Source organism: Bufo bufo, chromosome 5 (genome assembly GCF_905171765.1).
Source record: "Bufo bufo chromosome 5, aBufBuf1.1, whole genome shotgun sequence".
In the NCBI taxonomy this organism is placed as follows: Eukaryota; Metazoa; Chordata; class Amphibia; order Anura; family Bufonidae; genus Bufo; species Bufo bufo.
The window spans coordinates 228,080,254-228,152,342 of NC_053393.1; the positions used below are offsets into that span (position 1 = coordinate 228,080,254).

General features: G+C 40.4%; 1 protein-coding gene across 2 annotated transcripts; it reads right to left on the bottom strand.

The window, feature by feature from the left end:
* Positions 1 to 7,073: 7,073 nt before the first annotated feature.
* On the bottom strand, positions 7,074 to 59,955 carry TBX20 (T-box transcription factor 20). Of its 2 annotated transcripts, XM_040433143.1 has the most exons (9): positions 59,472 to 59,955; positions 55,949 to 56,183; positions 49,462 to 49,626; positions 38,402 to 38,510; positions 36,084 to 36,242; positions 24,954 to 25,030; positions 20,543 to 20,611; positions 9,538 to 9,647; positions 7,074 to 9,440 (listed from the first exon to the last, which is right to left on the bottom strand). In XM_040433143.1, the coding sequence occupies exons 1-9, from the start codon at positions 59,593 to 59,595 to the stop codon at positions 9,106 to 9,108; spliced, it is 1,383 nt and encodes a 460-aa protein (XP_040289077.1). In that variant the 5' UTR covers positions 59,596 to 59,955; the 3' UTR covers positions 7,074 to 9,105. The 2 variants fall into 2 exon arrangements, with proteins under 2 accessions (XP_040289077.1, XP_040289078.1); XM_040433144.1 differs by lacking the exon at positions 20,543 to 20,611 and having other exon boundaries at positions 59,472 to 59,952.
* Positions 59,956 to 72,089: the final 12,134 nt, after the last annotated feature.

A 72,089-nucleotide genomic window follows, 5' to 3' on the forward strand; every position in this document is an offset into this window, starting at 1 on the left:
ATCTATTCTTGTGGATGTATGTTGAACCATAGCTTCATTATGAATAAATTGGTATTAGCCTTCAGTAAGGGTACAGAAGGGTGGTAATCAGTTGGGGCTGTGTCCCTGCACAGTCTGAAAATGGCAGCACTGATTGGATAGAGTGAGTCTGTGCAGGTACACCCCCCCAACTTGTTACCAGCCCTCTGTACCCTTACTGTGTAATGCTCGTGGTAAATGACTGCTCAGACGACATGATTGCAACTGACCATGATATTTCATGAGTTAAAAGTCTGCGATCAGAGTTATCTCAGATCACGGATTCTGCCATTGGGTGTCTGCTGTGTAAAACAGCAAAAACATGGCAGCTTTGGGGCCCACTCAACTCCTGAGTGGGCGCCATCTTTAAAGACCCAACACCCATTGTACATGTATGGCAGATGTTTGGAAGGAGTTAAAGGGAATAAGTCACCTCCTGCAATCACAATTAAGTACAGAACTAAATTCATAGTACTGCTGGAATGGATTCCAGATCACTAATTAATATGTTGATACTCACTCCTGTTCCCTGCTATGCCGCTGCAAAACGCCATTAAAATACATACACAGGAGCCTGCCCTCATAATGGAGAGGACCTTCTTGAACACTAGCTTAGCATAGCTAGGGGTTTAGCTTGGGAGGGGGAAACACATCTGAGTGGGCCCCTAAACCAATTGCCCCCTCAATGCATGTTTACAACTGCAGAGGCGCATCCTAATGGTTTACATACACGCGTTCAGCTTAGTTCACTTTTTTAATCGAAAGCCAGGTGTGAATCATAAAGGGGGATATGGTGCCCCATCAGGTCTTCCTGTATGCTGCTGGAGGCTGTAACTATAGTCAGCAACTTGAAGCCTGCTATGAGATACAGACTGTGTTATATACACATCTAAATGGACGATGTGTTGTAACTTCTGCTGATCTTCATTTTGTAGAACACCACGCATCCAACAAAATGAAGATCAGCAGAACACTGTCAATTTACATTTGTATATAACATAGGTTGTGTCTCATCACACCTCTGCTGCAACTTGCCTGTAATGAGATTCAAGCCGCGTTACATACAGATCAGATGTAAATAGATGGATGGGGTGTTCTAATTTCTGCTCATCTTCATTTTGGATGCATGGGGTGTTCTGCAGCCTGCTGCAACCAGTCCACTATACATTAAACCCCCTTATCAGTTCTCCAAGTTCATACAGTCCCCTGATTAGCCCCAAAATTCATACTGACCACAGATCAGCCCCCAAATTCATACAGACCCTAGATCAGCCCCCACAATCATACCGACCCCAGTTCAGCCCCCAAATTTATACAGACCTCAGATTAGACCTCAAATTCAAACAAACCCCTAATCAGCCCCCAAATTAATACAGACCCCAGATCAGCCCCCAAATTCATACAGACCGCAGATTAGACCTCAAATTCAAACAAACCCCTAATCAGCCCCCAAATTAATACAGACCCCAGGTTAGCCCCCAAATTCATACAGACCGCAGATTAGATCTCACATTCATACAGACCTCAGGACGGCCCCATAATTGACATAGAAACCAAATTCTTACAGACCCCTGATCAGCCCCAAGACATGACCCTAGAATAACTACAGACCACAACACCAGACTCCAGAAATAATGCAGACCCCCAGACCCCAAAATTAATACAGACCCCAGATCTGACCCAAATTTAATTCAGACCCCACATGTGACCCCAAGTCTATTCAGACCCCAGATCTGACCTCAAATTCATTCAGACCCCTGTGCCTCCTCTAACTTCCACCCTATTTTCCCCTAAAGACAGGACTCAGAACAGATAAAAATAAAAAACCTTACCTTTTCAACTGCGCTGCAGCTTAAGCTCTGTCCGAACGCACACACTGCACTGTGATCTGAGGTTGCACAGCTTCAGGTCATAGTTCGTGCTTATGTTCTGAAGCTGTACACTATCAGGACCTAACACAATACGGGTGCCCAGCAAAGAGGACCAGGGAGCAGTGAGTAATACCAGTGGTGCTATATTCACTGCTTCCTGGGCCTCCTGTGCTAATGAGCACTTCCACAATGTGTCTGTGGGCCTGGCGTGGCCGTCCTTCTGTTAGCTACGCCTCTGAACTCAATGTATTACAGCGGGAGGTGACAAAGTCCCTTTAAGCATTTACAATCTAGTTTGTAAATTACCAGTAAAGGGAACCTGTCAGTAGATTAAAGCTGACAGGCTCCCACAAGAAGAACTATGGGGGTCATTTACGTTTTCTTGCGTATATCTTTTAACAGATTGCGGCACAAAGGTTATTTGCACCGCAATCTGGGACTTTACCCTGCTCACGCCAGGTCTAAGGGAGTGGGCCGTCAGGTCCGTCTCATTTATCATTTTCTTTACGTTTTAGACGCCGGTCTTAATAAAGGACACCCTATGTTTTATTCTGTAATGCTGCAGCATTTCAGAGAATACATAATTTTGAAAAGAGCCAGGCACAGGGAAAAGTGTCTGCTTGGCAGCAACTCTCCATCTTCTCCCCACCTGGCTCAGCTTATTGCTACCTGTATATGGAGAGACTTGTCAATCAAGTCTAGCTGCGTGGAGAGATGTCCCGTGCCTGGCTCTTTTTAGAGCATATTTCTTTGTGCTGTTGGAGCCTGCTGAATGTCTGTAGGAATGGAATTCATGAGGAGACATGAAGTACAGACTGTGGGCTGTGGTAATGGAGACTGTATACAAGTTCTGCTGCTCATTATCCACATCCCCACCTCCTCTCTGTACTTCATGTCTCCTCACGAACTCCATTCCTACAGAGATTAAGCTGAAGATCTTATCAGCTGTATACTGACAAGCAGAGCAGAGAGGAGGATGAGGCAGCTCTTTGGCTCAGTGTTCTGAAGTAACTTGTCCTGCTGTGTGATTAGGACAGGTTTTGTGTGTACTAATAGGATGGCGCCCAATTTTATTTCTCCTAATGATTGCTCCCTAGACAAAACGATCCATTTTAACTAATGAAAGGTATTTAGGAATATATTTATCATAAATTAATATTTAAGTATTTTAATTTTATTAATTCCCGGAGAACCCTTTAACTGTGGGCATTATTTATGTTGCAAGAGAGGAGTGGTAAAGTGGTTCAGATTGTGCAATATCTATTAAGCCTTCTTTGCAGTTTCCATGCATGTGGTGTGACACATGAATTGTGCTTTGTGTAGTTTAAAACTTATTTTCTATATAGAAAGTCGAAACAAAAAAGTTTCTGTCCTGGGTGGGAGAAATTTGGATGTGCTGCCTGATGCTATACTTTTGGGTCCCACATTTTTATGCATCCATGTATAATATAATACAAAACAATCTTAAATATATTTAGATATGTTGCATTGTTCAGCACCAGCAGATGACACAAACATTTATTAAAACACGCACACAAATACTTTATTGAGTAATCACACATCTGCCATAATATACAATCTTCTCATGTTATATATTCTTAGATTTATATATAGAATTTAAGCAATTTTTTTGCGTAGCATTTTACTTTAAACATTTAAATATTACACCAGGTTGACATAACATTTCCAGCAGAAATAAATATATTGCACTTAAAAAGAAACTTCTATCAGGTGCCATGTCATAAAGGTGACAATTACAACTGCAGAATACAATTATACAGATTGCAGCTCCAGAGTTTACATGTAATGCAGCAACAAATGACACAATCCAGAAAAGAGTAAGAAGATAAATCCAGTTTTAAACATTTTTGAAGATTTTTCCGAGTTGTTACAAATTCAGCCACTTATCAGCTCCCAAAACAGTAGAAATGGTTAAGCCTGTGCTTACATTTGAGGCATGTTTCCTTTTTTCAAAATATATTAACTAACAGAAATAAATGATTGAATGATGTTTGGGAAACTTTAGTATTGCTTTAAAGGGGTTTTCCATGAGTACCATGGTTTTTAACATGTAGTTGAGTACCTCATGTACACCTTCCCCAATTTGGACTGTCCTGACCCATTTTTACTATTAAAGAAATCACTCTGGTTTGTTCACATCCTGTATGTAGCACTTCCTGTTTCTGTATTCAACCAAACCCATGATGCACCTCTTCCCCCCCCTAGCTCCACCCCTAACCACGCCCAGCTAGTTTCTAGTTCCCTCTCACCCAGCTAGTTACATAGTCACTCCCCTATCACTGTGCCTGTTGCTGCTTTGATACGCCCATGGACCTAACAGGGAAGATAGGGGCAATAGACGTAAAAGAAATACAAGAACTTCAGTACAATATATGTAGACCTAAATAGTTGAAAAAAAATATGAATGACCTTTGGCCCCATGGCCACACATTAATGGCCAAAATGGTAATTTCTGGAAAACCCATTTAGGCTAGTTGCACACTAGCGTCAGAGATCTGGCGGGCTGTTCCCTGCCGGACCTCTGTGCACTCCAGCATTGCTGAAGGTTTGTAAGGCCTTGTCCAGCCCCATTCACCATAATGGGGACCAGCGGAGATCCGTCCGCATTCCAGTAAATAGTTTTCTTCCAGTTGATTCTCGGCATATTTGCCGGAAATTAGCTGGATCTCCACCAGTCCCCATTATAGTGAATGAGGCTGGACGGAGCCTTATAAACCTCTGGCAATGCCGGAGTGCGCAGAGGTCCTACATACATAGAGGAAACGGTGTGATCAGAAGGTAAGAGATTTCCCCAACTAACAGAATGAAGAGAATTCCCCAGTTTGGTTTTCAAGTTAAAATCGTAGGCTTTAGGGCTCATCCAGATGGCCGTAAGCTGTCCGCAAAATCGCGGATCCGTTTTTTGCGGACAGTTCAGCATGTACGCAAAAAAACTGATTACATTCCCTGTTTTTGCTGATCCATAGACTTCAATAGGGCCATGTCCTGATTTTCACTGACAAGTATAGGACATGTTTCATTTTTTTGCTGAGCCGTGCAATGGAAGAAAAGGGCCCCATAGAAGTGAATGGCACAGCATCTAATCCGCAAAAAAACGGATCCGCATTTTTGTGGACAGCATACGGCCGTCTGAATGAGCCCTTACTAGTAGGCTATTTGTGTAACACAATTCATGCTGGATATTTAGTTGCCCTTTAGAGTGGGTTCACACACAGGTTTTTAATAGCTTTTTTCTGCGCTTTTTGTAGTTTTAATGAAATTCTTTGCATATATGATGTTTGTGATAAAAAAAAAGTTAGTGCTATATGTTAGCTGAAAGTCTGTAGGAAATATGAAACTCAGGACACAAGCATTTTTTTCTACTGGCGTTTTTATTGATTAGGGCATTTTTAGGGTCTCTGGTCTTTCAGCATGCTGAAGTTTCTGGCATTTTTATTGGCACCTCAGTAGGTAAAAATATAAAAAAAGGGGTTTGCACAGTTGTTTGGAAAAAAAAACACAGCTAACAAAATGCCATAAAAAAACTTATTTAGCATGGAATAAAAAGTGATCGGTTTCTGTGATTTTTTTTTGTGGTAAAAAAAATGGCAAACAGTATAAATGTGTGTAGAGACCTTAGAGTGTTTTCAGCACAATGTGACTTCAGGTTTTAGAGCCTGAATACACCACATGTTCCATTGAATAATTATTCATTAATTGCAATAGATTTTGAGAGGGTCACATACATTTGCACTGGCTTTTTTTCACTCAGAAAATGTCTTAGATACCTCTTGACCAAAAGTTTCAGCATGCCGCCGTTTTCAAAAAACTCAACCCAAAAAAATAACACCTAATTAACAAAACGGCCAGTAACAAAAAAAATGCTTGTGTGTCCTGTGTTTCAGACAACATCTGGCAGTGGTAAAAACCGCACCAAAAACTTTGGGTGCAAAAAAGGCACTAAAACTGCAAAAGTCCTGAAAAACTGAAAGCCTATGTGAACCCACCCTAAGGGCTCATGCACACGAACGTATTTTCTTTCCATGTCCGTTCCGTTTTTTTTGCGGACCGTATACGGAGCCATTCATTTCAATGGGTCCGCAGAAAAAACAGGAGGGTACTCCGTGTACATTCCGTTTTGTATTTACGTTCCGTAAAAAAATAGAACATGTCCTATTATTGTCCGCATTACAGACAAGGATAGTACTGTTCTATTAGGGGCCAGCTTTTCCGTTCCGCAAAATACGGAATACACACGGACGTCATCCGTATTTTTTGCGGATCAGTTCTTTGCGGACCGCAAAATACATACGGTTGTATGCATGAGGCCTAAGGGCTCATGCACATGACCGTACAGGGTCAGTGCCAGTCGGTCCGCAATATACGTGCACTGACTGTGTACACTCCGCGGAGCGGATTCAGACCTATTGACTTAAATGGGTCTGCAATCCGCAAGATACGACTGAAGATAGGACTTCACCTATCGTTTGCAGAGGCACGGATCGGAAACATAAGGAAGCACTATGAAGCACTTTTCAGGTCTGTGCCTCTGCACCACAAACATATAGAACACGTTTAATTTTTGGCCGTATGTTGCGGATCGCAGACCCATTCAAGTCAACGGGTCCGCATCCTAAAATGGAGTGCATATGGCCAGCGCCTGTGCATAGCAGTACGCAGCACGAGCATGGGGTCCTTACACTTGTGTGCATGAGCCCTAACACAGATTTGTGTGCCACAGAGTCAGTTCCCCTTAACCACACTGGCCTTATGCCAGACAATTAATTACTCATGGGCGTCTGTGATCTGATTGGAGCTTTAAAGGAGTAATTCCAGTTAAAAAAAATTGAGTAAGGGAAGGTATCATAATAATAAAATAAAAAAACTGATACTCACTGTCCCAATTCCTCTCCAATCTTCTCCACTGCTGCAGCCATGACCTCATGTTTTTGGCTGCAGCAGTGACACACCAATATATAACTTGTGACTTCAGCAATCAAATCAGTGGTAAATGGGACAGGACTACTGAGACCAGTGGATGGATGCAGCTGTCATGTGAGGTATATGGGTACAGAGCCCAGTGGGAAGGATTGGAGCGGCCATGCTGGAATGGAGGGAGTTCAGGAATGGGAGTACAAATTTATTTATTTTTTATTACTCTAACATCTTTTTTTTAAAAAAATGTTATTAGACAATCCTTTTAACGCAACTCAAATTTTACCCTGATAGCCAATGAAAATAATTCTGTTTTATTCAGGTAAATATGCAATCACATTTGAAAACCAAATTTTTTTTTCCTGGTTTGTTTTTCACTTTCCTTTAGATTTCTTAAAACAGCCTCCTTTCCAGCATTTATTTTATGAATGATGCCAAGAATCTACTAAATACGGTAACTTTTAGAGTCATGAAGAGAGCCTTTCATAGGTTTGTTTGTTTTCTTACAAATACGAAGGTCCACCTTAAAGTAGTTATAGAGCAAACTCTATAAGAATTTAAAGGGATTACTGTCTTTTTCAATTTACGAATAATCGTAGGAAATAAGAAGTATGTGACTTGATAGCCTAATTTAAAGAAAACCGGTCATCTCTCCTGACATGTCTGTTTTACTACAACTTGCATTCCCCATGTACCAACATGGAGAGCAACGCAAGTATTTACAGAAACAGACATGTCAGGAGAGGTGACCGGTCTTCTTTAAAGGGACAGCACTTTTTAATTGGCAGTAAGTTGGTGTCATGTACATTATATATTCCTGGGGTCATATATCATGAAGCATTATTTGGTTCCATTGGATCTTATTGCAATGCATAAATGCACCATGTCCTGAGAATGAGAACTGCTTTTCACTAATAAATACCCTCCCAAATGAGTCAGAATAATCTAAAAGGGTATTTCAAAAGAAGTCCTCTATGCAATGTATTAAGCTATTTTATATGATTATTAATATACTAGTAAACTACTGTTGTTTTGTCTGTCAACATCAGCATTTGATATATCTACTATGTGTGCATTCTCATATTTAAAGTAGTAAGGCTTCTTTAAAATGGAACAGCTTGGCATTAACCCCGTTCAGACATTCTGAGACTTGTATATCATATTTTACATCTTAGAAATGACATGTTTATCCTTGACAAATGTTCTCTCCTAAAGAATCCTAAAAGTTGTAACAGTGAATGGAAAGAAGTGACGACTGCAGGCTTTGGACGTAGGTCAATAAATAATAAAATATACTTTAACAGTTATACAATATATAAAATAATAAACACAACGTTAACAATTTGCTTGACAATGCAGTGATCTCTGAAAATCTAAAAACACCATATTCTGAAAGCCTGATATAAATATCAACACATTTCTATTGATATTAACATTGGCAGGATCAGAGCTTAAAAATGTAACTTTACCACTAAGGAAACTATACACAGAGGGTTGTAGTCCAGTTTGCCATCAAGTCTGCAGATTAGTTTCATCAACCACAAAGTGATAATTGTGCCCATAAAACTTACTCTGTATAGTTCTTAAAAATAAAAATTGGAAACAAATACACCAATCCTTGTTATTGCTAAACATTGGCACTCGAGTGCAAGTGGTGGCCTTAGATATGGGTCTTCTCAGGTTCCTTGTAGTAGAGAACACCTTATGTCATGAATAGCCCACATACCATGTCCTATGTGTAAAGTAAAGCCATGTTGCGCTGGTCCATATGATGCTCACATTATGACTGCAGGGTGTTTAGACATGCACTACTTCTCATAATAACCATTTTGGCTCTGGCTTCCAATGAATGGATAAAATATTGAGAATTATTGCAATATATATGGGAAAGATCGGTATGTACAATCCTGTGTTTAAAGCCTTCTTCAGCGGCTCCATTTGAAATAGTAAAGCAGCAATGGACATGAAACTAAGTCAGTATCTAGTAAGATATTACTGACAGTGACAAAACATCTTCTAAAAATTTTCAAGAGGATGACATTTTAGGTTGTCCTGTGTCAGCGTAGTCATTTATAACATCTTCAATGGAAAAGGTTATAGTAGCTGAGATCTGCTTTATGTTTTTCTCCATGGTTTGGCTGGAGTCCGGTTATTTGAGGAGATTCAGTGCTTTTGTCATCCTTACAATAGCATGTGATGTATGTGACCCTGTTAACTCTTAACTGCTCCAGTCACATAAATTTATGTGTATATTGTAGGCATCTCCTGTGAATCAACTCAGTCATACAAATGGAGTCATCACTGCAGAGTGTCGCAGTCCTTGGATGGCTGCATAAGGCCCCTGCTGAAAGTAATGGTGATACCTGGGCATATGAAAGGAAGGGAACGTAGGCCCACTTCCTTGCATGGTACTTGCGAGAGCTGTAGGTGTGAGAGGCATGCTTATCCGGCTGTAGGGGGGCAGGGATCCTTGGATTGGGTGGGGGATTGGAGTGGCAAGAGAAGCAGTGCTGGTGCCTAGTGCCGTCAATGTTTGCGGGTGCTGAAAACCAGAGAATCCTGATGTGGAGGATACCCAAGAGGAGAGCGACAAGTCAGATGTTGTAAAAGCTGATCCTATGGAGCACAAAGACGCATATTAGAATGAATTAGAATTAGAAACTAAACTACAAGAGTTTGCATAAGCTACCATCTTCTTTATATCTCATCTTACCTCTGCTCTGTACTACTTGACCATCTTCACCCACAATATCATCATCTCCATATGTCCTGATTGGGGATCTTGCATATGAATGTTTCTGTATAAGACTTTCTACACTTTCCCTGTATAATAAAAAACACATTGTTCAGTTTACAAAAACAATCATGTACAATCTAATGTGGGTAGTACTGTTCATTCAGTATACATATTGATGTCTGTAATTTGTGTCCTTTGTGTGAAGGGGTTAATTTCTCCTTAGGAAGAGAATGAGCCCGTTAAAGTGTCATACAGTGCACATGCAATGTAGTAATCATTGTTCTACCACCAGATGGCACTGTGAAGAAACGGGCGTGGCTCAAAGGTTTTTAGAATAAGTAATTGCTTCAGTTTGCTTTAAGATTGTATTTTCATTGTTGGAATTTTAGGATTTTGGTATCTTGGCTAATTATTCATCTTTGGTTTTTAATTGTAAAGTTTGTCCTTACACTGAAGAGGAGAGTTTGCCTACTTACAATTATCTGGATCAAGTGATTGCCAGTCAATGATTGTTTCTGTATCATTGCATCAGTATCTATAGATCTCCACAGCAGAATCTAGATATGCTGTGTACAAGGTTAAAGGTGGGTTTACACTGCTTGATTTTCGGACAGATTATCGGCAACAAACATTCCTGCGAACGCTGGTTCCCAAGAATCTGCCCATCTAAATGTGCCACCAATCACCCAATGAATGAGCGAAACACTCGTTCATCAGGTGATTCTGTCCTTCGTGCAGGCACACCAATCATCGTTTCTGAGCAGCAGATCTAAGTGTGTCAATTTTAATTCATGCCGGGAAATGTTTTCTCAGCACACATGAAGGTAAAGGGCTACTGACTTAGAGGTTTCCCAACATATATTTAAAATAAATAAGTCTCATTGGTCACGTGTCAATTGTGCACATGTCACTGCTGAAGCTCATTTTAATGGATGTCGGGAAACCTATTGTCTAGAAGAGGTCAGCTGATATGCAAGTCATCACCTTTGGTCTAGTGAGAACCAGAACCTGGGGACAGCAGCTGTGGCACTGGAACGATGGGACTGTCACAAGGCAACATTTATAGACAGGAGGAACTGAGCATATTATTTTTTTGTCGGGAAAGATTTACTTGTATTTTATTCATTTCAATTCCTGTTTATTCAGAGCGTTGAACTCAAGGAGGAGGTCCAATCCGTGATTGTATACAGAGATAGCTGTCAATCACTGATAGGACTGCCTCCCTTGACTTCAAAGCCCATATTAAACAGGAAATTAAAAATTGAAATGAATACAATAGTTTTGCTGCATTGTTTTCCCCACAAACCTATATATAAATTTGCTCAGCTCCTCCTGCTCTATAACATGCTGTCTGCAGATTGCATTGTATTTTCAGTGTAACAGGTTCACTTTAAAGTGGCCATACATTTAAGATAGCTGTCGGCTGAAAGCTTGTTTGGCCGAAAGTTATTTCTCCAAACTTTCACACAGTGATCTGCTGCCCAGAAGCAACGAATCTGTGTGGGGATGAGCAATTGCAGTAGCCATCACCTGTCCTCATACAGAGGAAATGATTGCTTCATATCAAAAGTAGCTGTCACCTTCTCTGATGAGTAGGCAATTATCGACAAGGAACGGTTTCTTCCCGATTATTGCCTGCTCAGTTAGCACGAGTAAATTTACCGTAAGCCACTGCCAGACCCCTCCGTTTGCAGCTTATCTCCCTAAGGAATAAAAAATTGGGCATGTTCAACAACAGCCAGTCTGATATTTCTCTCCCCCAACATCATTTGTTGGGCGAGAGTTGGGAGGCCCCATACACATTAGATGGTCGGCTAGTCCTGCCAAAAACTGGCAGGATTGGCCAACTTTAATCTAAAGTATGACCAGATTTACTGCACTATCCACCGTAAAATATTTTTCTTGAAATCTTAGGGCTGATTGATTAATACATTGGGTTTGCCGGTGATTATTTGTAAGCTAAGGACTTATATTTACTAGCTTGAAAGTATATTAGTTTGTAAACCAAGGGAAGAAAACAGAGAACACATTAATAGGTGAGCATGTCATTTAGTAAGCAGCTCAGTTTGAGATCTCAGATATATGTTCTTGGCTCAATTGAAGCTGGAAAATATTGGATACTTAATTAAAACAGTGATAAAATTGTGCAGTAATTGTTTACAATTTGGTAAATTGAATTGGGGCAAATGTCTCCTAATTTTTCTTCCCGAGGCTTCAGATAAAACCTATATATTCATAATATAATATTCAATTAGTGCAGAATGCTGCAATTTCTGTCATCGTGTCGTAAAAAAAAAACCTTGTTTTTGCCTCTGATTTTCCCTGGAAAAGATCCTTCCCTGCCAGTTTCAGATAGGAGCTGATTCTAATCAGTTACAAGAAGCAATCCAATTACTCAGAGGTTTAGTGCACTAACTGACTCCAGACTAATTCAATTTGCTTCTCTAAAGATCAATTGATCTGATTTGGATTTTTCCCTAAAGGCTGTTTAGGGGAAAGGCTGTGTTAAACATTTGAAAATGAAACGTATAGGCCACTACTGAGGACTGTAGTGAAATATACACAAACCATTTATTCCTGCCTGCATAATTGACATATTAGATGTGCCATGCTGTGATAGATTAAACAGTAGATGATGAACAGCCTCCACAAGACTTGTCAAATGTTGTTTGCTTACCCCCTAACATGACCCATTTCCATTTACCATTATATATGTATGCACATAGACTGGATAAGTTTATAGACTGTATCTTCCTATAGGTGGCCATACATCCTCAATAGCTGTCTGCAGACAACCATTCTCCACCATACACATGCACACTCAGCTGTTCTCTATGGAGAGTGGGGACTAAACCTCTAGCAGACATTCTGGTAGCAACTTATCTCTTAAGAACAAAAGGATTGGGTGTTGTTCTCATGGGACATGATCTGTTGGGGGAGAGTCAGCTATTTCCACTGATACCGGTAAGTTTGGGCAGCCTGAGAAACTTTTAATAAATACAATCCTTGAAAAAGTATTCGTATTTCTTGAATTTTTCCACAATTTTATGTTACATCCACAAACTTAAAGGATAACTGTCACATTTAGACCCTAATTTAAATTTTCATATACAATCAGGTCCATAAATATTGGGACATTGACACAATTCTAACATTTTTGGTTCTATACATGTCACGAGGGTATCAAGAGCCACGCCTGACTCCGTTATACCCGGGGTCAGGAAGTCGCAGCGGGTGGCTGCGCGCTCTATGTGTAAAGATGGTGCTGTTTCTTAATGGTAGCTTTCTGGGTTTGCCTTGCAACCCTTTTTGGCTCACTCAGGGATCCGTAGCTCCTTCTCCTCAGCTGTTTCTTGTCCAGCACTCCCAACCTCCTTATATTCCCCTCTCACACTACTCTGGTTGCCAGATATAGAGCTTCCTGCCTGGACTTCTATACTGACCCACTGGAGCTGTGTAGTTGTGTTCCCTGGTTGTTGTTCCAGAACGTTACCCTCCGGATCCCTGTTGGACTTTTGTTGTCTGCTGTTGTCGTCCACCTAGGATTATATGTTTTGTCTGTGTTGTCTGTCCTCTCCTTGGTTTTTTCCTTTTAGTGTCAGTGGTGCGGACTAGTGTTCCCACCGCCCCGTTCACTACGTAGGGCTCATCTTAGGGAAAGCCCGGGTTTAGGAACGTGATCGGCGTACGGGTGAGGAACCCGTCTAGGGACGTCAGGGCAGTCAGGTGCCAGCCTCAAGGTGAGTCAGGGGTCACCACCTTTCCCTCTCCCTTGGACAGGGCCTTCCCTTTTCCCTCCCCTTGCGTCACGTATGTGATCGGCACGCCGGTCATGACAATACACCACCACAATGGATTTGAAATGAAACGAACAAGATGTGCTTTAACTGCAGATTGTCAGCTTTAATTTGAGGGTATTTACATCCAAATCAGGTGAACGGTGTAGGAATTACAACAGTTTGCATATGTGCCTCCCACTTGTTATGGGACCAAAAGTAATGGGACAGAATAATAATTATAAATCAAACTTTCACTTTTTAATACTTGGTTGCAAATCCTGAAGTCTGCAACGCATAGACATCACCAGACGCTGGGTTCCATCCCTGGTGATGCTCTGCCAGGCCTCTACTGCAACTGTCTTCAGTTCCTGCTTGTTCTTGGGGCATTTTCCCTTCAGTTTTGTCTTCAGCAAGTGAAATGCATGCTCAATCGGATTCAGGCAGGTGATTGACTTGGCCATTGCATAACATTCCACTTCTTTCCCTTAAAAAACTCTTTGGTTGCTTTTGCAGTATGCTTTGGGTCATTGTCGATCTGCACTGTGAAGCGCCGTCCAATAAATTCTGAAGCATTTGGCTGAATATGAGCAGAAAATATTGCCCTAAAAACTTCAGAATTCATCCTGCTGCTTTTGTCCGCAGTTACATCATCAATAAATACAAGAGAACTAGTTCCAATAACAGACATACATGCCCACGCCATGACACTACCACCACCATGCTTCACTGATGAGGTGGTATGCTTGGGATCATGAACAGTTCCTTTTCTTCTCCACACTCTTCTCTTCCCATCACTCTGGTACAAGTTGATCTTGGTCTCATCTGTCCATAGGATGTTGTTCCAGAACTGTGAAGGCTTTTTTAGATGTCGTTTGGCAAACTCTAATCTGGCCTTCCTGTTTTTGAGGCTCACCAATGGTTTACATCTTGTGGTGAACCCTTTGTATTTACTCTGGTGAAGTCTTCTCTTTATTGTTGACTTTGACACACATACACCTACCTCCTGGAGAGTGTTCTTGATCTGGCCAACTGTTGTGAAGGGTGTTTTCTTCACCAGGAAAATAATTCTTCGGTCATCCACCACCGTTGTTTTCCGTGGTCTTCCGGGTCTTTTGGTGTTGCTGAGCTCATTGGTGTGTTCCTTCTTTTTAAGAACGTTCCAAACAGTTGTTTTGGTTACGCCTAATGTTTTTGCTATTTCTCTGATGTGCTTGTTTTGTTTTTTCAGCCTAATGATGGCTTTCTTCACTGATAGTGACAGCTCTTTGGATCTAATTTTGAGAGTTGACAGCAACAGATTCCAAATGCAAATAGCACACTTGAACTGAACTCTGGACCTTTTATCTGCTCATTGTAATTGGGATAATGAGGGAATAACACATATCTGGCCATGGAACAGCTGAGAAGCCAATTGTCCCATTACTTTTGGTTCCTTAACAAGTGGGAGGCACATATGCAAACTGTTGTAATTCCTACACCGTTCACCTGATTTGGATGTAAATACCCTCAAATTAAAGCTGACAGTCTGCCGTTAAAGCACATCTTGTTCGTTTCATTTCAAATCCATTGTGGTGGTGTATAGAGCCAAAAATGTTCGAATTGTGTTGATGTCCCAATATTTATGGACCTGACTGTATGTAGTTACTAATAACATGATATTCCAGAATCAGTTACTATTAGACTGACTTACCCCATATTTCATAAGATTAAGCCCTTAGCAACCAGTCTGCATAAAACTGCAATTTCACTATTCAGTTAAGATGGCCGCCACTGCCCTCACCCTGAGTCTAATCCTGCCTGCCCTCACTAGATAGTAACAATAGCCCCCCAAAAGTATCAGTAACCACCCCTAAAAGGTTAATCTCCTGCAGCACAAAGGGGTCCTCTTACCACAAGTTGCTTTCATTTATACACTGAGCAGATGGCAGATCTTCCTTCCCTGTTGTGCGCTGGTTCAGCACTGCATTCTCCAGCTCTGCTGAGTGAGGGAGCGTCTGCCAAGCGCAGGGACAGGGAGAAGTGAACACAGCCCAGGCACTGTTATCAGCTGCTGGGGAGGACCTGGCTTTAATCATTTACTTACAGTCCCTGGCTGTCAGTAATGTGACCTCGCAGGCAGCCTGCTTCTGCGTGTTCGACCATGCCTAGCAACCCTATTTTAAGCACAGGTAAAAGTAGGCAGTACAGGGAACAAAAATGTGGAATTAAAGGGAGTCTGTCATCAAAGCCGGCGCATGCACATTAATTACTGTGATGCCGTACAAGGAATGGGCATCGCAGTGCGCATACGCCGGTCGACGGACTGAGTGCGCAGGCGCGGGATCTCGGCGAAACAAGAAGTAAGTAGATGGGCGGTCAGAGGGAAAGGATGGGCGGGCAGAGGGAAAGACTGGGCGGGGGGGAAGCGACGATAAGGCTGAGCTAGCTGGGCACCTACGAGGGTAACGCCGCCCTTGGGCACTTGCGAGCCCTCATTTGCATATGCTACTAAGTTGTTTTTTGCCGGTTTTATAAGTCCAGGATTGCTCATAAAGGTAAAGTTTTTATTAACTGTAAGGCTGCTAGAAAGCTATGGGAAGGGTTAAATAGGTGAAACTTTGATGACAGACTCCCTTTCAGGGGTAATTGAATACACAGTGAAAAGTTGAAATAGGGGCACCACAATCCAATACTCCAAAAAAAAAAAAAATACGACAGTTATACTTTAAAGGGAGTCTGTCACCTCCATATGGCCATATACAGGGAGTGCAGAATTATTAGGCAAGTTGTATTTTTGAGGATTAATTTTATTATTGAACAACAACCATGTTCTCAATGAACCCAAAAAACTCATTAATATCAAAGCTGAATATTTTTGGAAGTAGTTTTTAGTTTGTTTTTAGTTTTAGCTATTTTAGGGGGATATCTGTGTGTGCAGGTGACTATTACTGTGCATAATTATTAGGCAACTTAACAAAAAACATATACCCATTTCAATTATTTATTTTTACCAGTGAAACCAATATAACATCTCAACATTCACAAATATACATTTCTGACATTCAAAAACAAAACAAAAACAAATCAGTGACCAATATAGCCACCTTTCTTTGCAAGGACACTCAAAAGCCTGCCATCCATGGATTCTGTCAGTGTTTTAATCTGTTCACCATCAACATTGCGTGCAGCAGCAACCACAGCCTCCCAGACACTGTTCAGAGAGGTGTACTGTTTTCCCTCCTTGTAAATCTCACATTTGATGATGGACCACAGGTTCTCAATGGGGTTCAGATCAGGTGAACAAGGAGGCCATGTCATTAGATTTTCTTCTTTTATACCCTTTCTTGCCAGCCACGCTGTGGAGTACTTGGACGCGTGTGATGGAGCATTGTCCTGCATGAAAATCATGTTTTTCTTGAAGGATGCAGACTTCTTCCTGTACCACAGCTTGAAGAAGGTGTCTTCCAGAAACTGGCAGTAGGACTGGGAGTTGAGCTTGACTCCATCCTCAACCCGAAAAGGCCCCACAAGCTCATCTTTGATGATACCAGCCCAAACCAGTACTCCACCTCCACCTTGCTGGCGTCTGAGTCGGACTGGAGCTCTCTGCCCTTTACCAATCCAGCCACGGTCCCATCCATCTGGCCCATCAAGACTCACTCTCATTTCATCAGTCCATAAAACCTTAGAAAAATCAGTCTTGAGATATTTCTTGGCCCAGTCTTGACGTTTCAGCTTGTGTGTCTTGTTCAGTGGTGGTCGTCTTTCAGCCTTTCTTACCTTGGCCATGTCTCTGAGTATTGCACACCTTGTGCTTTTGGGCACTCCAGTGATGTTGCAGCTCTGAAATATGGCCAAACTGGTGGCAAGTGGCATCTTGGCAGCTGCACGCTTGACTTTTCTCAGTTCATGGGCAGTTATTTTGCACCTTGGTTTTTCCACACGCTTCTTGCGACCCTGTTGACTATTTTGAATGAAACGCTTGATTGTTCGATGATCACGCTTCAGAAGCTTTGCAATTTTAAGAGTGCTGCATCCCTCTGCAAGATATCTCACTATTTTAGACTTTTCTGAGCCTGTCAAGTCCTTCTTTTGACCCATTTTGCCAAAGGAAAGGAAGTTGCCTAATAATTATGCACACCTAATATAGGGTGTTGATGTCATTAGACCACACCCCTTCTCATTACAGAGATGCACATCACCTAATATGCTTAATTGGTAGTAGGCTTTCGAGCCTATACAGCTTGGAGTAAGACAACATGCATAAAGAGGATGATGTGGTCAAAATACTCATTTGCCTAATAATTCTGCACGCAGTGTACAGTGCTTACATGGCTCTGTAGCACACCTATACAGGATTGTAACGGTACCTTTGTTCTTTTCTTTAGACTTGCACCAGCAGGAAAAACGAAGTTTAAATCATATGCAAATGAGCACTCGCAAGTGCCCAGGGGCGGCATCACTGGTGTAGCTATAGGGGTTGCAGCAATTGCGACCGGGCCCCTAAGTCAGGGGGGCCCACGGGGCCCCCTCAAGCCAGGAGAGCCACAGTAAAGCCGTACCTGCGGGCGGCGTGGCCCGCAGCTAAGTTGCTAACTAAAATCACATAGGGGGCGGAGCAGAGGCTGAGAGGCGAGCCCTGCGTGCACTGTGCAGGGCAGGCGAAGTGAGGAGGGGGAGCGGCTTCAGGTCAGGAAGAGAAGTGAGCAGCTGTGTGCTGCTGACCGCCGGGTTTGGTTGCGAGTGAGACTGCACTGTCTCTGTTCCAGCAGAGCCTCTGATTCTGAGCAAATAAGGGATGTCGGTAATCACTCACCTCCTCATACCCCTGAAAGGCAGATGTTATGGTAGACCCTACAGAGCTACAGGACCTGACCGTTTGGTAGTATAATGCCTCGTTTCTACTGAGAGGATCGGTTCGGGTCGGCACAGTTTGGAAGATTTTTAATGGTCGGGTCTTTTTAGGTGAGCGTTTCCACTGCAACTCGGGCCGCCGGGTCCATACGTTTTTTAGAAAAAAAAGCGTAGCGTGACGTCACACTAGTGTGACGACAAACGCGACACTACAAACAACAAAGATGGAGGTCATCCAGCAGCTCCTGTTTTATGTTGCGCTTACGTTTGACGTTATTCAGGCCGCCAATCAGGAGAATGTATTGTGTGACGCAAGTAGCTCCGCCCTAACCGAACCGTTCCATTTTTCTATGGCCCTACATCTGAAGCAGGACCCTGAATGGTGCGGTACGGTTCGCTTGTATGGATCGCTTTCATAGTGGAAACACCCAAAATAGCGAACCGTACCGTACCGACCCGAACCGATCCGCTCAGTGGAAATTGAGGCATAAAGGACCTTTGATGATGTCATGATCACGTGTGTAGGAGGAGTCAGCACTGCAATTGGTCAGAAGAACTGTCTGTATAAACTGCTGCAGAGCAGTGTATGTAATGTGTACGGTGGTGCTGTGTGTGAATGTGTGTGCAGCAGAGCTGTATGTGTAATGTGTACAGCAGAGCTGTGTGTGGGTAATGTATGCAGGCTGCAGCAGAGCTGTATATATAATGTGTACAGTGGAGCTGTGTGTGAATGTTTGTGCAGCAGGGCTATATGTGTAATGTTACAGCACGGCTGTGTGTAAATGTGCATGCAGCAGTGCTATATGTGTAATGTGTAGAGCAGAGCTGTGTGAGAATGTGCATGCAGCAGAGCTAGATATGTAATGTGTATGGTGAAGCTGTGTGTGGGTAAGGTCGGTGCATGCAGCAGAGCTATACTGCATATGTAATGAGTACGGTGGGGCTGTGTGTGTGTGTAGGTGCATGCAGCAGAACTATACTGTATTACATTTACTCTTAAAAAGAGTAAAAAAAGATAAATATATATTTTAAAAAATATATAAAAATGCAATTCACCCTTTCCTAAAACTTAAAATAAAAACAAATATAAAAATTAACATTAAGGGTTTCGTCACATGCAAAAACACCTGTACTGTTAAAATATAAAAATATTTATCCCATATAAACGGCAAGATGGAAGAAAACTGTTAAAATGGCTGATTCTACGATTTTTGGTCTCTTCACTTCCCACCAAAAAATTGAACAAAAAGTGATCAAATAGTCATACACGCCCCAAATTGGTATCAATGAAAAGTACAGGCCGCCCGCAAAAAATGAGCCCTGACACAGCTCCATACACATAAAAATAAAAAGTTATGGGGGTCAGAATATAAAATGTATTGGTGAGATTTTAGCTCTGCCGTTGGGCGGGCATGGGAGCACACGGATCTGTGGGTGTTAGGAAGGGGTATGAGGGTAGGGGGCCCAAGATGAACTCTTGGACCAGGGCCCATGAGCCTTTAGCTACGCCCCTGGGCGGCGTTCAGTGTGTAGGTGCCCAGGCTGCTCTGCCTTCTTTTCACTTTACTCCTCCCCAGCCTCTTCCTTTGCCCGCCCCCAAATCCTTTACGTCATTGCTAGGTCCGGCCAAGATCCCACGCCTGTGCACTGCTTCGCCGGTCTGGGGCATGCACCCGGTGATGCCCATTGTGGGCACTGCATCGCTTCACCTAGTGCGCATGCCCTTGGCCGGACCTACACACTGAACGCCGCCCCTGGGCACTTGCGAGTGCTCATTTGCATATGAATTAAACTTAGTTTTTCCTGCTGGTGCAAGTCTAAAGAAAAGAACAAAGGTATCGTTACAATCCTGTATAGGTGTGCTACAGAGCCATGTAAGCACTGTATATGGCCAAATGGAGGTGACAGACTCCCTTTAATTGTATTTTATTAGGATTTTATTTGATAGACCAACACAAAGTAGCATGTATGTGTGAAAATAAAATGATACTCCAAATAACTTGAGGCTGTAATTGCAGTGAAAGGTGGTCCTACAAAGTACTTTCCAGATTTTTATTTATTAAAATTTTCAAAAAACATGTATCATGTTCTTTTCACTTCAAAAATACTTACTACTTTGTGTTGGTCTATCATATGAAATCCCAATAAAATACATTTAAGTTTGTGGGTGCAAAGTAAAGTTCCAAGGCACTGTTCCAAGGCACTGTATATTTCCTAACCACCCTCTACATATGCAAGCTCAGCTATACATGCATACTCAGCATTAGCTTGCATATGTTCTCATTTGGAAAAGGAGAAGCTCTTGTCAAATTATTCTGGCAGTGTCTTATTACCCATGAGAACAAAGGATTGAGCATGCTGAAATATACCTAAAACTTCTTTCCGCCTCTGGGGTGAGAGTTAGTAGACCACCATACTCATTAGATAGTCGATCTCTCCTGTGAAAATTCAGCAAATAATGGCAATAAGGAGAGAAAGGTGCTCATAGGGTAGTACGTCAAATGAACGTGAAAGCCACAATTAGTGAAAAATGGTTTGCTCACCTTTTAGGGTTGCACCAAATCGGGTAAACAGTAGGAGTGAGAGGATGCTGGACCAAGGCCGAGCGTGTGGACAACATAAACAATGTAGAATTTATTGTATGACGACGCATTTCGGGGTACAACTGTCCTCTTTAACAAGTCTAAAAGGGATAAACAAATATAAATACAATACAGAGAAATGTAGAGAAATATATATAAATATACACATGCGCATGCAATTAATTATGCGAAAATATATATATATATATATGTGTGTGTGTGTGTGTGTGTGTGTAAAAAATATATATGAAAACTATAAAAAAAAAGTTTATATATATGTACACACACAATAGAATAAAGCACATTTTCATAAAAAGACTTTCTGAGAGTACATCAATATAAATATTAATATAAAATACATAAAACATGTATGCCCAACAGGGCTATGCGGTTGCATGAACTGAGCTAGATAGAAAATTCATTAAATATATGGATGATATATGCACAGTAACCTCAGAGGCCCCTAAAAAGTCCCTTTTGGGAATTGATATAAGTTAATATGGAAGAGCTGGAGTTCTACAGAGGTCAGAATAGGTGTTAACAAATGGAGAATAGATGGTTAATTAAATAAATAAATAAAAAAATATAAAAAAGGTGTATGTGCATTTGTTAGTAGACCCCCCTGATGGAGAGGCACTGTGAGGGGATTGTATGCTGTGCAAAAGTGAGGTCAGAGTTGCTGTTTGGGGGATAAGTATAATGTGATAGAATGCATATGTTGGTGTTTTATGCATAATACATTATATATTAGTGGTTGATATAGCTGGACTACAAAAATAAAGTTGGGAACAGAGATGCAATATGATGGTGCTGGGAACGGAGGTGAGGGGAAGGGTGTGTAGTACCTGGATTGAAGTCAGCTGGAGGGCTGACACGGAACACAGTCAGCGTCCTCCACGTGCCAGACAGCCAGCGGCCGTGTCAGCCCTCCAGCTGACTTCAATCCAGGTACTACACACCCTTCCCCTCACCTCCGTTCCCAGCACCATCATATTGCCTCTCTGTTCCCAACTTTATTTTTGTAGTCCAGCTATATCAACCACTAATATATAATGTATTATGCATAAAACACCAACATATGCATTCTATCACATTATACTTATCCCCCAAACAGCAACTCTGACCTCACTTTTGCACAGCATACAATCCCCTCACAGTGCCTCTCCATCAGGGGCGTCTACTAACAAATGCACATACACCTTTTTATATTTTTTTATTTTTTTATTTAATTAACCATCCATTCTCCATTTGTTAACACCTATTCTGACCTCTGTAGAACTCCAGCTCTTCCATATTAACTTATATCAATTCCTAAAAGGGACTTTTTAGGGGCCTCTGAGGTTACTGTGCATATATCATCCATATATTTAATGAATTTTCTATCTAGCTCAGTTCATGCAACCGCATAGCCCTGTTGGGCATACAATGTTTTATATTAATATTTATATTGATGTACTCTCAGAAAGTCTTTTTATGAAAATGTGCTTTATTCCATTGTGTGTGTACATATATATAAACATTTTTTATATAGTTTTCATATATATTTTTTACACACACACATATATATATATTTTCGCATAATTAATTGCATGCACATGTGTATATTTATATATATTTCTCTACATTTCTCTGTATTGTATTTATATTCGTTTATCCCTTTTAGACTTGATAAAGAGGACAGTTGTACCCCGAAAAGCGTCGTCATACAATAAATCCAACATTGTTTATCAACCGGTTGTCTAAGTGCGCCCTCTGTTGTCCACACGCTCAGCCTTGGTCCGGCGTCCTCTCACTCCTTCTGTGAAAATTGGAACTGTTCAGCTAATGGCTATCTAATGTGTATGCCCAGTCTTGCAGAAAGTTACCAGTAAGAGAAGTTGCAGGATTGTATAGCTCTCTTTGATACTGATGCAGGGAGACCACTCAACAACAGACTACTAGGTTAAAACTGCTGGACTACCATTATTGTAACAATCCATTTAAAGGAACCTGTCATGTGGATATTTGATTATAATCTAACTAATTATATGCAATCATTAACTACTAAAAAGTGCCTTAGATGTATTTACTTACTGGTGTGACAGATGGTTACCTCATAATATACACACAAAGATGCCACATGCTGCATGCTAATGAGCTGATTGGAGTCCAGCGTGATGTCAGTTAGTCCAGCGTTTATTTAATTCAGAGCTATAGCCACTCCCCCGCCCACCTGCTGCTGATTCATATGGAAAATAACTGTCAATCAGCAGCAAGTGGGCAGGGAGAGTCAGGAGCTCATGAATATTCATGACTCATCATTATGAGCTGGAGCTTTTCAATACAAGATGTTGGCAGATTGACTGGGTCAATTAAAGAAAATGACCCAGCATTTTGCTAAGAGAATCAGTCACTTATTTATGTTGCCCTTAGTTAGGACACCATAAAACTGGTGACGGGTTCCCTTTAAGTCAGTTTTTGTTTTCCAGGTTCAGGCAATTGATAAACTATCTTCAGGATGTATAAGATCAGTGAGGGTCTTGCTCTTGGCACTCCAATGAGCTCTCTTCATTGTTTGCCTCAGTCTGTCTACCTGTGCACCCCGTACTTAGTAGCTGCGGTGCAAGGTATTGCAGCTATGTCTCAATGCTTCAATATCCTGCACTGTTCCTACTAAGCAAGTGGTTCCATGTATACAATGAAGAGGCTGCATGAGCGACATGGCCCCTTCAAACAGCTGATCGGCAGGCCACCACTAATCTGATGTCCTGAACCCAACAAAAACCTCTGTAATTTATAATTCCTGTCAAAAGTATTCATAAGGCCTCATGCACATGACAGTTGTTTCTCTCGGCCTCCGTTAGTTTTTTTTTGCGGATATGATGGGGACCCATTCATTTCAATGGGTCAGCAAAAAAATGCTGATAGTTCATCCGTTTGTGTTCCGTGTCCGTTGTCTGTGTTTCCCTTCAGCAAAAAAAATGCTGTCCTACTTTTTTCACATTTGCGGACAAGAATAGGCATTTATTACAAGGGATCTGTGGAAAAAAACGGATCCTCCAAAAAAAAACTGATGCCGCATCCGTTTTTTTTGGCGGACGCACAATTTGCGGACGCAAAAAACAACTGTCATGTGCATGAGGCCTAAGGCTTATGTCATGCATAGTTTCTTTGGAGTTTTTAGTCTTTTTGCTGTTTTTTGGGGTGCATTTTTTGGACTGGTGTTATTTTCTGCATTTTTAGACAAAAAAAACCAGTTGTTCCAAATGGTAAAAATTAAATGCAGTATAAGCAGGCATTTTAGTGCCATTTTTAGATGCATTTTTGGGTCAATGGATGTTTTTTAAAATCACAGTATGCTGAAGGTGTGGTGTGGCTTTTTTCCCTGGCATTTTTGTCACATTTAATGGCATTTTTGCATGGTGTTTTCTGTACTAATGTATTGTCCTCAACTATTACAAGGGAGTACATACTTTGCTTAAAAAAATACTGAACATGCCAAGAGACTCCATAAAAAAATGCCACATGGGCAAACACACTATTTGGACAAAAACACCAAAGAACCGCTTAAAAAAAGGCTACAATAAGCTATTGCACAAGTCAGGCATTTTTGGATGTGTTTATTTGGGCAAATATAAACGTCATAGTGTGGTAGAACACTTAAAGGGATATTCCCATCTCAGACTATGGGGGCATATCTCTAGTACTGTATATGCTCCCATTGTCTTATAGGTACAGGTCCCACCTCTTGGACCCACACCTATCTCGTAAACTGAACCGGCAAAGTGAAGGAGGGTACACTGCTCATGCGTGGCCACCCTTCATTCATTTCTTTGGGGCCGCCAAAAATAGTCGAGATAAATAACCGAGTGGTGGCCGCGCAAGCGTGGTGCGTCCTTTCTTCACTTTGCCAGTTCAGTTTACGAGATAGGTGCAGGTCCCAGAGGGACCCACAACTATCAGATCATGGGGGCATATCCTAGCAATATGCCCCCATTGCCTAGATGGGAATACTCCTGTAATGCATTTTCGAAATCAGGTTTTAACAGTGGACCACTGCAGTTTACACTTGGATGTTTATACACGTAACAGAATGCAGTCGTAATATTTTCTAGAGTTTATCAGAATTAAACTTAAATACTATATATAAATATGTAAAAAACAATTAGGAAACACAAAACTTAGATTTTTTGTATCTAATAATACAAGTTCCCATTACCTCTCAATATCTGTCAGCCTGGATGAGTCCCGGAACCCTTTTGCGAAAGGATTGCTGTCAATTTTCAGCTTGGTTATCTATGAAGACAAGGTCACACAATGGATCCAAGTTTAGCAAATCACCACCCTTCCCAACCTGCCTACAAGCAATTAATCTTCATAATATCACAAACTTCTAATATTATCTCGGCTTTTTGTAGCTCTTTTTAAGGCTTCCTTCACACTAGCATTTTAGTTTTCCGGTATTGAGATCCGTCATAGGGGCTCAATACCGAAAAAAAACGCTTCAGTTTTGTCCCCATTCATTGTCAATGGGGACAAAACTGAACAGAACAGAACGGAGTGCTCCGAAATGCATTCCGTTCCATTTAGTTGCGTTTCCATACCGGAGAGGAAACCACAACATGTTGTAGTTTGCTTTCCGCCCTGGGATGTGGAGCAAGATGGCATGACCCCCAATGCAAGTCAAAGGGGACGGGTCCGTTTTCTCTGACACAATCTGACACAATAGAAAACGGATCTGTCCCCCATTGACTTTCAATGGAGTTCATGACGGATCCATCTTGGCTTGGTTAAAGATTCTACAACCGGATCCGTTCATAACGGATGCAGATGGTTGTACTATCAGTAACGGAAGCATTTCTGCTAAACCCTGCCGGATCCAGCAAAAACGCTAGTGTGAAAGTAGCCTGATAAGAGTTTTCTTTTCATCAGTCTAGAACACTAGTTACCCTCTAATTTAAAGAGGGCCTGTCTACCGTATCTGCTTTAAAAACTACTTCCAACTACTTTATGTACAGTAATACCAACTCTGGAACATTTATTCTTATCACTCTATGTTGTGTCATGCCTGTATTATTCCTTCTAGAAGTTATGAATACATGCCACAATTTTGGAGGGAAGGTCCAGATGTGTTTCACCACTTGCGACTCTTCCCTTCACAGTCTGACACCAGCAGCACTGATTAGATATTGTGTAATGCCAGATATTTAATTTTTTAGATTATAGTTTCTCAGGAATTCTTAAGTTAAAATTCAGGCCAAAAATGTTCTTCTGTTTGAATAAGTGTTTCAGATCGAAGAGTCATTTGAGAATAATAGCAGGCAGGATCCTGGCTGCTACATAAAAATTAACCTGTAGGGTATTTTATGCTGGCGTCAGACACGCTGATTATGGCAATTTGTACACCCCTTTTTAAGAACGTATATGTTAAACTTTGCAGTGCACAGGCACCGACATGTCCACTGCGATCATGGAGTCTATGATATGCATGCTACCTCCCCTCTCCAGCTATTGATTGACAGGTTTCTCCCAATAACTGTGTATAAGGGAAAAAACTGTTAATCAGCAGCTGGAGAGCATTAGAGCTTGCATATCATTGGACTCCCTGCTGGCTGCGTGCTGTCAATTTTAACATGTAAGTTCTTAAAAATGGGTGTGCGTTTAAACATTAGTGGGAGATTTTGCGGAATTGTTTAAAAGGGTTTTCTGAGATATTTTAACTGATTACTTATCTTCAGAATAGGTCATTGGTATCTGATCGGTGGGGGTCTGTCACAGAGGACCCCCTCCCATCAGCTGTTTGAGAAGGCATCGGCGCTCGTAGTCGCATCGTGGCCTTCTTGCAGCTTTTCCTGGGCCAGTGACATCACGTTCATCGGTCACATGACCTGGTTGTAGCTCAGTCCCATTGAAGTAAATGAGGCTGAGCTGTGATGCCAAGCACAGCTGCTATACAGTGTACGACACTGTGCTTGGTGAGCAGAGAGAAGGCCACAGTGATACTGCAAGCGCCAGTGCCTTCTCAAACAGCTGATCGTCAGGAGTCCCGCGTGTAGGACCCCCACCGAACACATACTGAGGACCTATCCTGAGGATAGGTCATCAGTTAAAATATCTCAGTTAAAATATCTCGGAAAACCACTTTAATTAGCTGATTTTCCTCGGTATCTGCACCCTAAATACAGCTATAATTCAGGCACTACTGACGTACCTCGCATTTATAGCTCAAAATTACTCCAGTGACACAAGTAATTCTTCTTGAATAGTGATATTTTTTATTTTTATGCGGCTAAGTTGTGAGGTTTCGGCAAACCTCCCATTTACTTCTCTCTGAATTACAGAAACAGTACAGCACAGCACAGCACAGCAAGCTTGGATGTTTATGTAACTCTGGCCAACATAGCCACCACATAGGATGGGTATTCCAATCTGAGATAGGAATACCTCTTTAAAGCCTCTTCCACACGAACGGCACCGACCGTGGGCCAGCCACATGCGGATCGCGACCCCATTCACTTGAATGGGGTCCGCTATCCGTCCGTTCCGCAAAAATATAGGACAAGTTCCATCTTTTTGCGGAACAGAAGCTCGGAATGGAACCCCACGAAAGCACTCCATAGTGCTTCCGTTCCATCCCGCAACGCATCTCCGGATTTGCGGACCCATTCAAGGGCTGGTGTCCCGTGTATTGCAGACCCGCTATGCGGGCCGCAATACAGCCATGGGGGACACATGGTCGTGTGCAAGAGGCCTAATTGTTGATGTTGATACATCTGACCTGGCGTCCCATAGTGACGGGCGCTCCTGGATCAGAACGATGATTTTTTCCACATCATATGATGACATTTTGCACTTCTCTTGTCTTGTCTTCTTCTCTATACACTGCTTTCCTGGATTCTGAAGTTCACAGGGGGCAGGCCTATTTTTTTCTATTTGTGGATGACCTATTGCACCTTTCCGCATGTCATCCGCATTTTTGCGGACGAATTGACTACAATGGGACCACGGACCGCAATTTGCGGCCAAGAGTAGGACATGCTCTATTTTTTGTGCGGATCCGCATAACGGAATGGAACTATGGATGCGGACAGCACACTGAATGCTGTCTGCATTTTTGCGGTGCCATTGAAATAAATAGGTCCGCATCTGTTCTGCAATTTTGCGGAACAAATAGGGATTACTAAATTGCGGACGTGTGAATGGACCCTAAGTTGATGTTTTAAATCACAGATTTGGCTTTTACATTCTGTGCAACATTTCCTTTTTCCAGGTATATGTCATAAACAACACGGACAAGCTTGAATACAATGATTCTTTTTTGGAAATGTTATCTTACTAGGTTTTTTAGTAGTTCGACTTGTCAGGCAATAAATACAAATGTCTATCAAAAGCCATTTTTAAGCTTGTCTGTTGACCCAGTCTTCAACTCTGTCAAAGTGGTTTGACTGTTTAGATTGAAACCTGACCTTTAAATCCTAAATTATGAGATAGTTTGTTGAAAGTGTAATGTGTTTATCCTTTATCCAATAAAGAAAATCTAAATTGAATCAAATCCTTAGCAACAGCAGTGAAAAGGGCAGAAAATGTACTTATTCTAATGATTTATGAATAATGGGGTATTTGATCTGGGGGAATGTGTATGCCTATCTTACAACACTCATATATTACATGCTTGAACATTGATAATATGCTTTGACATGACTTCATTATAGGAAATAAGGAATTGGACTGGTCCTTATAATTTATTGGTCATATCTCTAAACTCTCTTGGATCCACAACATCCACATCCACAAATAAGACGATGATGTTTGAACCAAGCACCAATATCACCCTAACTCCCCCATAAGCATGCATGTTCATTCAATATGGGTAGGAGATAAGTTTATGTGAGCATCTTTAAAGGAATCTGTCACCAGCTACCTCCCTATCCCACTGTTTGCATAGACACATATCTATGGTTCACCTAATTAGCGATGTCTTTCCGGGTATCGGAGTTGCCATCGGGTCACTGTGCTGCTGTGACAGGAACCCGATGGCATGGAAGGCAGCATGATGCCTTTCTTAGGCATTGTGGCTGCCTCACGGGAGAGCCTGTGAGATCCAGCCCCCTGGATCTCACAGGCAGGAAGCTGTAAGTGTATTACAGTCTGTAATACACTTACAGCCAATGCATGACAATACAGAAGTATTGTCATGCATTGTAAAGGGGATCTGACCCCCAAAAGTTGAAGTTCCAGAGTGGGCAAAAAAGAAAGTGAAAAAAAGTTTTTAAAAAAAGAGTTTAGAAAAAAAAAGTTTATAGTAAAAAAAAATATATATATATCCTTTTGACAAATTAAAGGGAAAAAAATTGTAAAAAATTGGGGGGAAAAATAAAAGTACACATATTAGGTATCGCCATGTCCGTATAGACCGGCTCTATAAAACTATTGCATGAGCTAACCCCTCAGGTGAACACCGTCAAAAAAAATAAAATAAAAACTGTGCTAAATAAAAAAATATTTGGTCACCTTACATCACTAACAAAAGACGTATACCCCCCAAAATAGTACCAATCTTATCGTCACCTCATCCCGCAAAAAATGAGCCCCTACCTAAGACAATCGCCCCAAAAATAAAAAAAACTGGCTCAGAATATGGAGACACTAAAACATTGTAAAGTAAATAAAAAAAAGTATACATATTAGGTATTGCCGTGTCTGTAACAACCTGCTCTATAAAAATATGACCTAACCCCTCAGATGTCCACCGTAAATGTAAAAATAAAATTAAAACGGTGTCAAAAAAGCCATTTTTTTGTCACCTTACATCACAAAAAATGTAATAGCAAGCGATCAAAAAGTCATATGCACCCTAAAATAGTGCCAATCAAACCGTCACCTCATCCCGCAAATATCAAAAGTGGGTTTTGGAAATTTCAAGATTTGCTTCTAAACTTCTAACGTCCTCAAAAAATAAAATGGCATTCACAAAATGATCTAAACATGTAGTAGACATATGGGAAATGTAAAGTAATAACTATTTTGGGAGGTATTACTATATATTATAAAAGTAGAGATAATTTAAATTTGGAAATTTGCTAATTTTTTCAAATTTTTTGTAAATTTGGATTTTTTTTTTATAAATAAAAATAAATTTTTTTATTCAATTTTACCACTGTCATGAAATACAAACAATTTGAGAATGTCCTGGATAAGTAAAAGCGGTTTAAAGTTATCACCACACAAAGTGACATGTCATATTTGCAAAAAATGGCCTCGTCCTTAAGGTGAAAAATGGCAGGGTCCTGAAGGGGTTAAAACACTGTTTTCTTTAGTTGATCTGAGGCTTCATTCCTGAGTAATGATTGCTTAGGCAATATTTGAATTTGCGATATTTCACTAATTTATGGCCGAATATTCGCCATAAATTCGAGAATTTGTGATCTCCAGTCATTATTTACTTGATTGCAAAAATCGGCAATGTAATATATTCGCGCTAAAAATTTGCGATTAGAATATTCGCGATCAACACTAAGGGGTAGACAATTTTCCTATAGTTGCTAAGTGACGATATTCGTGATAAATTTGCGATTAGAATATTCACGATCAACACTATTCGCAAATATGAATATATAGCACTATATTGAAAATATTCGCTAATTCTCAAAGTGGCAATATTCGCGCTCAACACTATTCCTGAGTTATGATACATTTTATTAATATGCAAATTAGTTATTTGGTGCAATGAGGGCATTACTGAGTGTTCGTGTTGCACCCAAGTTCCTCTTATTTCTGTGGCCAGTAGAAAAAGTATTATAACTCAGGAACAAAGCCTCAAATCAACAAAAGAAAAACTGTGTATTGTTCATGTGAACCACAGCTATGTGTCTATGCAAACAGTTTGATAGGGAGGTCACAGATTCCCTTTAAGGCCTTATGGTGCCCATAAACCTTCAAAAGCTGTCGGCCTACAGCAGTTATCTCACTCTATTCCCCCAAGCGCATACACGATTGGATTGGCAGAATTTGTATGTGTTTTCAGTGGGAAGAGAGGAGAAAGCTGCCACCAGACTTCTCTTCGGAAGAACATAACTATTAGGTACTGAAATACAGTATGCCAAATCTTTCTCTCACCTGATGCCATTTGTGAAGGGAGAGTTAGGAGTTCCCCATACACATTAGAGTGTTGGCTGGTCCCACCAAAAAAATCTAGACTTTAGTAAGGCTTTTGATACTGTCCCACATAGAAAGCTTATCAATAAATTGCAGTCTTTGTGCTTGGACTCCAATATTGTTGAATAGATTAGGCAGTTGCTGAGGGACAGACAACAGAGGGTTGTAGTCAATGGAGTATATTCAGACCATGGTCTTGTTACCAGTGGGGTACCTCAGGGATCTATTCTGGGACCCATATTGTTTAATATCTTTATCAGCGAAATTGCAGAAGGCCTCAATGGTAAGGTGTGTCTTTTTGCTGATGACACAAAGATTTGTAACAGGGTTGATGTTCCTGGAGGGATACACCAAATGGAAAAGGATTTAGGAAAACTAGAGGAATGGTCAAAAATCTGGCAACTAAAATTTAATGTTGATAAGTGCAAGATAATGCACCTGGGGAGTAAAAACCCAAGAGCAGAATATAAAATCAGTGATACAGTCCTAACCTCAGTATCTGAGGAAAGGGATTTAGGGGTCATTATTTCAGAAGACTTAGAGGTAGGCAGACAATGTCATAGAGCAGCAGGAAATGCTAGCAGAATGCTTGGGTGTATAGGGAGAGGCATTACCAGTAGAAAGAGGGAGGTGCTCATGCCGCTCTACAGAGCACTAATGAGACCTAATTTGGAGTATTGTGCGCAGTACTGGAGACCATATATCCAGAAGGATATTGATACTTTGGAGACAGTATAGAGAAGAGCTACTAAACTAGTACATGGATTACAGGATAAAACTTACTGGGAAAGATTAAAGGACCTTAACATGTATAGCTTGGAAGAAAGACGAGACAGAGGGGATATGATAGTAACTTTTAAATACATAAAGGGTATCAACAAGGTAAAAGAGGAGAGAATATTTAAAAGAAGAAAAACTGCTACAAGAGGACATAGTTTTAAATTAGAGGGGCAAAGGTTTAAAAGTAATATCAGGAAGTATTACTTTACTGAGAGACTAGTGGATGCATGCGAACGTCCGATCCCTCCCCAACAAGTTGGACGAACTCTGTCTGATAGTCCGCAAGTATGGTCACGACGAGCACACCCCGATCATCTGCCTCACGGAAACATGGCTGCATGATGACATCCCGGACAACGCTCTCCATCTCCATGGATTTAACTTTGTTCGTGCGGACCGCGTACCATCCCTTTCGGGGAAGTCCAAAGGCGGCGGCATCTGCTTCTACATCAGTGCTACCTGGTGCCCTAATGTCTCCCTCTTAGACTGGATGTGCACTGCGAACCTTGAGGCGCTCCTCATCAACTACAGGCCGGCCTACTCGCCAAGGGAGTTCTCTTCATACGTGCTGGTGGGTGTTTACATACCCCCCGACGCTGACACCGGTAATGCCCTACAGGCCCTCAGCGATACCATCGCACACAGGGAGTCGGCCCTTCCTGGCTCACTGTTCATCGTGTTGGGTGATTTTAATAAAGCGGACCTCCGTCGTGTCCTACCACGCTACTCCCAGCACATTGATTGTCCCACGAGACTCTCGAACACCTTGGATCATTGTTACACGCCTCTAAGGAAAGCGTACAAAGCCGTCCCGAGAGCCGCATTAGGCTCATCCGACCACTGCCTTGTCCATCTGGTCCCCTCCTACAGACGTCGCCTAGAGTCATCGAAACCGATCCGTAGAACTTCCAGAATGTGGTCCGAGGAGGCCAAGCTACAACTACAGGCCTGTTTTGACTGCACAGACTGGGGAGCCCTCAAGATCATACACGATTTACCCAAATGACAAACCGTGGTTCACAAACAAGCTCAATCAACTACGCAGGTGCAAGGAAACCGCGCATAAATCCGGTAATCAATTAGAATACAGACTGGCCAAAAACTGCCTTAATCGGGAACTGCGTGCGGCGAAACGGGCATACGCGGAACGCATCCACCATTCTCTACGCTCAAACGACCGGAGGGCGGTCTGGAAGGGCCTTAGGTCCGCGACTAACTACAAACCCCCCCCCCCCCCGGCGCTCACTACCCCTTGTCAGGCAATGGCAGAGGAGCTCAGAAGGTTCTACTGCAGATTCGAGACCTCAACTGAGGGTGATGTAACTCGGACAATGCCCCCTAGAGTGGGCACCCCAGTCCCTGCTGCCACATTATCTGGCCCGCTCGCTGACTTCGCTGATCCCCTACAGTGAATGTGACTACGGTTCGCACCCTGCCGTCCAAGCTAAATGCGAGGAAAGCCCCCGGTCCCGATGGTGTCACTCCTGCGTGCCTGAAATATTGCTCAGTCCAACTGGCCCCGGCCCTCACCCCAATCTTTGACAGATCCCTTAAGGAGGGACATGTCCCCGCCTGCTTTAAGAACTCAACTATCATCCCTGTGCCAGGGAAACAGGGCATTTCTGATCTAAACAACTTCCGGCCCGTGGCTCTGACTTCGGTGGTCATGAAGACCCTAGAGAAGGTGGTCCTCTCCATCCTGAAGCCCGCCACTCTGGACCGGCTGGACCCTCTGCAATTCGCCTACAGGGCAAACAGATCCACTGACGATGCGATTAACATGTGCCTAGAGTACGTCACTGAACACCTCGACAAACCCAACACATACGCGAGAATCCTCCTTCTAGACTTCAGCTCGGCTTTTAATACCATCTCCCCCAGCATCCTGCAGAGGAACCTCACGGCGCTTGATGTCCACCCAACACTATGACATTGGATCATGGACTTTCTCACTAACAGGTCCCAGGTCGTCAGATTAGGCAATTCGACCTCCAAACCAAGGGTCACCAACACTGGCGCCCCTCAGGGATGTGTACTATCGCCGTTCCTGTTCTCTCTGTACACGAACGAGTGCAGATCGGAGGAGGCGTCAGTTAAAGTCATCAAGTTCGCAGGTGACACCACACTCGTGGGCCTGATTAGCGACAGCGATGATCAGGCCTACCGTAAGGAAATCGACAGGGTCAGCAACTGGTGTGGCGCGCACAATCTTGTCCTAAACGCCACAAAGACGGTCGAGCTGGTCGTCAACTTGCGGAAGGGAAGGGTAGCCCCCCCCCCGACCTATATTGACAGATCTGAAGTCGCAAGGGTACCCAGTGCCCGCCTCCTAGGCACGACAATCTCTGTGGACTTATCCTGGTGTCCCAACATCTCGTCCATCATAAAGAAGGCTCACCAGCGGCTCTTCTTCCTTCGACAACTGAGGAAGTTCGGCATGGCTCAGGACCTACTGAAGTCCTTCTACTCCTGTACCATTGAGTCGGTACTGTGCTTGTCTCTTCTGGTGTGGTATGCCGGCTCATCAGCCAGTGACAAGCGCAAACTACAAAGGGTCATCAGCTCGGCAGAGAGAACTACTCGACTGCCACTACCACCCCTTGACTCTATCTTCTCCAACAGACTGCGCTCAAGGGCTCTGAAAATATCCAATGACCACTCCCATACGGGCCATCATCTCTTCAGACGTCTAAAGTCCGGCCGCAGGTATCAGGCCATCCCTGCAAGGACATCGAGGAGGCTGAACACTTTCTTCCTAACGGCCGTCAGACTGCTGAACTCGCCACGCCCCATCTCCCGCCCATAATCCCTCGCCCCTGATGTGCCCATTGCATAACCCTACCCCCCCCCCCTCCCACCCCTAGTACTATGCCTGTACCTGTGCCTAACCCAATTCCGAGCACGATCGACGGTGTCGTGTTTGGCGAATAAAGCTGATTCTGATTCTGATCCTGATGGAATAGCATTCCTGCAGAAGTGATAGCTGCAAATACAGTGAAGGAGTTTAAGCATGCATGGGATAGGCAGAATGCCATCCTTCATATAAGATGGGGCCAAGGGCTATTCATATTATTTAGTATATTGGGCAGACTAGATGGGCCAAATGGTTCTTATCTGCCGACACATTCTATGTTTCTATAAACCAAGAACCACAGGTTCGGCAGACAGTCCAATGTGTATATGGAGCTTCCAACTCTCTTCTGTTTGATGATGTCAGAGGAAGGACGGATTGGGCGAAATGAATATTTTCACTTGATCATTTTGTTCTCCCAAGAGATAAGCCACCATCTGAACATCTCTCCCCATTGACAACACATACACACTTGTCTGAATTTGTACAGGGGAGTTAGCGTGGTCTGGCCTGCTTTACATGGGAATAATAACCGCTAATTCACGATCATTGCCCCATGTTAACATGCTGACGATCACCCGAAAAAGAAGCAAATGCTGGTGATAACAATTTTTATGTTGCAATAACAATCATGTACTGCTTACATATGAATACTGTATAGGAATGGATGATTGCATCCCCATACAGTGCAATGATTACTGAATGTAAATACAAGTCACAAGTTTAGATTAATATGCTCTATCATCTATCATTGCTCATTTCCTGGTAAAATATCTCAAAGGACCCCATGTCTGAGGGATGCACCAAAAATATCTAATGTATATTTCAACCTTAAAGCTTTATCTCAAGCAGACAACCCATTTTCACAATGCAGTGGACTGGTGATCACTAAGGTGCCCCCAGGCAATATCACTGGGAGAATATGTGGGTGGTCAAATATTACCACTGTATGGGAAAATTTATATTAGTGCCTATTCAAACAAATAGATGACCTTGTAAAACATGTGCTCTAAAGCACGAGCCACTCTTTATAAAGACTCTCTGCTCTGGCTGCTGGTCACTAGTCAGGGACCTCTAGAACATTCATGTTATATTTGAAGGCATATGCACAGAGTGTGAAGATTTCTTGAGTGTTAAAGAGGCCCTGTCGCCACAAAATTACAGACATGTTATAGAGCAGGAAGAGCTGAGCAAATTGATATATAGTTTTGTGTGAAAAGATTCAGTAAAACTTGTATTTTATACATTTATATATTTGTCTAGCTGAAGACCACCCCAGTGATGAGTGCTCAGTATACGGGGGAGGTGTTATCAGTGAGTGATAGCATTCTCTGTGTGAGTGTATATACAGAGATAGCTGTCAGTCACTGTACTGAGAGCCGTTCACGAGGGTGGTCACATGTTAGAAAAACAGAGATATAAATGTTTAAATTACAAGTTTTACAGAATCTTTTCTCACAAAACTATATATCAATATGCTCAGCCTCTCTATAACATGCTGCCTGCAGATTACACTGCATTTCATGGTGACAGGTCCTCTTTAGTATGGGATGATGGACTTACCAATTGGTTTTGATAGGCTGTAACTGCAGTAAAGACCGTTTCTTGAAATATAAATGTCCTGAATTCTTCTGATTTCAGATTCAGCAGAGATGCCGTGTGGTCCTTTTTCTTGATGATGTGCACCCTTGGCTGGTACTTGTGCATTGAGTTCAGGATGATCTAAAGTAAAATAACATGTTTTTGAAGACTGATATAATGGTAATGCTGAATCTCTATAATAATTCTTAATAACCATGGCGCCTCAAAATGGTTTTAGTCCTACATTTGTGAACAATATAATACAGTTAATGGAAGCAACAAAAATAGATAAACTATCTAAAAGAAAGAGCTACCCAGTTCTGTGAGCAGATATCATACAGTATATCATTTGGCTGAAAATTAAAACATATACTTGCATCTATGATGGTATTGTATCATGTCTCTTTGTGCACATTCATATGTGTTCCTCCTGAAGTTCTAAATTGTTACTGATCGCATCTGCCTGGACAGGAGTGTTAGGCTCGTTTCACACGGGCGTTGCGGGAAAAGGTGCGAGTGCTCTGCGGAAACATGCGTGATTTTTCCACGCAAGTGCAAAACATTGTAATGCGTTTAGCACGCGCGTGAGAAAAATCGGCGTGTTTGGTACCCAAACCCGAACTGCTTCACAGAAGTTCGGGTTTGGGTTAGGTGTTCTGTAGATTGCTATTATTTTCCCTTATAACCATGTTATAAGGGAAAATAATACATTCTGAATACAGAATGCATAGTACAATAGCGCTGGAGGGGTTAAAAAATAAAAATAAAAATTCAACTCACCTTAATCCACTTGATCGCGCAACCCGGCTTCTCTTCTGTCTTCTTCTTTGCTTTGTGCAGGAAAAGGACCTGTGGTGACGTCACTCCGGTCATCACATGGTCCGTCACATGATCTTTTACCATGGTGATGGATCATGTGATGACCGGAGTGATGTCACCACAGGTCCTTTTCCTGCACACAGCTAAGATGAAGACAGAAGAGATGCCGGGCTGCGCGAGCAAGTGGATTAAGGTGAGTTAAATTTTTTTTCATTTATTTTTCATTTATTTTTAACCCCTCCAGCCCTATTGTACTATGCATTCTGTATTCAGAATGCTATTATTTTCCCTTATAACCATGTTATAAGGGAAAATAATAATGATCGGGTCTCCATCCCGATCGTCTCCTAGCAACCGTGCGTGAAAATCGCACCACATCCGCACTTGCTTGCGGATGCTTGCGATTTTCACGCAGCCCCATTCACTTCTATGGGGCCTGCGTTGCATGGAAAACGCACAATATAGAGCATGCTGCGATTTTCACGCAACGCACAAGTGATGAGTGAAAATCACCGCTTGTGTGCACAGCCCCATAGAAATGAATGGGTCGGTATTCAGTGCGGGTGCAATGCGTTCACATCACGCATTGCACCCGCGCGGAATACTCGCCCGTGTGAAAGGGGCCTTATACTCTATGACCACTGGTGAACTTACTGTAGACACAGGTCACATGACTGCAATGGGGTCCATGGTGGGAGATGGCCCAGCACTAAACTGCTACTTGCCATGACCCTGCCACAAGATTTGATGCAGTCATGATTTGGGGCAGCCATCATCCATTGAGTTCAATACTAGCAGTCAGCGTCACCTACTGATGGCCAAATGTAGCTAAATGTTATTATTTAAAGGGGTTGTCTGTGTCCCATATTATTAAATATTGACTCCATAAAGGGCACCCTCACTCAGGATCCCACTCTTTGTGTCAGGTGGACCTGGGACTTTCATGCACCACACAGACATGCATTCTTTAGCCTGTGGGACTGGGTATATGGATGCTTTTGCATCAGTAATAGAATCTACTTCAGTGTTTCTGGTTGTTCTGGATGCAGTTCTTGGCTGAGCATGTAACAAACCTCATCCACATATGTCAAGCATGTTCTCCTATGTTACTCTTATGAAATGATTTTAAAAAAATCACTTTTTTTGTAAGAACAGTAATGAAATTCTTATCAGGAATGAAATTCTAGTTAAGGAAATAGTTGCAATAGTTACAAATGTTATGCTGAAAAATTCTAAAGACGTGCTGAATGCTTGACAATTATCAAAGACAGAATTATCTTGGCTGATTGTAAAGCTGTCCATGCTTCTTCCTCTCGTCATCATATCACACATATGAATGCCACTATCCTCTCCGTTTTTTTATCTGTCCCAGCACTTGTGGCTGGATGAGTAATGCAATCTTCTGTGATGGTGCTGATGTTATTTTGGTGCCTGCACTGTATGTGACCTTGGTCTTAGTGCCCAGAAATGTGTACACTTACATGGCCGTGTTGGTCCAGTTCATTGTTTGTGAGCTTGACTTTTTCAAAAGAAACCATTTGCTTTAGCAATTGCTCCCCGGTAAATGGAGAATCTGGATGGACATATAACCTGGAAAGACAGAAGTGTAAACATGCATCAAATATACCGCACTCCAGATTTACATTTTTTTTTATTATTATGCACATTAAAACATATACATGTACGATATACACTGCCTGTCCAAAAAAAAAGTTGCCACCTTGATTTAACCAAACAAATATGAGCCTCCTATTGGATAATTACTGCATGGGCGATTATCTTTCAGCTGGCAAAAAGTTATTTAACCCCAACTGGTGCAATGAGTTGCTTCTCATTTCTTAAACAACCATGTCGAAGGACACATCTCATGGTCGTGGAAAAGATGTTAGTCTGTTTGAGAAGGGTCAAATCATTGGCATGCATCAAGCAGTGAAAACATCTAAGGCTGGGTTCACACGGGTGTTGCGGGAAAAGGTGCGGGTGCGTTGCTGGAACATGCACGATTTTTCAGCGCGAGTGCAAAACATTGTAATGCGTTTTGCACGCGCGTGAGAAAAATCGGCATGTTTGGTACCCAAACCCGAACTTCTTCACAGAAGTTCGGGTTTGGGATCGGGGTTGTGTAGATTGTATTATTTTCCCTTATAACATGGCTATAAGGGAAAATAATAGCATTCTGAATACAGAATGCATAGTACAATAGTGCTGGAGGGGTTAAAAAAAAAATTTAAAAAATTTAACTCACCTTAATCCACTTGCTCGCGCAGCCGGCACCTCTTCTGTCTTCTTCTTTGCTGTGTACAGGAAAAGGACCTGTGGTAACATCACTCTGGTCATCACATGGTCCATCACATGATCCATCACCATGGTAAAAGATCATGTGATGGACCATGTGATGACCGGAGTGACGTCACCACAGGTCCTTTTCCTGCACACAGCAAAGAAGTAGACAGAAGAGATGCCGGCTGCGTGAGTAAGTGGATTAAGGTGAGTTAAATTATTATTATTTTTTTTTTAACCCCTCCAGCGCTATTGTACTATGCATTCTGTATTAAGAATGCTATTATTTTCCCTTATAACCATGTTATAAGGGAAAATAATAATGATCGGGTCTCCATCCCGATCGTCTCCTAGCAACCGTGCGTGAAAATCGCACCGCATCTGCACTTGCTTGCGGATGCTTGCAATTTTGACTCGGCCCCATTCACTTCTTTGGGGCCTGCGTTGCGTGATAAACGCACAATATAGAGCATGCTGCGATTTTCACGCAACGCATAAGTGATGCGTGAAAATCACAGCTCATGTGCACAGCCCCATAGAAATGAATGGGTCAGGATTCAGTGCGGGTGCAATGCGTTCACCTCCCGCATTGCACCAGCGCGGAAATCTCGCCCGTGTGAACTCAGCCTAAGAAGATTGCAGAAACTACTAAAATTGGGTTAAGAACTGTCCAACGCATTGTTAAAAACTGGATGGATAGTGGGGACCCATCGTATTCGAGGAAGAAATGTGGCGGAAATCCTGAATGATCGTGATCAGTGATCACTTAAACGTTTGGTGAAATCAAAACGAAGACAAACAGTAGAACTCAGGGCTATGTTTAATAGTGAAAGTAAGAGCATTTCCACACGCACAATGTGAAGGGAACTCAAGGGTTTGGGACTGAACAGCTGTGTAGCCGTAAAAAAAAACACTAATCAGTGAGGCAAACCAAAAAAAAAAAAGGCTTCAATTTGCTAGGGAGCATAAAGATTGGCCTCTAGAGCAATGGAAGAAGGTCATGCGGTCTGATGAGTCAAGATTTACCCTGTTCCAGAATGATGGGCGCATCAGGGTAAGAAGAGAGGCAGATGAAGTGATGCACCCATCTTGCCTAGTGCCTACTGTACAAGCCTGTGGGGGCAGTGCTATGATCTGGGGTTGCTGCAGTTGGTCAGGTCTAGGTTCAGCAACAGTATGTGCTCCAAGAATGAGGTCAGCTGACTACCTGAACATACTGAATGACCAGGTTATTCCATCAATGGAGTTTTTCTTCCCTGATGGAACGGGCATATTCCAAGATGACAATGCCAGGATTCATCGGGCTCAAATTGTGAAAGAGTGGTTCAGGGAGCATGAGACCTCATTTTCACACATGGATTGGCCACCACAGAGTCCAGACCTTAACCCCATTGAGAATCTTTGGGATGTGCTGGAGAAGGCTTTGCGCAGCAGTCAGACTCTACCATCATCAATGCAAGATCTTGGTAAAAAATTTATGCAACACTGGATGGAAATAAATCTTGTGACATTGCAGAAGCTTATCGAAACAATGCCACAGCAAATGCGTGCCGTAATCAAAGCTAAAGGCAGTCCAACTAAATATTAGAGTATGTGACCTTTTTTTTGGTGTCGACTTTTTTTTTTTGGACAGCCAGTGTATTATTACAGCACAGATCACCTAGTCATTTGCAGAGATAATGAAATATATTCTCCATTTTTCAAACCTGCACCTGGATCTGAATTGTTTTGTAATTGCATGTAAGCCAGTGAGTTATCAAATCAAATCTACCTGTATAGCACTACCTTCTGTTTATTATTTTTCTCATTCCTAAGTCCACCTCAGTAACATCACTGAGGTGGATGCACATGCTCAGTTCCATCCTTCTACTGCTACTGACCATATCTACTGTTAGATGTTCTGACAGTTACAAGGAGAGAGCTGCCACCTCAAAATAAAGCTAGGAGTGCAATTGGTGCAATGGATGGGGCAGACTATGTATCCATGTGAGGCCCAGGGCTGGTTCTATGTAGCTTTCTTAGAAATAGATATGATGTCTGATGTGCTGACCTACCCCCTTTTCTTGCAGTTGTACTGAGCTGGAGGTGTGGCTGACTCCAGTTAGTCTTGCACCCCTGACAACCCCGACCATAGGCTGATTTTAATCAGTGTAAGTATAAAGCTGTAGCCTGCTCTCCCTGTATGTATTGGAAGCTGTCTGGCACCTGGAGACGTATAGCATGCATGTTGATACCTGCATTCCCTGGATTTAATGGAGGCCGTTATGGCACCAAACATGGTAAAAGGCAGAGTGGACCCAGCATACATGTGGAACCTGCATTCCCTGAATTTAATGGTGGCCATTATGGCACATAACAGGTCGTTTTTAGTGTTAGTTTCCCATCTTATAGAGATCTACTTGACGTTTGGCAGATGGGCCCAAATAACTTGGTACAAAATGTAATTTGCCAAGAATCTCAAATTTACAAAATAAGCTTTAGCACCAGAATGTTATCTATAACTATGGCATTATTGTACTTTATTTGTGTTTGCAGAGTGCTGTTGCATTTTTTCTTCGTGTTTCTAGCCATGGCGGCGTGCACCTGCGCATTGGGATGTGCTGACTGACCCCCTTTTTTTTTAACCTATACTGATGTTCAATTTTACATTAATCATGATAACTCCTTTAATATCAAAAATATATTTTTGCTTCATGCATGTCCCCACTGGTCTCATCATAGCATTTGATAAAAATGTCTGCAATTTCCATAAAAACATTTATGGGGTCATTTATCAAACTGGCGAAAAGTAATGGCTCAGTTGCCCATAGCAATCAATTAGATTCCACTTTTCATTTTTGACAGCTCCTTTTTAAAATGAAAGGTGGAATCTATTTTGACATGTGTGTCTCGTTTGTGTGATTCTCATTTCACTTAATTTCATGATGCCCTCTGAATTTGCATACAGTAATGTTATGAAGCACCTATTAAGATGCATAGACTGCTAGATATGACAGGATCCACTAGAGGGAGCCATTAACCACGGCAGTACATGATATTCCTCTGTACAGGTACTGTGGGTATCAGTGTCCATGCAAGAAATTATTTTGGGAGTGAATGATTGTGTAGTTGGTAAAAACTGGATTCTCAGTTTCTGCCCAGAGATGAATATTTCCTTTGAATGATTTGTATAGTGTAAATTATTGCAAGTGCATCGGTTAAATTATTCTCATCATATTTAAATGTCTCCTTAATTCAAATAATGATTCAATAAATTGCTTTATTGAAATTATCTTATTTAAAACATTTTGCTACAATCGACATTACTTTACTACTTTATCAGATTTGCTTTATTATTTTTAATGATTTGTATTCAGCTCCATAATTTACAATACAGATAGTAAACCCTCTACTCTCCACATTTATGTGCATGAAACACTTTTATGAAATATGTAATTTAACTAGATTCAAAATAATAAGAATCTGATAAAAATTATGTTAGAATTTGATATTGATTTACTATTTATTGTGAGAACCAGGTATAATAAATAGGCGTCTTCCTCCTGCCTGCTATGGAAGTTAGTAGTAAGTACTACAGCCTGGATTGGAGAGGAATTCTACAGTTTAACATTGCCTATATGATTTCTACAGTCAGCGGGGCCTGGTGTAATAGAGTACAGTGACTGCACCGGGCCCCGCTGCCATTACAAAACAAGATGCCGACCCCTACTCCCTGTATTGGGGGTCATTCACTACACAGGGACACTGTTATAGGAGGGATCTGTGGATGACACATAGTATAAGATTCCCCTATAGCAGTGTCATGCCATCCCCAGATGCCCCATAACAGTGTCATCCACAGATCCCCCATAACAGTGCCATCCACAGATGCCCCCATAACAGTGCCATCCACAGATGCCCCCATAACAGTGCCATCCACAGATGCCCCCATAACAGTGTCATCCACAGATGCCCCCATAACAGTGTCATCCACAGATCCCCCATAACAGTGCCATCCACAGATGCCCCCATAACAGTGTCATCCACAGATCCCCCATAACAGTGCCATCCACAAATGCCCCCATAACAGTGTCATCCACAGATGCCCCCATAACAGTGTCTTTCACAGATCCCCCATAACAGTGCCATCCACAGATGCCCCCATAACAGTGTCATCCACAGATCCCCCCATAACAGTGTCATCCACAGGTCCCCATGACATTGTCATCCACAGACCCTCCTTAATTCAAATAATGATTCAATAAATTGCTTTATTGAAATTATCTTATTTTAAATGTACCAAAACGTTTTGCTACAATCGACATTACTTTACTACTTTATCAGATGTCCTTCATTATCCTTAATGATTTGTATTCATCTCCATAATTTACAATACAGATAGTAAACCCTCTACTCTCCACATTAATGTGCATGAAACACTTTCATGAAATATATAATTTGACTAGATTCAAAATAATAAGAATCTGATAAAAAAAAATTGGTTAGAATTTGATATTGATTTACTATTTAATGTGAGAACCAGGTATAATAAATAGGCGTCTTCCAATTTCCTGTTTAATATATACTTCAATGGACATATATTAAGCAAAATGCGTCATAATCTTGTTGCAAATCGTCCCAAAAAATTATAGTCCTATTTGTACCTAACTTGGACATTTCAAAACTGTCTAGAAAACGACAAGTGGCTAAAGGTCACCAGAGGTATCTGGCCGTCACTTTCCCCTCTCTTGCTATTGAAAACAGGGCATGCATGTGTACAGGGGAGTCAGTTTGTTGGCCAAACACTATTAAAGGTCTAAGGGTATATTCAAAGAAGCTGAAAAAGGGGAACATTTATTAGAGGTGTTATTTTTCTTGTGCAAAATACCGTCACGCACACAGCATCCATGAAGGGAAGTAGGAAAGTGAAATATATGACTGACACCTGACTCCATTTTGATAGATCACCCCTACTGTGTGAGATACTCTGCGCCTCCTCCTGGAGCAAACTTTTTTCTGAATTATTCTGTAAATTATAAATATTTTCTCCATTTAATGGTTAGTAGCTTTTGCACCTAAAATGAGCTAGTACAATCCTGTGTCTGCCTGGATGCAACACAGTGGTGTAGGGCGAGATCTGGTGTAGGGCTGTTAATCTCCGCACAATTTAGCCAAAAATTATGGAAAGTCACAGTTATTATAGACTGGAACACCTTAAAGAATCATAAAGATTATAACAGTACCTGTTATATTGTGATATGAACACAATTTACTGTTCACTATAAAACCTGCACAAGCTTTTCCACCTTCCAAAAATTTTTAGTCATGGGACAAAATCCCATTACAGGGAGTGCAGAATTATTAGGCAAGTTGTATTTTTGAGGATTAATTTTATTATTGAACAACAACCATGTTCTCAATGAACCCAAAAAACTCATTAATATCAAAGCTGAATATTTTTGGAAGTAGTTTTTAGTTTGTTTTTAGTTTTAGCTATTTTAGGGGGATATCTGTCTGTGCAGGTGACTATTACTGTGCATAATTATTAGGCAACTTAACAAAAAACAAATATATACCCATTTCAATTATTTATTTTTACCAGTGAAACCAATATAACATCTCAACATTCACAAATATACATTTCTGACATTGAAAAACAAAACAAAAACAAATCAGTGACCAATATAGCCACCTTTCTTTGCAAGGACTCTTTAAAAGCCTGCCATCCATGGATTCTGTCAGTGTTTTGATCTGTTCACCATCAACATTGCGTGCAGCAACAACCACAGCATCCCAGACACTGTTCAGAGAGGTGTACTGTTTTCCCTCCTTGTAAATCTCACATTTGATGATGGACCACAGGTTCTCAATGGGGTTCAGATCAGGTGAACAAGGAGGCCATGTCATTAGATTTTCTTCTTTTATACCCTTTCTTGCCAGCCACGCTGTGGAGTGCTTGGACGCGTGTGATGGAGCATTGTCCTGCATGAAAATCATGTTTTTCTTGAAGGATGCAGACTTCTTCCTGTACCACTGCTTGAAGAAGGTGTCTTTCAGAAACTGGCAGTAGGACTGGGAGTTGAGCTTGACTCCATCCTCAACCCGAAAAGGCCCCACAAGCTCATCTTTGATGATACCAGCCCAAACCAGTACTCCACCTCCACCTTGCTGGCGTCTGAGTCGGACTGGAGCTCTCTGCCCTTTACCAATCCAGCCACGGGCCCATCCATCTGGCCCATCAAGACTCACTCTCATTTCATCAGTCCATAAAACCTTAGAAAAATCAGTCTTGAGATATTTCTTGGCCCAGTCTTGACGTTTCAGCTTGTGTGTCTTGTTCAGTGGTGGTCGTCTTTCAGCCTTTCTTACCTTGGCCATGTCTCTGAGTATTGCACACCTTGTGCTTTTGGGCACTCCAGTGATGTTGCAGCTCTGAAATATGGCCAAACTGGTGGCAAGTGGCATCTTGGCAGCTGCACGCTTGACTTTTCTCAGTTCATGGGCAGTTATTTTGCGCCTTGGTTTTTCCACACGCTTCTTGCGACCCTGTTGACTATTTTGAATGAAACGCTTGATTGTTCGATGATCACGCGTCAGAAGCTTTGCAATTTTAAGAGTGCTGCATCCCTCTGCAAGATATCTCACTATTTTTGACTTTTCTGAGCCTGTCAAGTCCTTCTTTTGACCCATTTTGCCAAAGGAAAGGAAGTTGCCTAATAATTATGCACACCTAATATAGGGTGTTGATGTCATTAGACCACACCCCTTCTCATTACAGAGATGCACATCACCTAATATGCTTAATTGGTAGTAGGCTTTCGAGCCTATACAGCTTGGAGTAAAACAACATGCATAAAGAGGATGATGTGGTCAAAATACTCATTTGCCTAATAATTCTGCACGCAGTGTATATCTATGGAGTGTCCATCAATTTACAGATGGTTAGTTATACTGGTCATTCGGTCACATATTTTGAATAAAACATATTCTGATCACAGCAACAATCTGCAAATAACATTGATTTTATCTGATTTGCATCATTTGTGACCAAGAAGGATAAGGATTGCTTTTTCAATCAGTTTGTTCAATATGACTCCACCAAAAAGTGACCATAGTCTAAGTAAGCCCATATGTTCCCTACTACATGCGGTAGTATATTATAGTACTGAAATATATAGCTCACATACAATACAACAAATATATTTTTAAAGCTAGCCGATAAAGCAAGCATAGAGCCATAGTGACACATTGGCATTATGCATTGACATGGAAAAATATTGCACTGTACAAGATATAATATAACCAAAAAAAATTGAATTATGGTCCTTTCACTAATATTCCTAAAATAAAATCCAATAGGGCATTTTTTTCTATATTTCTTTAAAAAAGTATTTTCCAATTTCAGTCTATTCTTTTTCCATTCATTTCACCCATGGATTTATTTACAAGCTTTAAAATCTACTAATGGAAATATACAGTGACTAGATATAAATGCTTTAGGATATCAATGCAAAGTGCAATATGTTTCATATTGGCAATATTCCAAGTTTTAATGCTTAAGTTTGGTATTTTCCTAACATAATTCAGATTTTATAAGCTGAGTCACCTTTTCCTGTCTTGTACCTGGTCATGCTAATCTCCAAATTTCTCTGTGGGAAATTTGGAAGCAAGAAAACCACTTATGTTAATACTGATGTACAGACAAATATCGCTGTATGGAGAAAGTGAGTATAAGCTCTGATGTTCTGTGGTATTGTGAACATCGCAATGGAGTATGTAGTGTGTACAAAACTATTTACTGTTGTACTGTTTTACATGCTATAGATCAGGTGCCAGGTCAGCCCAATGTAAAGGAAAATAAATAAAAAATATCCAATTTATACGTTTTTATAGTAGAAGTCTTCTACTTCTACTTTACATCTATTTTAAATGGACATTTCCAGTACAAAATAAACTGAATATTCATAAGAAACATTTTTTTTAGAATCTTTGGCAGTTTTTCTTGTTCATTTCGGTAGTACTATACCATTGACAATTAAATACAACATAAATTTCTATAGCAGTCAACACAAATGATAAGACTTCCTATATAGATAATCCATTATCGGTTTACTGCTGCTGCGAGGGGTACATGTTATCTGCAAGGTATTCCTCATAATAATGGTAGGTATAGAATTGGGGTAACAGTATGACAGTTCGATTGTTCTCTTGATAGGCCTAGATAAAGAAGTCCACAGAAGAGCATTGCATTAATTAGTGCAATGTATGATGCTCTGGTTAAGTCACTACAGGAAGTTCTTTCTGGCTACTGTAATAGCCTGAAAAGGTTCAGCGAGACTCCTTGCTGTACCAAAAGTCCAAACAATGAGGAAGTTAAAGAGCCAGGACAGGAAGTAGAATACAAGGATATCCAGAAAACATCTACATGTTTTTTTATGAAACCAAAAAAATGCATGGAATATTCACATATACAGTATTTTTCGCTAGATATGACAGGATCCACTAGAGGGAGCCATTAACCACGGCAGTACATGATATTCCTCTGTACAGGTACTGTGGGTATCAGTGTCCATGCAAGAAATTATTTTGAGAGTGAATGATTGTTTGTGTAGTTGGTAAAAACTGGATTCTTAGTTTCTGCCCAGAGATGAATATTTCCTTTGTGGCTGTTTGAATGATTTGTATAGTGTAAATTATTGCAAGTGCATCGGTTAAATTATTCTCATCATATTTAAATGTCTCCTTAATTTAAATAATGATTCAATAAATTGCTTTATTGAAATTATCTTATTTAAAACGTTTTGCTACAATCGACATTACTTTACTACTTTATCAGATTTGCTTTATTATCTTTAATAATTTGTATTCAGCTCCATAATTTACAATACAGATAGTAGACCCTCTACTCTCCACATTTATGTGCATGAAACACTTTCATGAAATATGTAAGTTGACTAGATTCAAAATAATAAGAATCTGATAAAAAAAATTGTTAGAATTTGATATTGATTTACTATTTATTGTGAGAACCAGGTATAATAAATAGGCGTCTTCCTCCTGCCTGCTATGGAAGTTAGTAGTAAGTACTACAGCCTGGATTGGAGAGGAGTTCTACAGTTTAACATTGCCTATATGATTACTACAGTGAGCGGGGCCCGGTGTAATAGAGTACAGTGACTGCACCGGGCCCCGCTGCCATTACAAAACAAGATGCCGACCCTTGGGGGTCATTTACTACACAGGGACACTGTTATAGGAGGGATCTGTGGATGACACATAGCATATGATGCTATGGGTCATCCACAGGTCCCCCCATAGCAGTGTCATGCCATCCCCAGATGCCCCCATAACAGTGCTATGCCCATATGTCCCCATAACAGTGCCATCCAGAGATGCCCCCATAACAGTGCCATCCAGAGATGCCCCCATAACAGTGCCACCCAGAGATGCCCCCATAACAGTGCCATCCAGAGATGCCCCCATAACAGTGCCATCCAGAGATGCCCCCATAACAGTGCCATCCAGAGATGCCCCCATAACAGTGTCATCCACAGATCCCCATAACATTGTCATCCACAGACCCCCATAACAGTGCATCATCCACAGATCCCCCATAACAGTGTCATCCACAGACCACCATTAGTTCAAAACCCACCAAAAGCACACCTTTTGGTTAAAAATATATTTTTTCTTATTTTCCACCTCAAAAACCTAGGTGCATCTTATGGGCCGGTGTGTCTTATTGGGCGAAAAATACGGTAGGTTGTTAATATGTGGTACTTTTTTTTTTAAATAAACAATAACCTGGTCTAAGTTGATTTTCAGGCTTGATCTTGTCCAGGGCATGCCCAAAAAAGCCAAGTTGTATAATTTTGGTACAACTAGTTTAGTATTTTATGTATTTGTCAAGACTTGATTTTGAAGGAGTTTTCTGAGATAGCAAATGGACGAGCTTCTTTTTTTCCAGAACATTCAACATGCTTGTTCATAGGTTATGTTTTGTATATTCATTTGAATGAGGTTAAGCTGCAATACCAGACATGGCCTACGGTTGAGATGGATGGATCTCATCTGGCCACCTGCTGCAGTTTCTGCTTAGAAAATGCAACAAGAATTAACATGTCAATATTTTTTGGCCCCACTGTGAAAAATCCTGTTGTGTGAACAAGCCCTAATAGATGTGGTAAAGCTGTTTCGCCAGATTTTATCTAAACTCCATTGTCACATTGGTGATGCTTATTATCTTACTAACTATTACATAATTTCTGATGTTGTGACTTACCGAGCAGGTAGAGGAGGATCTGCTTTTCCTGCCACCAACCAAGAAGATCTGTGGTAGGCATATCTGTATCTCTTATTGTCAACTGGCACTATATCCATTAGAACTATGTATTTAGCATCTGGATCAACTCCTGAAAATGAGACCCTGATTGTAGGAAACATCCTCCTAGAAACAACAATAAACATAAAAAGATAAGAATTCTGAAAATAATAATAGTGATACAAATTAGTAAAAGCATAGACACTGTATATGTGATATCACTGTAGGAATGTCAAAAACATTTCTACAGCAGAAATTACTACAGTGTTGGTTCTACATAAATAGCAATTACTATTTACCGGTATATCATTAGTTAATATGTTACTATTTATAATTATAAATAATAAAAATTATAATAATTGTTCAAATAACACACTTTATAAGCAGAAATGCTACAGTGACAACAAGGGACATTGTTAATAACCTGTTTCTGCAGCTTTTAGATAAAATTCTGATTTCTGATTATATGGAAAATAGAAAATGGGGAGGGGTAATGTTATTGGGAAACAATTTTGATTTAAAGCTATTTGTTGTTTTTTATGCAGTTCCCTAATTGTTGAACCTATACGTCATTGAAGTTAAATGTCTTAAAAATATAACCTGTTAATATTTAGATTGTAACGTGCAATAGATTTCTGAAACATTTTTTATATCAGTTGTCTTATCCACATTTGGTTACCTTCAATATAGAAAATAACTTAACTGCATTTTGTGCTTACGCCATATGTATTGTATTGTATAATAAACCGAGTTTTGTGACATATATGTAAAATAAAGAAATAATAAATAAATAAAACAATTGATGACAAATATTTTTCTAAGTACCTTATATAACTAAATTCACCAGTAAATGGTTTGCTACAGGTAAGCGTCTAATAAATAGGTTTTCAAAAGTTGAGACAAGGGCATCCCTCCCCCTATTGTTCAGTCCATTTACATTTTAACAGGCTATTAGCAGATTTTGCTGACATCATCAATTCAACGCAACATCAAAGGAAAGGGATATCAACTCTGTACACTTAAGCAGGAATTTCCCCATAAAGTAAATGAACCTTTTTTGAATGAATAATATTTGGCTCATTGAAGGACAACAAGATTTGTATCTATTCTGCTTTACTGCAGGTTTAGGGCTCATGCACACAAACGTGTGCGTTCTGTGCCTGTATTGTGGCCCGTAATGGGCCCATAATCTGCAAGTCAGCAGCAGTGAAGCAGAAACACAAGTGCTACTCAAACAGCATGACCCCAAACTTTTTTTGTATCTTGCTATCATCCGACAACAAGCTCTTGTCTTTCCCCCATACATGTTTGGCTCAGCCATGTGTGTACGTATTTTCAATTGGGAAAGTGGAGAAAGCCGCTGTCATACACATCTGGCGGTGGCTTATCTCCCAGGAGAACAAAAAGATTGTTGGATATTGAAATTCAGCTTGTCAGATTCCTTCACTGTCAGGGGAGAGTCTGGCGCTCACCGTAACATATAACGTTGTCGGCCAGTCCCACCTTAATAATTTACTGCACTCTTCATGGCATTTTAACCTGAATTGCAAATTCATAAAATTACAGTTTGTGTTTATTAGTTTTAGTATACTATTATTCTATATGGTAATATCAGTGCATTATTATTAGTTAGTATTGCCATCGTAATATAGGTTTTCCGGGACCAACATAGAATAGGTCATCAATATAAGGCTGTTAGGGGTCTGACACCATCACTAATAATCTGTTAGCAGCAGAGCAACATCACAGTTCTGTACACTGCCTAGTGGCCATTCTCAGGTACTGCAGCTGATTACTATTCTAGTTAATTGGAGCTGGGCTGCAATACCACAGAATGGGCATTTTACAGTGTGGTTCTGGAACCGGTGGGGCTGCCTGATGTTGGACCCTCACAAATCTCATCTATGCCTGTAAGAAAGGCCACCAATATGTTAGTCCTGAAAAATGCATTTAATATTATTTTTGTGCTTTATCAATGACCTACATCATTTGCTTGAACAATTAGCTAAAGGTGATAATGTATCTATTTTTCATGTCAAAGGAAGGCTGTACAAATAGGCGGTAGCAGTCTACTAGGGCCCTGGTGCTTTAAGGTTCTCTAAGACATCGGTAGTATGAATGGCATATTATAGGTGGGAAGGAGTGTTACAGATTTTGCACTGGCTTCTGATGATATGACTAATAATAGATCTATTATGATAATTATTGTTTCTATGTTACATGCATGCTTATCTATTGACTATTAGACTGGAATCACACATGCAGTGTTAAATACAGAAATGGATATGAGAAAGAGTAGAAGTTTTGTCTGATGTACAATTCTATCATTTTGAATCCATTCCATACTCAAAAATATTGTATCAAAAACTGCCACAAAATCTGCATGTGTGATTCAAGCCTCAAGAATAATTTTTAGGGATACTCTTTTTATGTATGAGCCACCAACAAGTGCAGGTCACAGCTATTTAGAGGTCAAAGATGTCAGCATATATAATTACCACTTAATTTGACCATCTTTTTTTAAAGGTCTCATCATGGACAATGGGGGCATATTGCACCTATATCGAGAATGGAGCCCCCCAAGTTAAGGAGGGTGCACTGCGCATGCGCAGCTGCCCTCCATTCATTTTCTTTGGGGCCGGCGAAAATAGACGAGCGCTGGCTCGGCTATTTCCGTCGGCCCCATAGAAATGAATGGGAGCCTGGTGGTGGCCGGACCGGAGTCCTCCAGCCGCCACCTTTCCGGGGCTCTGTTCTCTATATTGGTGTGGGTCCCAGCGGTGGGACCCGCACCTATAAGACAATGGGAGCATATCCTAGCGATATGCCCCCATTGTCTATGATGAGACAACCCCTTTAAGGGTCAGGGTTATCAATAGGGGACTACCATCGTTTCTGTCATGCTGATCTGTTTTTGTACAGTGATAGATATATGAACCAACATGAATATGCACCTTTGTGCAAAAAAGTTATTTTCTGATGTGTCACAAAAGTGTATTAGATCCAGTCTGTGAGAATCTGTTCACTATCTCCCATGATCATTAGAGTGAGGAATGGGGGGCCCTGTCCCAAGTAAAGCCTTGATCAGTTAAAGAGGGACGATAGCGTTTTAGAGCAGCCCCTAGATTCTAACAGGGTGTCACACAAGGGATTCGCGTCCCCACCTATCCCTTGGTTGAACTTGATGGACGTTTGTCTTTTTTCAACCGTATTAACTATGTAACTATGTAACTATCTGGAACCCACCAATTCTAACTTCTGACATGTTTCTAAGAAGGCAGAAATATGTTCACTTTAAACATTGAGTGAACACGCTAGGTTAGTGCCTATGGTTAATGTGAACAGCCATTGACATTTCCATGGTCATTCATATATTGAGATGCGTGGCCAGATCTGTAAGTTCTCCTAGTTCAGTATTGATATGTAACTCAGACAATCTTATGATGACAGGAGCCAATTCTCGCATGGTATTTCTTCAGATTATCTTTGCCAACAGTGATATGAAACTGGTAAAGTTGTGGTTGCATCCATAAACTTCTCTTTCTGTGGTAGACATCTCACAATACTGTGACTGTCTAGCCAGAAAACTTAACTTCTGTTGGTATTTTGGGAGTTAATGGCACGGTAAATTGATACATATAAGACATATATCAAATATGTCAGTTTTTGTGTCCATTTGCATCAGTAGTTCTTTCATGAGTGTGCAATCATTTTAAATAAACCAAATGTCCCATCAATGTATGGCCACCAAGATTTTGTTCAATGTATGGGTCAATTAATTAGTTTTCACAATTCCTCATATTAAGGCCTCATGCACATGGCCGTTGTAAATTGCGGTCCCCAATGCACAGGCAACGTCCGTGCGGCAGCCGGGATGGATCGAGACCCATTCAACTTGAATGGGTCCATGATCCGTCCACACCGCAAAAAAATAGAACATGTTCTATTTTTTTGCGGTGCGGAGGCACAGACAGAAACTCTGTAGTTCTTCCATGGGGTTCCCTGCTTTCATTCCGCATCGGAGTTCCGGATTGCGGACCCATTCAAGTAAATGGGTCTGCATCCTTGATGCGGGGAGCACACGGCCGGTGCCTGTGTATTGCGGACCCGCTGCTTGCAGGCCGCAATACGGCCATGACCGAGCAACGGCCTTGTGCATGAGGCCTGACAGATACATGCCACAACCACACATAAGCTTCATCTTTACTTTGAAACTGTATGTTACGCTTGTGAGTCATGTATTGTCCAGGGTGAAATATGGTATTGAGTTGCTTGATGGGCTTGGGCAGGCTCGGACTGGCCCACAGGGGTACAGAGGAATCCCCCGGTGGGCCCCTGAGCAAGGTGGGCCCCTAGTCTCCCACCCCCTGCACAAGTGGCACATAACACATTAGATTTAGTACACTACATACATATATTCAATGTACAGCACCTCAACCAGCTTGTTAGATTATTTATTATATTTGAATGTATCCGTACAGTGGGCCCCCAAAATAAATTTTACTGGTGGTCCCTAGGTACCCAAGTCCGACACTGGGCTTGGGAGATTAAAATTCATAGAGCATGTGAATGGAACATATCCTAAATGGACAGTGTATGATTCTATGCTTTAAATCCTCTTCTGCAATCATGCAGGAGCAGGTCAGATGCCCAGTCTTCACACACCCAGGAGAGAGGTTAGAAGTGGTTTATTACTGCCTCTGCCTTCTATATTTGTTTATACGCTGCGCTCAATGAGCACTTTGTATTGAATAGAAGAAGTAGTAACTGATCACATGATTGTCAGATGTCCGCTGGCTGGCTGAGCTGCTGAGTCTTAGCAGAACGAGATCAACTCTGAGTGTGACTCTTAGGGCTCACGCACACGACTGTATGTATTTTGCAGTCCGCAAAAAAACGGATCCGCAAAAAATACTGATGATGTCCATGTGCATTGCGTATTTTGTAGAACGGAACAACTGGCCCCTAATAGAACAGTTCTATCCTTGTCCATAATGCAGACAATAAAAGGACATGTTCTATTTTTTTGCGGAACGGAAATATGGGAATATGGAAACGGATTGCACACGGAGTAGCTTCCATTTTTTTGTGGACCCATTGAAATGAATAGATCCGCATACGGTCTGCAAAAAAATGGAACGGACATGGAAATAAAATACTTTTGTGTGCATGAGCCCTTACTGTATAGGTACCTGAGGTACAGGGGAAGACTGCTTAGTAAAACAAATATGAAGTTTAATGCTCCCCAGAGATCTTTTGATATAGGAAAAAAGAAAACTAAAAGAAAGACTAATTTGAATATTTGAACTTTCTGCTTAATTTATTCCTAAGAAAAGTAAAAAGGCTTCTCACTATAAAAAATGGCATGAAAAATCCTGAATTGGGGCGCTTCCACATGTTTTTCTATATATTTTAGTGGCATTTTTGATGCATTTTTTGCAGTAAAAACGCCAGCTCCGGATCTTTGCTTTTGTCTATCTGGTTTCTTTTCAGAAAATAGAACATGCTGTAGCTCTTGGTATTTTACCTTCTCTTAGAGGGGAAAAATGGCATAAAGAAAATGCTAGTGGTCAAAGGCACTGTTTGAAAAAAATGCCAGAAAAAAGCACCACATAAAATGCAGAAATAACTACAGGCAGACAAAAAAAAAAAGACGCTTGTGCTTATTCTGCGCTTTTACAACCCAAAAAAACACAAGTGGAAACTCATGGACGAAAAAATATTTCAGTAGCCCACGTAAAAAAGTTAGGGCCACTAAATCTCCAAGTACATACTCCAAAAATGACTGGAGTTTTTTTTAAATTATTTTCATTTTGTATAGAATTACTAAGACACTCCATTGAGAATACAAACGCATTTGACCTGTTCTAAAATGAACACAATCTTTTTTATTTATTGTTGCCACATTTATGTAGGGATATTTTCTGGTTGTTTGCTTATGGAAATGTATGTAAAATTGAATGAACCTTTCATCTCACCAGGAGGTAAGGATTAGTTAGTAGACATGGCCGGCCAGTGTTTCCTGGAAAATTTCCTTGTAATTTTCTTTCTGGGGTATAACATGGACCCTGAACCTCATGTCAGCTGTACAAATTATGTGCAATGTATAAGCTGTCATTTTTATTGCTAGATTTTTCTTGTTTGCACTCGGGGCCTCAGAGATAGTACACATATGTTTTGGAGTGACCATTAAATGCATTCCATTGCTTTTCAATACTTATTGCAACATGCGAAAATGTGTGGCGTGAAATAAAAAAAACAAAACCTGGCTTTGTATTATCACATTATTACAATGAATTATGATTTGTATTCTTCATATTAACATGATAGTTATCAATAATCATAATTGTACCTGACTAAATTTAAGAAAATTATCTTGGATTTTTTTCATTTTTATACATTTTTATATAATTTTTTTCTATGTTATCAGACCGCAAGCAAAACTTACCTGCCAGACTTGGTAATGATCATTTCTGTCCCTAGGTCATGGAATTTGTCCCACAGCTCCTTGGTTTCCAAGCTGCAAGAAATCTTGGCCATCTCTTCACTGGGGATGATGGGAGTAGTGGGGATTAGAGGCTCTGTACACAGAGAAACTGGACTGCTGCTAAAGTCCCCATGAGGGTCCACACTGGATATGTCATTAAGAGGCTGCCCACATGATGACTTCTCCACAAATTGTTCTAACACAAAGGAAAAAAGAAAATATATAAATGACAGAATTAACTAAGACACCAAGAAATAGTCCTGGGAAGTCTCTCTCTCATTTAAAAGCAATTGAATCTACTGGGCTGGAGATGAGAAAGATAAAACTGTGCATTAGTGTCCATTCATGTCATGTCATTGAGGGCCATCATGTATAAAGTATGCTGAAAAGTAATAGAAATGCATACTGGTGTATCATGGCCAACACTATGCATTACTAGAGAAGCAGTAAAATATTCTTTAAGCAAGTACTAAAAAAGGTAAAATAAGAGAAATGACAGAACATACATATAAATAGTAAGTTGATTTAAAAAATTTATTATTTTAAATATATACTATAGACAAAGTATTATTATGACTAGGGATGATCGAATCGAGCTTCAGAGCCAAGATCCGAAGTCGATTCGTTCCTAAACTTCGTTTTTAATACTGTACGGAGACCTGTCTCTATACAGCATTAAAATGTATGTGCTGTGGTGAGGCAAAATTATCCGAAGTCGCGTGAGATTTCAGTGAATAATTTCAGGCTTCAATTCTCCAACTCTAAAAACATTTTAAAACAGCAATCCTCGGCAGCGAAGCAGGCTCTTGGATCCCCCTAAATATGACTTTCCATACACAGAGCATGCACACACAGAAACAGCCTATATTGCAAGATATCCAATCAATTATATATATATTGATACTATGAGTATATCTATCTATCTAAAGGAATTTTACAGAAGTATTGATAAAAATATCTTTATTCATATGATATATGACAATTTACCTTAGTATAACAGTCCAAACTTGCATACAAATATTTACTGTGTAAAAAAGTCATACTGCATTGTGTCAGGTTTGTGATTTCGTTTTGCAGATTTTAGTTTTCAATAGCAAAGTGAGCATAGGATTTAGAAAGATAGAGAGATAGATAGAGAGATAGATAGATAGATAGATAAAATAGATAGATAGATAAAATCTCACTGAATTTTAAATGATATAATGAATACCAAATAATTATTTTGCTGATAACGGACTAATGGAAACTGTGGCCAGTGATAGGGAGAAAACAACAGGTTACAGGGTCCTATGGTTGAACCGGTTTATTAATGAAGCTACATATGGTAGGCAAAGCTAAACAATGCAAATTGTGCAATGCATTGTTGGTGCTCCATCCACTTCTTTATGCACGTAAAAGTTCAGCATCCTTATGCCAGTTATATCATGGTTACCCAGAAGTATTACATAAATCAGTGTCAAAAGTGACATTTGGGACATAATCGTAAAATTAATGGAATGAGTAATTGATCATTACAACTAAAAACAGGGACAGTGAATGGCAGTCACTTAAAAATTTTAAAACGAAAAAAGAAAGATCTAAGTGAAAACATGAGCTTATACTACTATAGCGTGAACTAAAAAATGTGGAAGAAACGAAAAATGTGAAAAAAAGGCAAACAGGCAGTTGCTTAAAAGGTGATTCCCTCGGGAATTGCCAGAAAGACAATTCCTGAAAGGTAAACAATATATATTATTTGTGTGTGTGTATATATATATAAAGTTTTAATCCTATATATGATGAGCGTATATGTGTATGTATATATATGTATGTGTGTATGTGTATATATATATATATATATATATATATATATATATATGTATATATATATTTTCTGGACTATATATATATATATATATATATATATATATATATATACTCGGTATGTATAACATATATAAAATGTATGAAATATCACAGACTCACCTAAGATTAAAACTATATTTATGTACATAAATACTATGCTAAACAATGATCCAGAAAAGTAAAGTTAAATATTATTGATTAATATATAAGCCTTGGGATCCAAAACCAGTAACTGTATGAAAAAGTATTTAAAAAATATATATTAAAAATGTGATTATATGAGGAAGTTACAATTTAGGTGGTTAATAAATAAAGACACCGCTTATTTCTTGGTGTGCTCTATCTTTTCCATTAAACCGTCTGGATTACACGGAGATGGAATAGGGTCGGATCACTATTCCGTTGATGATTTTTTTAATTTATTGATGTTATATCTATGTACATGGATTTTCAGTAAATATGTAACAAAAGAAGAACTACAAGTAAAAAATAAATTTTTATCTGAAAGATTTCAGTAGAAACAGAACGGAATAAAATATAATATTACATCACAGACAGTGAATATGTCCACAGCGGAAGTTATTGAAATGTCAGGTATTAATATTTATTTCAGGGATTCCTTGATACCTTCGGCGCTAGGAGCCAAAATATTATTCAAATTTCTATTTCACCTAAAAGTAATTTGCATGTTTTTAGGGAATTTCCCTCTCAGTATTGGTTTACTGAGTAGAATATTCCAGTGTTTATTCAGAATATGTCTAATCTCTTTGTGAACCCTATTATAAGTGGTAATAAAATCCCCTTTGAATTTTGAAGTCTTACTCACGTGTGGATTTGTTTAGGTTGTACTCTCAGACATTCACTTTGAGTCAATTTACATGCTTTTTTATTGGCTACTGAGATGATCTTCCTTGGATATTTTTCTTTAAAAATCTAATTTTGTCAAATCTTGGCTTCCCTTTCAAAAGCAATGGTATTAGAACAATTCTTTCTCACTTTCCAATATTGGCTGAAAGGAATATTATATAACCATTTGTGGTAATGACTGCAATGAAAATCAAAGTAACTGTGGAAATTTGTGGATGGAAAGTGAGCACTAATCCTATTAATTCAAACTTCAAATAACGTTCAGATAATTGCATTTAGATAAAATCTGCACATAAAATAACCAACCAGATTCATCATTCATAAAAGAAACACAAAAAAAAAACACCCTTCAATCCCTAAACATAAAAGTTCCTATTCCTAAAGCTTTATAGCTGATTATTTCTGCCCTGAATAACGCCGGATGTTTTCTCTCTTAATAGACAGACAGTTTCCCAGTTGCCGGAGGAGTGATTTAAACTTTTAGACAAGGCTGATTTTAGTTTCACGTTATACGCTACATTGAAGAACTCATGTATAAAAGAATAGTTGGCATCAAATCTCCAGTTTTCAATTAGTTCTGGGTCTCATCTTGTAGAGGTAGCAGCTAGTTGTTTTTTTTTTACATATAAACAATATATACCTATTACAGATAATAATCTAGGAAGTATATAGATTGCACGCTCACACACTTTAGAACATAAGACGTAATGCGTCCATGTGCAAGTATATACAGTATGTATTTATTGTAGCTCTTCTCATCTTATGTACTCACCCAGTGGCTTGATCGTACTCTCAGTGTCCTTGTCTTTGCCTGTCCCACTAGACATGATGGCAGCAATGGAGAAGGCATTCGCCCTGGAGGAGAGCTGAGGCTTGTGAGAAGCTGTGTACTCCATGCTGGTCTATGTTTCCACTGGGTTCAGAAGCAACAAGTAGTCTTGAAAAGCAGGCAGCCCACTTCCCTAGCTTCTTTAGAGATGCAGTGGACAGGACGGGGTCAGGGAGAGCTTTAGGAGCAGCACATTGTCATTGAGTCTCCTCCAGGGGCTGCTGCTCTCCTTGGGATGTTGGCACTAAGTATGAGAGTGTTGCTGGCATGAGGTCAGGAGGAGCTGGGGTGGGTCTAGAGCTTTGGCTGCAGCTGCACTGAATGTAGTAGTGTGTGGACTCTCTGCCTCCCTTCCTTAATTTGATGGCCACACAGATCCTATCTAACCCCTGGCCAATTGGAGTCCTTGAGCGTCATATGTGCTGGATTCAGCTGATAAATGCCTGGGAGGTGGTGGGCACAAGGGGTGAAGCTTGCAGCTACTTCATTATCATTCTTAGGACTCTGCACCCTGCTCCCTTGCTCTCATACAATTAAGGGGTGGGGTAGCCTGTCCAGAAGGAGGATACTGGGGAAATTAGGACATTATTGTCATTTCAGGATTATTTGCAGAAATGGCCTAAACACAGGCAATTGTCTTATCACGAATATTATAGGATTAAGGACAGTGAAGTGTCGTGTCTATAGCACTTCCCATCAGATGCCCTGAATGATAGGATAAAGGCTAGTAAGTCCCTCTACTCCATGTAAATTGAGACATACTGAGCCATATTATGAAGGACACAGGACAGAGGTCTAGTGGATGACATTAGTGACACCAGCTCCCTAAGTGATGCTAGCGTGCAATTACATTTAATGACAGGCGTCTGCCCGTGATGCTAGGAGTATTAGTAAGTGATAGAACAGCTCCCAATTACTGTACCTCCCCACCAGCAAGGGATATATCCTGCTACTGGCAATTAATGGCAAATTGTCCCCAGTATTGTTATCAGTTTGGGCTAATTATCTGGAGCATGAAATTAAAATACCTGGAAAACAAAATCAAGAATAATAAAAAATATTAAATACTAATATCTAGTTTTATTAGATACACAGGGAGAAGTGAACCGCATGAGAAGACGTCTATCAGAGGCTAACTAGGGGATGTTTGACAGTAGTTGGTGTTTCCTACATGTATGTACTTTATTATACATGACATTCTTCTGTGTAAAATATGAGCAAACAACATAAAAATAATAACAACATCATATGATTGGAAACTGGTATCTATCTATCATCTATCCATCTATCTATCTATCTATCTATCTATCTATCTATCTATCTATCTATCTATCATTATTATATCTATTATTATATCTATTCTCTTTCTTATCATGCGGCAGTAACGTTTGTGTTCCTATGTGAATGTTTACTGTAGCAGCAGATGTTGCTCCTTGTGCCCATGTGCTATAAGGAGACTCGGTGGCTACATTTGTATAGTCTGCACCCTTCTGCTATCATATCCAGACCCCTTTCTCTCAGTGGGGATAATCCACTTGACTACACAGGATTTTGTGAACAGGACAGAGCTCCTCCAGCAGACTATGGGAAAACACACAGAGGAGCAGGCAGCAGAATGCCGCTCACTGCAGGTATATTGATAAATGTGTTTTCCTACAATGACATATCTCTGGACATGTCTATTAACGTTAAAGGGGGTGGGGGTCAGACCCTGAGACCCTGACTGAACTTTATTGCTGTAATGTGTGTATGTGTATATATATATATATATATATATATATATTCATTTTTTTTTTTACTTTTATTTTCTAGCTATATTTATAGGCATTACAGCAATAATGTTGGGCCAGGGTCTATCTATATTTTTCTTTTTATTTATTATTATTTTTCTTCTATATTTTGTAACTTGTTTTATTTGATCATAGTAGTTATAGTATTCTAATTAAGTACCTGCTTTTATTGTAAAATTTTACGTAGGAACTATATATATAATGTATATATGACTCTGAGAGCAAAATGTGTTAGCCACATGAAAACTCAAAAATCAGATCAAGTCATGTGAGATGATTGTGCGATGCCTCCTGTTCATTGATGTGCCAGTTATTGCCACTTGTTGCAAACTGAGAGACACAGAATCCTTGAACTGAGAGACAGAACACTGCACTCCTAGATTAAGATGTCAGCACTGGTCAATGTTGCATGTCCCAGTGCTAAGTGCACAAAGGCAAACCTCTGCAAACCTCTGGCCAGATCATCAGATTAAAAGAATGGTGCGTAGTGATCCATTCTGTACCGCAACTGAAATTGTACATCACATCCCGAGCCTAGGGTGGCAAACTGTGTCTACACAACCATCAGAAGGCATTTGCAAGACATTGGGCTACAAACCAGACGTCCAGCCTCATGTGTTCCATTGACCTCATGCCACCATCTCAAAAGGCTATCATGGTACACAGCAAGATGGCAATGGAGGCTGTACTGGAGGTCTGTCCTCTTTAGCGAGTCCCGCTTTTGTCTTGGACACAGTGATAGCCAGAGATTGGTCTGGAGACCACATGGGCAACGCCATGTAGAGGCGTTCACAAAGGAATGTCAGACCAGTCAAACTGAGATTATGGCGTGGGGTGGTATAATATACGGTAGCCAGACCCCTCTAGTCTTCATTTCAGGTACACTAACAGCTCTGTTTTACATTGATTTGGTCATAGAACCAGTGGTTCGGTCATTTCTCCAAAGTGTCCCAGGTGCCATTTTTTAACAAGATTAGTGCATGCAGTATGTTGCCCCATGCTGCTGTAAGCAGTCTGCAAGCCCAAAACATTCTACCATGGCCTATAGGGTCTCTGAACTTGTCTGCTATTGTGCACATCTGGAATGTCATTGGTCGGCAATTGCAAAGGAAGCTTCTAGCAACAGATCTTGATGATTTGCTTATCCAAGTGCATTCAGTGTGGCAAAACATTCCTCAGAAAACCATCCATAACCCAACTGAGGGCATACCAAGGCATATAAGTGCATGTATTTCTTTACGTGGAATTCATACTTAGTACTGAATATAACAAGATGTTTTGAATATTTTGTTTTAATTTTTCATATCATTAGCATGCGTATCGATTCTTTGATTTCTATAATTCCATGACTTGGTGCTACAATTTTGATGTTGAGGAGTGTATATTAAAAATAAATAAATAATATATATATATATATATATATATATATATATACATATATTTTTCCTACATATAATTTCACAATCAAAACAGGTATTTAATTAGTATACAATTACTAATGATCAAGAAAGATGACTAAATGTTAACTATTACTGTAAGATCCTTTCAGCACTTCAACATTTTATAGCTTGAAACTGATTGAGGTTTATGCAGATGTACCAGTCATTTTGTCTGGTAGCAATGTAGCTATGGTGCTCCGCAGTAGCAATGTAGCTAAACTTTCTAGTGTTGTGGTTGTTTTTACTGTGATGAGTTTATAGTAACACATGCTGAGCAATGCTGTGCAGCGACCTCATAGAAGGGTCTCTTGTGTCCCCTCTGGAGAAGTTTTTCTTTGCCTCCACAACCTGATAACGAAATGACTCTAGTCTAGACACTTATGGCTTTGTCTGTCTCTTCACGGTCTCCTTCTTGTTTGGACAATTTTTTTTATTTCCTCTCGTGCTATTTTCTCATCATTTATATAATAATAATGCAAATAATTCAAAAAATTGTGTATTCATTATTTGTATTAGTATTAATACATCTAATAAGGACAAGCAAGGCTAAGAGTTTTGTTTTCAAAAATAAAGAAATTAGATACTTATTTTTATTACTATTATTATTATCTTCGTCATTATTATTCACACACACACAATGAATTCTATGCAATATCCCTTGCGCTGTAAAATTATCCATGTAGTGTATACTACCAGGTAGCTGTGGTTATTTGTTTAGTTATTTATACTATAATTAATCAGACAATATTTATTCTACAATGCAACACCTGAATCTTATTTCCATTAATGGGTGGAGTAATTATATTATATATCTCTCTGTCATGTCTATCTATTATCTATTTCATATCTATCTATCTATCTATCTATTTATCTATCTATCTATCTCTGTTATATCAATCTATTATCTATCTATTTCTATCATATCTGTCCATTTCTATCTATTTCTGTCATCTCTATTATCTATCTATCTGTCATGTTGATATCTATTATCTATCTATCTATCTATCTATCTATCTATCTATCTATCTATCTATCATCTATCTATTTATCTATCTATCATGTCTATCTATCTATCTATCTATCTAGGTCATATTATCTATCTATCTATATCTCCTATCTATCTATCTATCTATCTATCTATCTATCTATCTATCTATCTATCTATCTATCTATCTATCTATTTATCTATCTATCATGTCTATCTATCTATCTATCTATCTATCTATCTATCTATCTAAAAGGTAAAATGAGGCAGCACTCCAAAGTAGTGAAAAATGGTGGACCACTTTATTCACACAACTTGCAATGTTTCAGCCCAACACAATGAGGCCATTTTTCACTACTTTGGAGTGCTGCCTCATTCTACCTATTGGATATACATAGGCTCAACAACCTACAGCCTGGAGGGATTGCACCCACTTTTATCATTCTGACTAGTGCTGCTGTTTCTTTATCTATCTATCTATCTATCTATCTATCTATCTATCTATCTATCTATCTATCTATCTATCTAATATCTATCTATCTACTTATCTATCATATATGTATATCTATCTATCTATCTATCTATCTATCTATCTATCTATCTATCTATCTATCTATCTATCTATCTATCTATCTATCTTCCCATTTCTGTCATATTATTCTAACAATAATATTCACATAATTATTATTAACTTAAAGGTAACTATTGACCTCTTTGTCCAGTTGTTTGCATAGACACATAGCTGTGGTTCACTTGATGAAAACACAGTTTTTCTTTTGTTGATCTGAGGCTCCGTTCACGAGTTATGATAATTTTTGTTTCAATAAGTAAATTAGGCCCTTGGTGCAACAAGGGCAAGACTGTTGCTCTTGTTGCACCCAAGCCCCACTCTTTTCTGTCGCTAGCACTCTCCCTCACTGCTTTGATTGACAGGACTAGACAGGGGGCAAAGCAGCCAGGGAGGGGCTGGCCACATAAAGAAGTGGAGCTTGGGTGCACAAAAAGCAATGGTAGCGCCCTCATTGCACCAAAGGCCTAATTTGCATATTAAGAATAAATATTATAACCTCAGATCAACAAAAGAAAAACTGTTTTAACCAGGTGAACCACAGCTACAGTATGTGTCCATGCAACCAGTTGGATAGGGAGGTCTTGGTGACACATTACCTTTAAATCATTTCCTGGTAATAATTGTTCACTATTTTACAATTATTCTTAATTGTCAATAATAGTGTGGTAACAGTTATTGTTATTTAGATGGAAATACCATTTAAAAAAAACAAAAACTGTGTTTTTTTTATTATAGCAGTGAATAGGAAGGAAGATATGTGATCAGTACTGGACACAGCAGCCAAATAGCTCAGTTTTCAGCAAACCTCTGTGTGATTCCTTGCACCTGCTCCCTATAGTAATCACATTTAGCTCTCTGTCCCTCGCTCCCTTTGTACTGTGTACCATCTCGCTAGATCCTCTATGTAAACCAATCCCTATATTTATTTTATTACAAACTGGCTACTTCATGTTTTTTTTTTTTTTTTTTTAGCGAAGACCATGCCAAGTCGCAAAGCATGTGCTTGAATGTCTGCTTAGAGGCTATTTGTATGTTTCCCTGCACTATACTGATATCACTTGTTGCTAATATTTATTTTCACCCCTTGTAAATGTATATTTTAAGCCTGTGAGGTTGATTAACTTGTTATTGTGTTTACTGGTTGAAATATTTAGAACTGGTGTTAAAAGATACGGGGCTTACAAAACTGTCGGTTTAGCAGTTTCTAATATGATATGAACCTTTCCAAGCTCTTGCAAAATGGTTACCATTGTTGATGGTACCAAAACTATCCATCCAGTAAACGCCTGAATTGTAGAACATGTAGAATTTAAAGAACTATGAGCCAAATTTTGCTAAAATATTCTGTTAGCACCTTTTGTATACTGAACATCCTATGTTCAGAATAGAGATAGAAGTACCTATATTAGCTGAACAGTTTCATTCTATGTGAAGAAAAGCAGATGCATAACAAAACACTAAAAGTATTTACTTTAATAAAGACTTAGCCACTTATCTCGACCCCACTACTGAACAAGAGCTTGCATGTAGAGATAAGCAAATTTCCCAAAATTCGTTCCGTTTCCAGTTTGGTTGAATTGCCTGTCAGATTCGCTTCAATCCAAATTAATATGATCCAAATAAAAAAATGTCTCAGCTGCCCTGAAAAGTCATGTATGACTTCAGAATTAAATAAAGTTAATCTCCAAGTTAAAGGGGCTACGAAGCCAATACATATTGATGACCTCTCCTCAGGATAGGTCGTCAACCTTTGATTGGAGGGGGTCCAACTATTGGCACCCCCCACCATTCAGCTGTTTGAAGAGGAGGCAGTGCTCGTGCAAGCGCTTCTTCCTCTTCTAGGTTACACTGAGCGTTATCTCGGAAGTCTCGGCAGCACAGTGTAATTACAAATGCTTGTGCCATTCACTTGAATGGGACGAGCACTTGTAATTACGCTGCGCAGCCACTGCAAGCGAGACGACATGCAGTGTAATCTTGAAGAGAATCAGTCGTCATATGATGTACAGCTGATCGGTGGAGGTATCAGGAATTGGACTCCCCAATGATCAGATATTGATCACCTATCCTGAGAATGATAATTATCATATAATTTATCCTGCTTGGTGAACGACGTAAGAAAAAAAAAGGCCATATTTGCTATTTTTTGCTACAAAGAACAGCTGACTGCCAAGGGGTCGGGGGGGGGCAAACACTTGTCAGTCAGCTGGTGATGGCCCTTATAGTGCCCCCAGTAGTTATAATGCCCCCTATAGTGCTCATAGTATTTATAAATAACCCCTGTAATGGCCCCAATAGTCATAATGCTTCCTGCAGTGCCCCCATTATTTATAATGCCTGTAGTGCCCCCAGTAGTTATAATGCCTCATTGTATTGCCTTCAGTAGTTATGAAGCCCCCCTCTTATTATGCCCGCCACAGTGCCCACAGTAGTTAAAATTCTTCCACTGTAGTGCCGCAGTAGTTATAGTTCCCCTCAGTAGTTATAATGCCCCCTGTAGTGCCCCCAATATTTATAATCCCCCCTGAAGTGCCCCTGTGGTTATAAATCCCTCCTGTAGTGCTGATAAAGAAAAAAATAATAAAACTCATTCCCTTTCCATGTCACCATCTGGAGTGAGTTACCTGCGTCTCTGCACAAGCAGTCGCAATGACATCTTCCTGACCTCCCACGCCAGTATGCAGTTGGTCATGATGTCATCACACCGCCTGAGACCCAGTGCAGGAAGTTGCGATGATGCCTAGTAGTGCTTTGAGAGTGAATAGTGGAGATGGGAGCCATGGGCTCCTGTGCTCCACCGTCATCTTGCCTCATGGCAGATATGGCCCTGGTACCACTGCTCTGGCTGCAGTAAAGATTTGACATTGGCTGCAGCCAAGAAAACAGAGTGAGAATTGTTGGAGTGGGACTGGATGTTCTGGGGAGGTAGGAAGCTCTGCTTCTGCTCTCCAGACTTGTATATGTAGCATCAAATAAAATAAAAAAATAACAACAACTATTAGATAGCAGATGCTCTGTATATACTGGGAATATTCAGTATACTGCATACTAAATAGTGGTGTAGTCTAATATCTGGTGGTACATAGCACATTCTGAATTTGGTGCTTGCTGGTCAGTAGTATGTTCAGCCTCCTGGAACTGTAATCCGCAGCAACATTCTGGGGCCAGGAAGTATTCATACAGATTGTGTTAACAGCGAACAGAGGCATTATGGGTAGGTATGAGTGAATCGACTTCGAGTGAAACATCCGAAGTCGATTCGCTCATCCCTACCCAAGTCTAAAACTTTGTTAGAATACTGTACGGAGCTCCGTACAGTATTAGAATGTATTGGCTCCTATGAGCTGAAGTTATTACTTCGCAAAGTTTTGCAGGACTTCGGGTAATAACTTCAGAAATGAATTTCTACTGTAAAAAACATTTTTCCAAACTCGGGTTTGGTTCCAAGTGGTACCTTGGACCCGAACCCCAGTTCGGTAAAATGTTTTTTACAGTAGAAATTAATTTGGGAAGTTATTACCCGAAATCCCGCGACACTTTGCGAAGTAATAACTTCGGCTAATAGGAGCCAATACATTCTAATACTGTACGGAGCACTTGCTCTGTACAATATTCTAACAAAGTTTTATGCGAATCGACTTCAGCTGTTTCACCTGAAGTCAATTCGCTCATCCCTAATTATGGGCATAACCAGAAATTAAATAATGCAGTGACAAAAGATGGACAGAAAGCCTTTGCTGCACATGTGATACACTTTTGGCATACAGTCATCTGATCTAGTCAAAACATTTGAGCATAAACAAAATGCAGTTAATTATAAAATTATGTTTATATAGGGCTAGTATATTCCACAGCACTTTACAATCAAAGGGTACAGGTATAGACAAAATCACATTACAGAGTAGCAAGCTAATCAACAATACAAACAGTAGGAGTGAGTGCCCTGCTTATAAAAGCTTGCCATCTATGAGGAAAAGGGGGACACAAAAAGTAAAAATGCTTGTTTTGTACAATTATCAACATCTTTTGTAAAACAAGGTAGTACACATAAAGCTGCATGGATCAGTCATAATCTAGTACCTGTGTCTTTCCAAAAGGAAAAGAAAGCTAAGCCTCTCTGATGCCAGCAGATGTTAGGGGTGCTAATTTGCATTTGCTGCAAATTAGCTGCAATTTACCTGGCCTACCATACTCAAAGCTTACTAGGCGCAATTAAAGGGCAGTCATCAGCTGTTTGTTGGTATGAGATACTTGATTTTCGTTTCCTTTTGGAAGTAAGACTCGTTTGCCCCTCTAGTTTCCAGAGAAGCATTATGCAGAGATATTTTGTTTTACTTAATTATGGAAGGAGAACTCATTTGCATGACTGTTTTCCAAAGGATGTCTCTCTCCTTCCTCCAAATCAAGAAATTTTGGATGAATTCTGAATCGGTTTGCTCATTTCTAATTTGAACCCATACCCTCTTCCCGTTAAATCACACCCTCTTACTCTAAGCCATGTTTCTTGTGTAGTGAGACTTCAAAAATATCTAAAAGACATAACCCATGGGTTGCAAAGCATGTATGGCATTGTTTGCACATATTGAGACATAATTCTGGCACATTCAGCTTTGTAATTCTCCCCCATTAAACTGAGTCTGTCAGCAGTTTTAAAAATGTTAAATTGCTAACAGCAGTAACAGGGCTGAAGAGAGAGAGCAGTAAAGCATAATTTTTGTGAAGCTTTTGTCATCAGGAATAGTAAGATTAGAAGTTTTATTTATCCAGATCCTGCTTCTGCAAGTGCCCTGCTAGTGCATTCCAGACAACTAGTGCAACTTAAAAGTCTTAGATATGAGAGAGGGAGGTTCAGATTATGGAGTATGTTAGTATTAAATCATTGTCGGAATGAAGAGCAAGGGTAGGATGGTAGAGAGACATGAGGGAGGAGATCAAGGGTTGTGCAGCGCTGTGGAGAGCTTTGTGGGTGAGAGAAATAAGTTAAAATTTTATTCTGTGGGCAAATTCTATTAGTAGTGAGTTATATAAATCCAGGCTAAAATTAATCAAAGCAAAAGCATGCTGCCTAGAAGTTATGGTATTGCCACAGAAATGGAAACAATGGGTTTAGGTAGGTTAGTAGACGTAGAGATACAAGATGTTAAGTGTTTGAAAGATTCAGTTTTAGATGAAGCGTTGACATGATGTTGGAGACAGTTGACAGGCAATCACTGGTATTTTGTAGAATTGCAATGGTGATGTCACTAGAAGATGTATATATGGTAATAGCTGATTGTTTGTCCAATAGGGGCTGTGGAGAAAAGTGGAGACAACCTAGAACTACACCCTGAGGTACCCCAACAGCATGGGGAAGAGGGGAGGAAGTAGAGCCAGCAAATGAGAGAATGAAAGAACAGAGAGGGGAAGAAAACCAAGATACAGCATTGTCCTTAAGGCCAGTTGATTCTGGAATGCTGAGGAGAAGCTGGTAGTCTACAGTGTCAAATGCTGCATAGAGGCCCACAAGAATAAGAGAATATTGATGTTGAATTTAGCCATGAGAAACCCTTTTAAAGACTTTTGTAAGGACATTTTCTGTAGAGTGCAGACTCTAGATAGTAAACATATGTAGGTCAAAAAAGTAAAAAAATAAATAGGTGAGAAATCAAACGTTCCAGAAGTTCAGAGATGAAGGTGAGATTAGAGACAGGTTGGTAGTTAGTAGTGGGTAAGCTATGGCAACATTCCTTTCTGTGCTGGTCCTCAAGACTGTATGTTGGATCCAGATTACTTTGACATTGTAAAGCAATGTTGTGGTTCTCTCAACATGTTACAGTGTTACTGGCCGTGCCCATTCCAATATGGTAATGGGGAAATACAGCCCTGGGCTCCATGATTGGTGGCAAAGACACTGGAGAAGATATACTAACACTGGCATTACATATGCTAGTCTTAGTATAAAGTCTGTGCAAAATGCTTCAGATTTAGGGGCACAGACATCTTTATAAATTTGCTGCATCTTCAGGCAGTGTGTGAATGTACAAATCTACATCAGCTATTACCTGGCATATATATGACCTATAATTTACACCAGGTTCTGGCTTAATAATAGTAAATCTGATGTGACACCTAAGTCACCACTCTCAAGCTAAGTACCAACCACTTTTCTTGCCACTTTTGAAACATGTTAAGAGAAGTGAGAGTTGAAAATTATGTGCTGTATATGGTATTTTCCATATTTTCCTACTTTTACATTACTTTTCTAGCACAAACCATTTGATATATGCGCCTCACAGTGTATAGAGTTGCTGCATGCTGATCAAGATATACTGCAGGTCTAAAGACCACCACTGCCTGCTTTGTCCCTCCCAAGTTTGTGAGAGGCTATTGAATCTGTTTTCAGCTGTTCAGTTCAGCTTCTCTGTAGAGAGATAATTCAGTTTATTCCTCTGGGTCTAGACGGTGGTTTGCTCTACTGCCTTACTCCCCAATATCAGTAAAGTTGTACTGTTGTGCTTCACCTGACCTGTGTCTGTGACATTATTTTGCAACTTGACGTGACATACACTTGGGACCTTATATTGAGCAGGAGTCCAGACTGCGTTACAAATGCAGGACACAGACATGTCAACTCTACTGGTTTTCCCAGGAGTCACCCTGGTTTTAATCCCCTTTTCTTGGTCACCTAGTCACAGGGTCGATTCACCTGTGACCACTGCGCTCAGTCATATCTATGCAATTGAGTAGTTGCATTTCCTATGCATTAAAGTTTTTTTTGGGATTTCTATATTGATGACCTATCCTCTGACTCCCGTCACTCCCACCGATTAACTCTTTGAATAGGCTATGATATGGTGAGAACTGTGGCCTCCTTGACACATATAAAGCACAGCTCTGTCCATTGTATAGTAGCTGTGCTTGGTATTGCATCTTACGCACATTCACTTGAATTGAACTAAGCTGTAAATAGACCATGTGACCAATGAACGTGACGTTACTGGCCTAGGAAAAGTTGAACATTTTATCACTGTGGTCTCCACAGATTTTTTGGTTACAGGCCCCATGGATTTCAAGACAAGAGAACGTACCTGGCAGTCTCGTCTTGCGGAGGTCTTTAGAGATGATAACGTATCTGATGATTTTAATATTCGCAGAAATGTGGGTGCACTTCAGAGCACACTGAGGTCCCAATTCCACCGTAGATTAAAAATTTGGTAGAATAAGGCTTTTTTGGAGAATTATGTACACAGGGGCCTGGTCCCCAGGGGTTTGCGTATCAAGGTCTTTCCATCTTTTCCGGTTACGGATGAGGCATTCATAGAAAAATGGGAGGAGATTTGCACTACTAGTTCCCTTAAGTTTATGGAATTATTGATTAGTTTGAATGCTAATGCGTTGCAAACTTTGGATAAGGAGATTGAAATGACACAGAACCAATTCCAGGCGATAATCACGAGTGAGGAATGGGCCTCTTTTAACCTTAAACTAGAAACACAATTTGAAACACAGGAAAAGGAAATTCAACAGTTGAAATCTAAAAAATGTAATAGATATCTGAATGATGTACAGAACAAGAAAGTCTACTGGTGGAGACATATTCAACATCCTGATACACTCACTCATACCTCATCCATTTAATCGCTGTCTGTGACAAGTAACACCAACAGCCAGGCCAGTGGTCACACTAGCCCCGATATGAAGACCAGGTGGAGAGGTCATAATAAGAGGAAGTGGGATCATAGAACACAACCCTATAAAAGGAGACAGAATGGGAGAAATGATCAACATCAGGAGATC

Bases quoted from the DNA above. Each gene is read 5' to 3' on its own strand.
- TBX20 (XM_040433143.1), bottom strand. From the start codon at position 59,595: ATGGAGTACACAGCTTCTCACAAGCCTCAGCTCTCCTCCAGGGCGAAT. The intron at 56,184-59,471 runs GTGAGTACATAA...CCTTTGTGTTAG, and splicing joins GAGTACGATCAAGCCACTGG to AACAATTTGTGGAGAAGTCA. The intron at 20,612-24,953 runs GTAATGGGAACT...GAATTTTCACAG, and splicing joins AGGCTGACAGATATTGAGAG to GAGAGATCGACTATCTAATG.